Here is a 72,089-nt window from a genome sequence, read left to right as displayed (position 1 = left end):
GGGTGAGTGCAATGGGCCAAACAAACAGAAGAGATGTTCTGAGTGCAGTGGACATTTCAGGTTCATGCTGCCTACCTAGCTAACACACATGTCCTTTCCATTCAGGTTACAAGGGAAAGTCTTACAGAATGAGACCCTAAGTATTCCATGCAACAAGTACAACTCCTGCAGAACTCTGCAGCCCATTTTAAACAAGGGATTAGCAAGCACTACCAGGGCAACCTTACACCATTTTTATCAATATTTATGCAAAACCACCTTTCATGTTTTTATATATATATATAATTGCTACTTTTCTTATTACCCCACTCATTAAAAAGCACTTCTTTCTGTCTCTGGTTATTATAATGTTGCCATTTTCTTTTCCCCACCTAAAACAAGAGGTTGCATTTTTAATGGGTTACCTACTGAAGAAAATATGAAATATTTTTTCCACACCTTGCCAAAAGTTGTCCAAAATGAAACAGTGGCAGGGTCATGTACGTCCAGATATGTCATGGCTGTAAGGGTAGTGGGGAGAGAAGCCTGTCTGTAAGTGGGGGGTATGATTCATTTGGATAACAATAGAGTCCACTGCCCTTTTCTACCAAATGTTTTTAGTTTGCCTCAAATAAGTCATTGTCTAACTTATATAAATCTTTCCATTGCTTCTTGAATAATTGTTGGATATTTGGGAAAAATATTTTTTGGGTTTTATAAGGGGGAAAAAAAAATGCTGATTGCGATCACTTCCAAATAACACTTAACTCCTTGACAGAAGGTCAGCAGGAGGGTTTGAGCATGTGTGTGTGTGTGTGTGTGTGTGTTTTCTTTCTAATCTGTGAGCTGTTCCCTGAGAGACACATTGAGAACTGGGGCTTGTCTGCTGACATGTTTTACACAGCTGATCCATTAGGATCCTGCTCTTCCTAGCCTCCCTGGCACCGCTTTGATCAGCGACATGTTTAAAAAAAAAAAAAAAAAAAAAGTAAAAAAAAAGGTAAAAGGCACTTCTCTGATCAGGAATCCCGCCCCTCCACTAAATCATCCCGGGCACTTTAAAGCTATAGGAACCACTGAGGGACCCCTCAGCTCTGCGAGGCTTCACGACAGCTCTACGCTAAAACATCCAGACGTGAGGCAGGAACGTCTTTTGCCCAGTGGCCTCTTCTGCCTGGCTCTGGGGTTAACCTCTTCCCTGCCCAGCGGGGAGCCCCTGCCAGCCTCCTCTGCCACATGTCTGCCTTTCTGATGGCATGTGTCTGGAGGGACTCCGAGCCCATCATATACCCTGGGCAAAAAAGGCAAATGCCAGCACAGCTTCACCTCACCTCCCTGCCTTCTTGCAAAAACTTTCCTTGCTTGGGAAATTTGGCTGCTGCAGGATCCTGACTCTGCCGTCCCATTGAGGAGGGAGGTTTTCATTTGTTTTTTTGCTGAGCGCTTTTCCAAGGGTCAGCCAGAAAAGCATATGGCATGTCGCTGCGGGAGGGCACTGAGAGGGAAAAGGGAGGTGAGGGGACATCATGAACATGGATGGGTGCAGGTGTGTGTGCTTAGGTTGCCACTGGTGCACGGGCCAGATAGGTATGAAAATGTGATTGTAGGGACAAGTTTCCAGTGTATCTCAGCCAGCCTAACAGCTGACAGGAGGCAGCGGGGCAGAGAGGTTTTGGATAAGCTGTGGATGGTACAAAGGTGGTGAGTGATGCTCTGTCCATGTGGGAGCATCCTCTGACAATGCACAGGGTAGACACAGCCAGGCTGTGGCCATGCCTGTAGTGTAACTCCTTACAACATATACACAACCAGACGAGGCCTCACCAAGGGGTGAATGAACCCCTATGGGTTAATCCCTGCAGCCAACACTAGGACTTCCCAGGTCCAGCTGAGCATGGCTGCTTGCTCCTGGATGGCTGCTCCGTTGCACTGGGAGGCAGCCAGATACAGCAGCGGTCAGGGACTGCTGACAGATGTCACTGCTTTATGTTTTGGCAAACCCTGTATGATAGAGCCTGTTTCCTTAGCTGTTTGATACCACTTTGGATTATTAAAAACCCAACATCTTCTTTGGTGTTTGCTGAAGGCACACATAGAAACAGAGGCAGGAACACAGCATAAGAGCAAGCCCAAGAGGAAAGGGGGGCCATTTGTACAGAGGTCCAGGGGTCTCCAGCTGTGAGTGGGGAGGTGAGGGCAGCCTGGTATGCTGCTGCTGCGTGACAATGCAGATCAGCTTCCCCATCCCTTCTCTTTTGATGTCCTTGAGCCTGGTGGTGTCTTCAGATTGGTCACTTGCTGGATGATTGCCACCAATAACACTGAACAGCCCATCTCCTGGCAGGGAGGAAGGAAGAACTAACAAAATGGTCATTGGTGCCTTCCAAGACAAAAAAGAAAGTCTTTGTTTTGCTTGTTTCTTGCCACATTGACACCTTGCTGGGAGGGAGAGCCAATGAACCCAGGATAATATGGTGGCTTGAACACTAAAGAAGTACTCTGTGGTGTTCATTAGCAGCAGGTATGGTGCCATGGTGGTACTAGCGCATGGTAGTACTGATTGCTCCCCCGTGTTCAGGTCTTCAAAGTCACTGCAGTTTGCAGTAGATGGAGTACATACCAGACATTGCAGGGATCCGGATGAGTTGTCCACTGCTCAAGGAAATCCCCTAAACCACAGCTCTAGCAGCTTCCCTTCTGCTCACCCATCTCACCCCCACACATTAATTCCTTGCCTTTTTTGAGCATTTTTCACTGAGTTGAGTGATGAGAGGGACTTTTTGCCCTGAACGTCCAGTGTGCCTTTTTTATTTGGTTTACAGAACAAATAGGGATAATGTGATGGAGGATCTGCTCTTGACAGCCTTCTTGAGACTGATATTTTGGCAGGGCAGAAGTTGAGGAATCATTGAAACGCACTTTCTTTTTCCATATCCCTGGTACTAGCTCACACATAGCTCTACGATTGTCACATCCACCAACTGTCCAAAATATCCAAATGTCTTTAAGGTAGATTTGAGAGCACACACAGTTCTACCTTTGGCATGAGGCATTTGCAAGAGTTTAAAGGTACTGTCATCCACGTTGTCTCAAGGAGGCTTTTCCATGTCAAATTGCAGTAGTAAGATACCCTCAGTTGTTCACATTTCACCTCAAAGTCCCTGCAGCTTGGAGGGCACCCCTAATCTGGGTCCCCACCACGCCGATGTCTGACGTGGCACCATGTGCTTTGTTCAGCAGGCCAGGCTTAGAGGAGAATTTAAAAAAACAAAAAAGTTCAAATACCCAGAGACTCAGTTCATTTATGCTTTAGTTCAGACCGCGGCTGGAGGGGGATCTCTTCAGCTCTAGGTTTTCCTCACAGTATAAATCCCCATGACTGGATCCCATAAAACAGTCTCATAAGCTCCCTAAGAATTTGTCGGGATGCCAGGTCCAGCATGCCTAGCCCTCGCAAAATGGGGTAGCTGAAAGCAACAAAGTGAAAAGAAGACAAACACCTTAGTAAAAGCAAGGATTTAAAAAAAAAAAAAAAAAAAGAAGCCACATTAAAACATCCATTTTTTTCAGGCCATTTGCAGATAAATGACCTCCGTTCTTCTAATTAAAGAAAATGTGCAATTAGCTTAATCAGATCTGTGGGAAGAAAAGCAGTCACTGAGTCTCAAAAGGCAGGTTCTGAGAAACTGCAGCCAACTTTTCCTGGGGCCGACTGGAGACACTACATCAGAAACAGCATGAGCCCTGCCAAAGCCTTCTTCCTGTGAAAAATTATGTTTCAATTTAGGCTCCTGTATATTGTATTCGTTAATCTCCCTCTCACTTGCTTACTCACTTGTTCTCTCTCGCTCTTTGGCACTGTAAGCAGAGGGATGAAGAAGTATTGCCTTGTATTGATACAGGCATTGCATCCTAATTTCTCAATGAAATAAAGTCAAGTTTATAATTTTGGTTCCCCGTCAGCCTCCATGTTCTTTATAACTTGTGAACCAAAGATGAGCTATTTCATGATACTACCCAAGGGCCAAAGCATTCAGGGACTAGAAAATAGGACTTTCCTTCAGGAAAGGAAAGTACAACAGGAAGAAGTCTTGAAACCTTTAACAACTGGGGGGGTGGGGGGTGAAGGTCCCGAGAGGCTATTGGAAATCCTGGGGAGGAAGCTGAGCTGATTCAAAGATCAGTCCCTCCTTTCTATAGACAAAGTTGGAAATTGTGCAAACTCCAGGACCAGTTCCCTTAACCCTTTACTGGGGTGTGTTTGCCAGTAACCTCCTCTTGTTTATTCCATAGGCATTCAAAGAATAGAAATCGGGGAAGGAAGAAACACATGCCCCATTTAAAAAAAAAAAAAAAAAAAAGTTTCAAAGTAATAGCTATTCAAATAGCTTTAAAGTCCAAGTCTTCTTCCTAAAAGCGGGGAAAATCCTTTTTAGTCAGGCAGAGTAGAAAGCCAGCCCTACAATGATCTTCCAAACCCACAAACTAGGCTGCAACTAAGCAAATGGGGCCAGAAACAATTATCAGAACAAATAACCCTTATTCTGTCCATTCCTTACCCTGCATTGCCTGAGGGCATTTTCAAGCATGTTGTGAGCCATCTCTGCAGCCAAGCAGGCACTTGGGTTTTCTCTGGATATTGCTGAAGAGAAGCGAGAGAGGGATAAAAAGTTCCCCTCGTTTGTCCATGGAGGGTAGTGTTGAGATCAGGGATTGCACTCCCAGTGCAAGAGATAAGGACCATGTCAGGAGTAAGTGGCTCTGGCTCCTGTTCTGTTCGATGTTCTTCTACAAGGACAGTTTTCCCTCAGTGCCTGGCCAGTAACCACCACTTACTCAGCAAGTGCTTGCTCCTCTTCATGCCCACCTGCAAGTTAACTTGTTGCTAACATGTCTTGTAAGACTTAGAATCATAGAGTTGCCTAGGTTGGAAGGGACCTTTCAGATCATCATGTCCACTTGGGTGGATATTTCTTGCAGGAGCTTTCTCTGTCACCACAGGTGACAACAACCTGGCTTGCCTGTTTTGGACACCCCTTTTCTTTCCCATGGGAATAACCTCAACTCTTCAGTGAGTGACTGGGTTTTGTGGAGAGCTGTGCCTGCAGGTACAGGTGATGCTAGTTCATCTGATTGAAGAAAGGTCTCCATGTGCTGGCAAAAATCTGGTTGCTCATATGCAGGTGGCAAGCATCTCCAAAACCAGACTTTTTTTTCAGATTATGGGGGGATTTTTTTTCTAAACCTTTTTGTCCCCAAGATTCTCAGTCTTTCTTATTGCCATTTTCTAGAAAACACTTTGATTTTGAAATGTCCATGGGATCCGTTACAGTTTTTTTAAGAAGTAAATGCATGGTTTTTCAGCTTTGGCCTGGGTTTTTTGTTTGTTTATTATTTTTTTTTTTACAATTCTGCACCTAGAATAAAGTTAGATATGCAGTTCCAAAAAGTAGAGGTTTCCATGCTGTTGCCTGTGCTTTCTTGTTGACTCCTAATTTTTTTCCACCACTGGAAAAGGGGAAAAAGTCAGGATTAAAAATAAAGATGGGGCCCTAAAATATCTCCAAACCAACAATAGGAAATGGATCTGTTTATTTTTTGGTTGGTTTCCAAAAATACGAAGGAGGTAATACTGTATGTTAAAAATATTTATTAGTTCGGATAATGAACACATTCAGATAAAGAGCCCGTTGCCCAAAGTGTGAGGCAACAAATAATCCAAAGCTTGTCAAATTTTACATCATGTAATGAATGTTTCAGTGCAATATCAAAACCTCTTGACCAGTCAGGAGGGAATAATGTGCAAATCGATGTCACACAGCTCCTCATGTGCCCACTCGATTGGGATGGGAAAAGTACTGCCATCCCCCAGGATGGATTCAGCTTTGCTGTCACCCCTGGGCTCATTTGGGGGAGTTACGGGGTACAAACTGGGGGCTGCAACTGACCCTCTCTGCTGATTTCTAACAGCCCCTAGCCCATGGGGTGGATCGAGAGAGCATGTTTGCACTTGCGTCTGTGGGTCCCGGCGGACCCCTGAGGACTTGCTTGGTGTGGCAGGGGCCGGCAGGCTCCCTGCCAGCAGCTCCGGAACAGCAAGAGCTGGAGGCTGGCCTGAGTCTCTGAAAAACCCCATCAGTAACATTTCTGACAAGATAAATTGCATTTTAAATGTGGAGATGACCTTGGTAATCAGAAATAAATCAGCAGGATAATCAAAATTGATGGGTAAGTCAAATGTAGAAAATTTATATACTGGAGCCCTATAGAATAGCTTGGAAATCCCCATAAGTCGGGTCCTGGCTGAAATTTTGGTCCCTTTGCTGTAGTAATTTAAACTTTTCTATTTACTTTGGCATTCCTCTTTTCAGTGACTTGGCCTGATCGAAATGCTTTGATATGTCCAGCAAGAATAAAAAATATAAAAGTAGAAGGGTAGTATCTTGGTTTGGGACAACTGTGAACATGAAATTTAATCCTGGGCTTCACAAGAGGGACTCTCTAGAACATACTGGGGGGGAAAGCAATTAATACTGCATTTAAAAAAAAGAGCAGTCCTTCCTTTTCACTTTGCTTTTCAATGTCCTGTAATTTGGGCCAAACCAAACAGTGCTTACGCCACTACTGATGTTACAAGTTCATGTACCGCTGCTGATATTACGTACATTAACACAGCAGTCACTGGAAAGGAAAAGCAAGTGTAATTTATCCAGAACATGGACAAAAGGAGAGTACAGAATGAAGCTGGTCCTCCCATCACTTTATTTTATTCCCTGCTGTTAATTGCTTTCTTGATACACCCTTGCTTTTGTCCTTTTGACATGTAGGCTACCATCACGCTCCACAGCTACCAGAGCCGAAATTGCTCCAAGGTTCATTATCCCTTGAACAATCTTAAATCTAGAGGCATTGTTCTGACACTCTTCTAAAACCTATTTACTGGCTGCAGTGTAGGTATTCCTGCTTCGTATCAGTGCAAGGAAAGTAGAGTCACGCCAACTCTCTGATCTACTTGAGCCTGACATGTGGCTTACACTGCATTTATATCGATCAAGAATTTGGCCCTGAGATCTCCATATTCTCAGTTTGACCCAGTGTTTTAAAAAAATACTTCCAAATCTGTGCCTCTCCTTTCTGCCTTTCCTTCATCCTTTCCTAACTCTACTGCATATACTTCATGTCTGCAAACCCAACCAAATGCCCTGGACCTCTTACAGGCCATTTATTGCTTTCTATTATGCTTCATTCTTGAGTTTACACATAGCTGCTTTCTTAAAAACATTTTGGAGAGAAGCACCACTTTTTTTGTAGGGCTGGTAAAGATTTTTCCACTGCCCTGAAGTAAAGTTGATTTTTCACTAACAGGAAAAGGTGTTTGTCATAAAGTGTGTCAGGGAACAGTTTCTGTTTTCCATTAGCAAGACACAAATGCCTGAGAACTGAGATTTCAGTTCCTGCAGTTGTCACTTCGGTGCCCAATGTTCTTGTTGATATCTTCAATGATACAACCCAGAGATCTTCTCTCTTCAAAAGCACTGTCTGTCCCTTTACTACCCCAGAATCTGAGCAAGGAGTTTAACGTGGCATGACATGACAACTCCTTCAGAAGTCCTCTGATGGAATTTCCATCTCTGTCTTCCTTGTTTGGGACAATACATTTAAGCATTTAATAATCAACATGGGACATGGTAGTTATTTTCTGACCACTCTACTTGCAAATTTTTAAAGCCCTTAAATATATAAAGGTTACAGTGCTTAACTTGGGCAGCATCAGGCACAACCTCAGCCAAAGATCTAGCTCAGGGATCATGGAGAAGGAAAAAAGGCCATGCCACATTTGCTGCTGCTGAAGGAGATACAGGCTTTTAGGGAGTGTGATGGGAGCGCCTGATGTACAAGACTTCACCCACTCACTGTGGAGGACCTGCTAATTATTAGCAAAGGAATCTTCTCACACCAAGATCAGATATCGGTTCAGCCATTGGACATGTGAGGATTCGGAATCATCTCAGTCTGCCGTTTCCAGAAGCAACTGCTGCCTCCAAACAACTAATGAAAGGACTCTCTGCTTAGAATTTACCTGTTTGTGGTCTCACCTTTTAAAATCATTGATTAAGTGTAACATTTTACCATCTTACTGCTTTCCTTCTCTCTTATTACTCTTCACCATAATGTGAACTACATTCTGATCTCATGTGATAGTTTTCCGCACTGAAAAAATATGAAGGCATATTAGGGTTGCTGCTTTTATCTTCCAGATACTTATTACTGTTTTAAGGGGGAAAAAAGGAAACTTGATGGCTCACGACTTCAAGCAACCCCCTTCCCCACAGCAATACCCACAACTATAAATGCAGCTTATTTGGAAATAGAGTATACAGCAATGCACACATACTATGCAGTTCAAATTCTGGTCATGCTCAGACAGCAGTTACTGCCATAATTTTCTGGCTTTGCATTAACTCATTGAGCAGGAGCCTTGGCTTGGTCACAGCATTTTTTCTTGTCTGAAAGATGACCTGGTTAATAAAGGACAAACACTGGAGCTCCTCTGTTCTTTCCTCTTCCCTCTCACATATGCACATACACACATTAATATGCCTATATGTGTGTGGTACATATAGATATATATCTATAACACACATATATCTAGAATACTCACATATATATATTATACACGTATACAGGCACACGAACGAATCCTCCTACTCTTTTCCAGCACCAATGTGTGTGAAGACTTGAAGGGGCAGTCTGCTTCTCTGCTGTAGTCTTATGTGCTTTCATTTCCTATAATCTAGCAGATACCCCTAGATCATATGGAGGGGAAATAGCTACGCCAACTGCTTCTGGGCAGACAAAAATAGACCCTTGTGCCTATAATGTAATGTTTTCCTTGGAATATATGTTGTGCCATAGGAATAGGTGGCCTTCAAGGCTGTTGAAGGAACATACTTTTTCTTGGAGCCAAGGTGAAGTATTAGCTATCAAAAAGTTAAAAATGACCATCAACAACAGCAAGGAAATTAAGCACACGCAAACAAAAACAGTCAGAAACCTGGCTCTTACTCAGGTGACAACTGATTTCTGCTTCTTTTAGGAGTTACGCACAGACAGTGACACTGTCAGTTCACACATGATAAAACAACCCTCACCCTAAGTGGCTTTCCAAACTACGGTAGGTCTTCAGGGTTTGGCTGCAGGTATGCTGAGTTGGAAGGATATTGGTCTGGCCCTGTTGCAAGTGGCTGCACTCGTAGCAAACCTCCTGTCCCTACATGGGAAATGCCAGGGGACACAGAGAGCAGGATGAGGTACCAGCCATATCTGCTCCCACAGTACAACAGAGCTGACCAGGCTACCGGGGCCAGCCCACAACAGCAACGCTCTGTATATGGCGGGTGCCTCCCTGGGACACTCAGGCAGAATCTTTGCTGTTACATTACATTAGCTAAATGAAAAAGGCAAATGATTTAAGCACTGTTCCGGGTATGCCATGCAGGAGTGCCCCATCCTGAAAACTTGGGCTGAAAATAAATGAACCTGGGGACATGATTTTCCAAGGCTCGAGTTATAAAGATCAGGAATACGCTAAAACTGTTCATGCCATCACTGAAAATCACAGAAGTCAGAGCTTGCTCAGCACCTCATGTAGTAGTTTATTCACTGCTGCAAACAGGGGAAAAACAAACGTAAAACACCTGACAGTGGTGTAAAATGCCTGCAAAAGCTGTGAGGCAACTGAGGGGCAGTGTCTGTTGGTGCTGCTGAAGGTGGAGCTGGTCTCACATTTGTAAGAGCAGTTCGAGGATGCAGAGACATGAATTAAAAGACAAAGAATCAGAGGAGCTCTGACAAAATTGAACCCCAAGGCTGATAAACTGTAAAGATGCTGATCAGATCTGAGCAGAATGGATGGGATGCTTTGGGGCTTGCTCAGCTAAAGATGGCTCTACAAGACTGATGGCTTTATATACACAATTACAAACACCATAGCTTTGTCAAATGAATGGGAAATCATAAAATATGTTGCTTGCCCTTTATTAAGTAAACAATGTTATTTTGTAAAATATCCCAGCTTTCTAGAGGTGGCAAGAAGTCTTCCCAGTTCTTGCCCACTGCTGCTCTGGGGCGGGTCCGTGTTCGGTAAAACACAGATCATCATCCTAAAAGGAAGAAAGCAAATCCATCCAGAAGACTGGAGTGTCCCTACATGAGAAGGCAAGGATAGCCTGGAACAGGAAAATATTGTTGGCTAATGACAGTTCTGAGAATTTTAAAAAAATGAAGTGGAAAAAAAACCAACCAAACAACTCTCCATGAAACATTGATAAGATGCCAGTTCACATAGCTCTCCTTGGCTACTATGTATTATTGTTATTTCTTTTAAAGACTAATAGATCCTATTCTTGACAAGCACAAAGGCAGGGGTGGGATCTTATCCAGTATTTTCATTTTTTAGCCCACAAGAGGCAATGATTGTATCAGAATATTATTTGTCTGCCCAAATCACATTCACTGTGTGAACCTCGGCAGAGGACTTCCATTCTCGGGAAAAACTGTTCTGTCAGAGAGAGTGCAGAAGAAACACTCCTTCTTATCCCGTTAAACCAGTTTAGTTAGGACAGAATCTCTTTTCCTAGGCTGAGTTTCCAGTGCCAACTTTCAAATTTGCATTTACAGTTTTTACCCGAAAACCACTGCACACAGAGCAGATTGGATCCGGGATATGTGAAAAAGCTGAGTGCTCGAACAGCTGAGTCACATGTATGAAGCGGTGAAAATGGCAAGGTGAACCTCAAAGGAAGACTGATGGAGCAGAAATGTTGTTGAGCACATCTGATTTCCCCTCACCACATGGGAAACGTGGCTTTCCCTGAATGGCTTTTTGAGCAACCAAAAGTCAACTCATACGCAAAGAGCTTTGAAACTCTTAATATGGAGGTGTTTCAAGGAGTATGTAGGAGATCTGCTGGACAGATTGGGTTCAAAGCTTCCATCCCAGTCATCTTATAAAGCCCTAGGGACTTCCGGCCCAGTAAAAGAAGCCCACAGAGATCTTTGTGCTCTCGACTTGTCTTTTGGATGACATTAAAGCAGAGGCAGTCCCAAAAGGCAGGCTCTATCCGTAGCCTCACGCTTATCTGTCTGTGCACATTTTCTCCAGCTCTTAGCGTTACCAGATCCTGACTCATAAGACTGGCTTTGCTTTTTTATGAAGCTACCAAAGGGTCCTGGCGCTAGCATGTGTGTGAGTGACCTGATAAGGGTATGACAGCGTGTGGGAGGCCAGAGGCCGGTAATGCCACTGGTATGTTGAGTGGAGAATTAGTTGTGTGTGTGGAATGACCTCTTCTTCCAAAACGTCTCCAAGACAGAGACCAAGGAGAAAAAGCAGCAGCGACAGCTCAGGGTTCAGTCCACCCTACCAAAACTTTCCATCCTCATGAATGGAGCCATTCATTGGATTTTGCTTCCCGTTTTGCTTCTGTATCCTTTTCATCTTAAAATAGAGAACTTCCTCTCAGGGAATATAACTTCTGCCATAGTGCAGCCCCAGTGATGTCAGTGGAGTTACACCAAGGCTGAGGTTGATCCCCATGTCTCGTTGCCAGCGGGTTTTCTGGAGTTAGACCTTGGGTAGCACAACTCTGAGAGGCTTTTGCACCGTTTTGGTCTCAGCCTGTTTCCTCTGAGAGCACTGTCCTGCAGAAAGGATTAAAAAATAAGGGGAAGAACCCATGAAAATGGTGTAGTTCTTTCTGCGCAGAAGAGTTTAAAATGGAACCACATTTTATGGAATTTTTCACACACATCCTCCCCCTCCCTCAAATTTCAATGTTCCCTTTTCTTCTCTTCTCCTTGTTTTTGACATATTGCCACTGAGTGAAATGAAATGAGAAACAGCCAGGGGCTTTCTCTGACATTTTCTTCCCCACCCCATCCTTCTGTCCACCCAGACTCTCCTCAGTTTTAATTTTTAATTTTTTTTAATAGTATGGAATGGCAAAAGGGAACTGTAGGCTGTGTGTACTCATTTGCTGTAACCCACCCATTCTGCTGTTCCTTGCCACCTTTCTTATCATTCCTTCAGCATCTTTTTGGACCATCTAAAGCTGAAAAAAAAAAAATTCCTTGCCTGCAGATTCACTTCAGATTGACAGGGAGGGAAAAATCTGGCCCCAACATCTGAGATCAAGAGCTTTATGGCCTAGTCCTGCCTAATTTTAAGGGATTTTATATAGCAGAATTGGAAAGAACCAAGAGACACTTAGAGCACATGTTCTGAAATACCAAGAATAACAAAGCAAAGGCTTAATGAGTTCCAATGTGTATGTCTGCTGTGAGTAATGATGCTTAATCCTGCTACAAAATAATTCCTTTATATGTTCTTCTGTTTTTTAAAAAATGCATCATTGCTGCACTGGGGTCATAAAAATTACGAATATGTTTTCCCATGGCATGAAGCCATAGCATACTGTAAGGCATTGTGCTGGGCCATGATACACAGCCTGTAATCAGAAACAAATGTATTAAGTGAGATGATGTGATGTTACATGAGAAAAGTGAAAATAGAGCAGGGAAGTGTGATAGACAGTGACTTGGACCGCAGCATCAGTTCTGAACAGACCCTTTCTCTTCAGAAATCAGAACCTATGCCAGAAGAAGTTGTGTTTCTAGATCCTGGTCTAGAAAACAGTCAAAGTTCTTGCAAGAGGGAGGAGAGAAAACTTGTCTGAGAGCTGGGATAGGCAAAAAAATACTGAATTTCCTGTTCAGAAAGAGAAATACTGCTATTCTGGTGAGGGTGGTTCTCTGTGGTGCGCATTAGCACAGGCTTGGTAGTGGTCACAGAAATGCAAAGGAGCCCATCCCTCCATCTCTCCAACTTACAAGCTTGTTTCAGGGATCCAAATGTTGGCCATGACATGGTGAGAACTATTGTTGAAGAAAGGGCTCTTGTTTCTTTCGACTTGTTTCTGAGACCTTGCACCAGTCTCACCAGTCTATTACCAGCTTAAAAATTAAACTTGACTTAGATAGGAGAAATGGAGCAACTCATTTGTCTATTTGCCAGTGTTTATTTCCTAAAAAAAAAAAAGCCCAACCAAAAAAAAGATGCTGTTTGTGACAGCTGCTTTCATTTCCAGGAGTATACCATGACTCTTCAACATCAAAGCTGGATTTTAATTTATTGACTTAACTTTGCAGCACACAGAGCAAAAGGTCAAGTAAAAAGAGACTCCTTTAGAAAAATGATAATCACTATTAAGAAGCATATGGGCCGTTTGAATGCTCTGACACTTTACATCCAAGCCTTTAGAAAGGCCTTTAGAAACTCTTAAAGCTCAGCCACTTGTACCCTCTGAGAGATGTGCAGACTGGGCCATAACTGCAATCTGCTGGTGAGAGCAGTCTTCACCCCAGTAGCAAAACAAGGTACGCTCCTATTTCCCAGGTGTTACAACAGTGGGCTCTAAAATCAGAGCACTGCCCAGAACGATCCACCTTCCATCCACTGACATTTTCCTCTGGTGGCTGTCCACGAGCCAACATGCAACGGTTTTTTACCCGATTCAGGCAAAAGCTGTATCAGCCATCAATCCCCTGCAAGCCACTGTAAGTAAAAAGCAGAGAGTGGGACCATCAAAACTTAATCATGAAGGCAGTAGTTCATAAGTTATCTAGAAAGCAGATTGCTTGGACAATAGTGCTTTCTGCTTTCCTTTTTCCTTAAAACTGCCTGGATTTACCCGCTGAGTAGGGCACAATAAAGGACCTGGATAAATAAATCCTATCTAATTATTGACAATTATCTTAAGAATTGCCTCAGCAGTGTTCTTAGAAATTATTCAGATCCACTTAAATCTGCAAGACAAGCAATCACTGCTTCTATGCCTTCTACAGAAAACAACCATCTGCTCAGCAACAGAGGACTTGCTCCATTTTTTTACCCTGGAATGTACAAATGATACAAACAGGAGAATTATACTTAAGGCGTTATAAAGCTGGGCCTTTTCTTCCCAGTGTCTGGATCTTGGATGAAAAATTAGTCTTTTTGCAATGAAAGAAAAGTTGCTCAATATCTGATATTTTTGTACTGTGCAATACAAATGTATATTTATGAACCACATCAATGAGCCAGGTGTCTTTGTTGTAAATCCTTATGTAGCAGCATTTGCTTCTCTATCTCTGTTTCTCCCTTATGAAACAGCATGGCTACTTTAAACCATAAATAAACACAGTTAGGGATTTAGCATAAAGAAAATCTGAATGACACTCTTCACTGAGTCCAGTTGACTTCCCCTTTGCGTGAACAAATCCGCTTAGATGATAAACCCCCATGCATCTAAAGCAGCTGAGACTCCCAAACACAGAAGGTAAACCATATGCATTGCATTTGTTTGCCTTAATAAAATGACTGATTTACTGGTCACAAATTCCTCAAAAGCATTTGTTTTTATCCCCTGGGTTCTTATCAGAGAGCTCCCAACATCAGTCAAAATCACAGCTGTCATTCACTACAGCACAGTGCAACTCAAAGACATTCCCAGTGCTCCCCGTTAACCGGGAGCCTTCCCCTACCCACCCCCGCCAAGCATGTCCCCTGCCAGGGCACAGATATCCCCTCATCCTACAGCTGTTTGCTTCCTAGAATAGCTAGATTTGAGGATGAGAGCCTTCCTAATGGAGCTTGAGTGCATTTGTGGCACAATAGGTCATTTCTGGCTCACTTGCTTTCTTTTCAGCTCATGGGACAAAAAGGGACATGCTTACACCATTTGCTTACATTGGTAGGTAAAGAAAACCTTAAATGCCGCATGAGTCACTTGCACTCAATTAATTTCTGCTTGTGTTATTTATTCACGTTTAAGATATGACTTTTTATTCTATATGTGACCTTCAGCAATGGAGCTGATAACAAGAACATTACTTTGGAAAAGTGAAAGGTTAAACATTAACCAGAAAAATAGTTCTAAGACAAACATTTTGAACATTTTTTTCCTTCATATTTGGAAGTAACTTGTCACTTCCCCTCTTGGCACCCTCCCTCCCCCCATATTACTGTTGTGCTGATGTTGCTGATACTTGGTAGACGCAGTAAGCCCTTGTACCACCACATGATGGACTCCTCTCTGCCTACCACCAATTGGCCAAATCTTTAAGTTAGGTGCAAGCTCTTGCCTGATTAGCTTTTTGTTAACAATTGCTGAGCTTTCTTACCTCCCAGGAAGCCCACCTGAGAGAAAAGCCCCCATCACTCTGTCCTGAGACAGGGGCTCAGCTCTGTTCTTCTTTTACTCCTTGTTGCACATGGGGAGTGAAGAAAGAGAAAAAATAGTATGTGAACTGGGGAACAGGGTGAAGGATTGTCTGAGCTTCAAAATCACTGTGTGAGTCCGAAGCACGGATTTTAGTAGATGGCTTTTTCCTCCATGACCCACAAGCTTCACTCAGGCACAACTACTGTCCCCAAGAATTTGAAATTTATTCTACAGTGTGAGTCAACTAGGGCCAGGATGAGGGTGTCGTGCAGCTTTGGTGGTTAAGAAGTCTTCATATCAGTTAAGAAAGGACTGAGAAATGAAAAATAGTCTCTGTCTTAAAAGCCGAGTTCCTATTTTACCTGTGTATCGATTTATCTTTTTTATGTGGAGACAGGCTTGTTGAGTTCCAGCTCCGCTCTGAAATCACTTCAGCTTTTCTGCTTTAAGGCAGCCTCCAACCTCAGTCACAACAACATCAACCATTAAAAAAATTTGTAAAACAATGTTACTTCTGCTCCCACCCATTTTTGGAAGCCCAGAACATGGAACATGTATATTTTATTCAGTAAAACAGCCTAATTGCCTGTTGTTTGGTTAATTTGGGCAGCAAAAATAAACCACCAAAAGTAAAGATGAATGAAACCACTAAGATAAAACCAAAGCCAAACAAACATCGACAACAACAAACTAGGTGCCTGGAAAAGAGTAACTCCTGCTCCGGGAGTCATTCTGGGTGGTCAAGGCTCTGTCTCAGCCCACAGCAGGACGGGGTTCCTGGGGCGCAAGGCTACTGGACTGCAGGACAGAGGACCACCTTTCCTGCTGCCTCCGCTCTGCCCTTCTTGCACGACTGATGCCCCCACCATGTCTCAGGGTTGTTCACCCTGCCCTTCCCAGTGCAAACATTGCTCTACTGACAATATTTTGATCTACCCAGAAAAAACACCCAAACCAAACAAGCAGCAAAAACTATAACAAACCCGCAGACAATCCCAGCACCTTTACTGAGCTTTAATATGACAGATTAATAAAACCCTGCTACTTGTCCATATATCTTGCTCTCTGTTCAGTCTCTCAAGACTTGTAGACTAAGTGATGTCTCATACCAAAGAATGACACCAGGTTAAACTACGCTGTATGAATAGAGTTTTCCTTTCATCAGTTCTTATTTTGCTATATTTCAGTAAGTTATTAAATGTCCTCTTGTCCTTTGCCATGGAAGAAGCTGAATAGAAATCTCCTGGTCTTCTTGTTAGGGACCATTTATTATCTCATATGATTTCCTCACGTCTCCCCTTATTTATGTCTCCCACAAGGTAATCTGTGCTAGGATAACAGACTGCTCCACCGGTGTTGCTGATGCAGCCAGTACCAGAGAGTACTAGAAGCCTCCCATCATAATTTCTTTGCAGAAAATTTGCAGCCAGGGTCACAGACCCATAAGGCAGGCTTGGCTTAAGGCAGCTGAGGCCTGAGCCTACCACAATGTGCCTTCTCCCAGCCCTCCCAGTCTGGCCCACACTCTCCCCCTCTCTCATCCCCCTCACTCAGCTCCCCATGGAGCACTCCTTCCCCAGACAGACGATCCCTTCCTGTCGCCTCCCTGGGATGGACTTCTTCATTTTTCCTTAGCCAGCTCCCCTGGACAGACTCTTGGTTTCTCACTGAGTTGTTGTGTTGTTGAGGTTTCTTGGCCTGGGTCCCAGGGTTCCTGCCTTAATCCATCCCTTCAAAGAGATTTGGATAAATCTGGATAAGCTTCCAAGCCTCTGGACGTTTATTCAAAGAGTGAGGCTGGGGAAAGGGGGAGCATCCCTGAAGGAAGCCAGAGGCCATCTATGTGCAGTCAAAAAAACTTTTTTTTTCTTCACAATCAGAGATACCTCCCCAAATCCCTCAGCACCTGTGTGTGAAAATCTGCATTTACACTAGCAAAAAGGCAAACCCTGGCCCATGCATCCTGAAGCATCATGCCTGGACATTTAGATGTACAGACAGGTCAGCATCACATCAGGGTGTCTGTTGCAGAATTAAAAACTGGGATTCCTTCTTTCAGGAGAGCTCGGGTATGTTTACATACCACTGGCTATTTTAGGGGTGACTCACTACAGAAGTCCCATTTGAAACCAAGAAAGATCATAGTTTTGAAATGAAACGCACTGAAGAGGTGTGAACACAGCAACAGATCACAAAAAAATGTGAGGCTGGATTCTCCAGCCCGTGGGAGTCCTGCTGGGCAGCAGCCGGGGTGGAGGGGTCCTGTGCTGTGGCCAGTTGCTGAGTCTTGGAACACAGAAAGGGTGAAGCAGCTGTAGCAGCTGGGCCCAGAAGGAAACCATCCATCCTCCTCACTTCTGACATTACGGATGGACTGAGAAAGAACCACTTGGAGCTATTTCTGCATGTATTTTGGGTGGTTCTGGTCCTGGCTTGAAGTTGCTGGCACCTGCCATGAAACTAGGCATTTTCACAGCATTTTGGCTGCACCCAAATTAGAAGCAGATTTCAGCCCCTCTGGAACAAAAACCAGCATTTACTTGAACGACAGTTACTCCAGTCCTTCCCATTAGCCCCTTAGCATTCAAGATACATCCATTCATAGCTTAGTTTCCTGCTCCAAACATGTTTGCTTTAGGAAAACTGCTCTCTATTTTCCATCCAAATGAAGCCCAGTTGTGTCCTGTCCACCAAAAGAACAATTTGGCTTTAAGCAGCTTTAAGAAAACCACTATCTGATGCCAGTAAATCTCTGTCTATGCTATAACTGCTTTAAGTCAGGAAGCAGTGGGTGTGCTCAAAACAACACATAAAGATAAAGATTTCCAGTGCCAGGAACGTGAATGTATTTTGGAAGAAAACACGGGGGGCATTCTGTGCGGGAAGAGATGAAAACATGCATCAGCCTGGGGAGCCTGCCAGTGCCGCAGCACACACGCGCCAGCTGTCTGGGGAAGCCACATCTTCAGATGGAGAGAAGGAGGCACTGGAGGGTCCTGTCCTTGGCACACACACAGAGAGAATGGCTGCTGCTGTTACTCGTTTCTTTGTCTTGCAGCAGAGCGAGATTGTTCCTCTGTCCTCTAAGAGCTGAAGGAACCCATTAGAAGACAGATCCCAGCCCCATCTCTTTTGCAGGGATGGATGTTGAACAGTTCCTGGGGGCAGGAGAGGATTTGGGCATCCAGCAACGTTACACTCCTGGACTCCCATGGGGACCTATCCTCGTCCTTTTCTTAGCAGAACGGGTGTTGCCACAACCAAACCCTTATACACTGGGTTTGACCCTACAATAACATGAAAGTCCTCAAGGAAAAGGGCATCTGTCAATCCCATGGGCTGACTGTGTGTCCCTAGAAAAGCCGTTATAACGTGATGCTGGAATAATTCCACCAAGGCCAAGGATATTTCTATCCTTTGCCCAGCATGTGTAAGTTAGAAGGGAAGAGAGGTCATTGCTCTCTGTTAAATGTATACCTGGTTATCAACCTAATTCTTTGTCTTGTTGCTGTTTTTCCTCTTACAATGCAGAACTAAAAAAATAATTAGAAGTATATATCCACTTTGTTACTGGAGCGCGTCTTCTCCAGGAGATACCATCTTTTGGATCCCAGGGCATTGCACTTGTAGGAAGGAGAATCAGTTCACTGACCAGTTTTTTACATAAAAGGCAGAACTTTTTTTAAGCCATGAAGACAGACAAGGCAGTAAGTTACCAGTTCACAGGGTATTTTGACTCAGAATGGTAGGCACATCACCTACATCTTTCACTAGCAATGCTACTTACTCAGCTTCTTTCATCCCAGAGTATCCCAAAGCTACTCATATAGTAAAGTGCTAGCAATCTGAGTTCCACTGTTCATATATTTTGTCTGCCATTACCCTTCCTCAGACAACTTTTATTGTCTAACTTTCCTCATAGTTCTTTTGGGAGGGAAGCAGAAGGCACACAAAGGGCTGCAGCTCTCCTGTCATCCCTTGCCAGAAGGCAAGGCAAAAGGCCAGAGCAAAGGGTAATACCTTAGCTTGGAGAGTTTGTGTCCCATGCTGTGTCCTTGGGAGGTTGACGGTGTTAGCAGGGCTGGGGTGACAGGGTGGAAGAGACAGCACATTCTCCTGCTCTGGGGAAATGGATGTCCCAGCAACGTTCTTGGGTTGCCCCTTAGGATGCAGACTTACAGACTGGAAAGCCATGATCACACACAATCCCTGCCTTTCAAAAAGTGGATGGCAATGTCGGTACTTATGGGAAGCCACTGGAAATTCTGGCCACAGTAAATCTATTTTTTTCTAAAATCTAATTTTCAGAATAACCATTTTTTGTGTGACCTTTGTACATACTTATTGTCTCTAATTTAAGTTATAAAGGCTTTGGGCAAAAGCCCTCTGTGCTTGTCCTCTCCTACATTGTAAGTAAGAGGAAAACCATATCCAGACATACCTGTGAAGACAACTGCATAAAATTATCATGGATTAAGACAGGTCTGGTCCCAGAGCACCATGCTGTGCCCAGCGTCTCCAAAGGAAAACTGGCAAGCAAAAAGGCCCTTCTAGGCACAGCACCTGCTCTCTGGCCTCCATGAAGTTACCCATTCCTTGCTGAATTGCCGTTGCCTTTCCAAAGCCAGAGAAAATAACCTGTGCATTTAGGGACACTTATGCAACCTAAACAATCCATCATAATTCTAGTGAGCACAGCTGTGGTAGTGGTCTGCTGCCAGGTATTCAGACAGAGTATATAACAAAGGCAAGAGAGCAGAGCTTGTGAAAATAAGGGCAAGCAGTGTGTTAAGACACAGAAGTTAGCCTGACTAAGTCTGGCTTTTCCCTAAGAGGGAGAGCAAAGTGCTGTCCCCCGGAGCCTTCTAACACTGAAGCTTACAATAATAATGAAATCTCCATGGGCCCAAATGTGCCTCCCACACACATCTCGGGTAGGAGCTTACCACACAAGGAGTCCTGCTGGAATTAATGGGCTGTGTGTGGATTACAAGATGCTATTTGGAATAACTGACCTCGCAGATATTTTCCCATTGTTGTTCCCACTGTCCATTCAGTATACCTGGCTTTAAGTTTAACTGCACCTCCCCATGAAGGAAATGAAACACAGAGAGGGAGACAGAGAGGGAAATGTATTTATATGGGGAAGCATGGTGTAGTAGCTGAAGTATAAGCCTGGAAGACTTGGTCTCCAGCTTTGGCTCTCCCACTGACTCCTTCTGTTATCTGGGTGCAGTTGTCCCATCTCAGCTCCATCCATCTGCCAACTGGAGACTGTGAGTCCCATGCGACTTCATGTCACAACACGCGCAGCCCTGGCCAGCGTGGGGCTGGAGAGGATCCCCCAGGATCCCAGCACCCGTGCATCGCTCTGTGCGGGTACGGCCCTGAAGGGGGGTGATGTGGCTGTAGCTGTGAAGGAGGCAACGGCGGTGCCTGCGTCACGGGCCTTTTCCTGTTTGGTTTATTCCCGGGGGTTATTTCTGGGCTGGAGGGAGGCTGCAGCGTGATGTCAGTGTGTAAACAGGGAGGTGAGTGTCGTCAGGGCTCAGGGGGTGGAGGTGAAGGCACGTCTGGCTCCCTGGAGGGGGGAGTGGGAAAAAAAAAATCAGTGCAGATAAAGCAACATAAGGGAAATGGCAGTGGAGCCATGGAGGAGGCGGCGGGGGAGAGGGGGGAAAAAGGCTGCCGTCCCCATGCAAATTGTTCGGGAAAAGAGTGCACCGCCCTCCGTTAATTCCCCTGATTAAAACCGCATTAGTTTGTAGGTGTCGGGGACAGGCAGCTGTTTTCAAGGAAGCCCTGGCTCCACCAGGTCCTTCCTCGCTGGGCAGCGGCGGCTCTATCTGGAGGTACATGTCAGCGAGGCGCGGAGCCTGCCGACGCTTGTCCTCCTCCTGACAGGCCCTGGCCAATGTCCTGCTGCTGAGGGTCGTGGTAATTTACGTCCCTTCTGTGTACATTAACTTATCTGCAGCGGAGCTGGCGGGGCTCTTTCAGCCAGGCTGTCTCCTCCGCAGGCTGGGAGACTTTTCCTGCCTGTGGGACCCGGAGCGGGGACCGGCTGCGCGCCCCTGCCAAGTTCCTGCGCCGGACCAACAACAACAAGCAGCGCCGTGGAGCCGGTGGCCGCTCGCCCGGCCCCGCCGGCATCACCCGCGCCCCCACAGACCCCGTGGACCCCACGTCCCCTGCGGCACGGCACGGCCTGGGGAGAGGGGAGCCAGGCGGCCGCTGGAAACCAGGCGCTCGGTTGTCAGCCCCCCACCCCAACTCTCCTCCCCGGTTTTATTCTGCTGTTACAGCTACAGCTAAAATGGTTATTTGTTGTTTGCAGCTCCCCCGGGGCTCTTTTCCCATGCCTCCTCCCCTGCCCCCAGTGGAAGGAAGCAGCCTTTTCAGGCGGGAGGCAGATACTTCCCACTGGGCTGCAAATTTTGGTGGTCTGGCTGGGGTGACTACCCTTACACGTTGGCTTGGAGGGATGTGACCGTACAGGTATGCTGTTATCAACGGCAAATAGCCCGAGGAAACAAGTATCCACCGCTGGTGACAAGCAGGCGTGCGGGCACCATTTGAGTCTTCCTGAGCAGCATTTTTTCCCATAAAGCAGGGTATTCCCCTCACATCCACGTAATGAATTTCTCTATCATCCCAACATGCACAACTGAACATCTTTAATCATCCAGCAACTCTAAGGAGGTTTCCCTGATCTTGACATTTTGGGGGGCTATTGCATTCAGACTCACTTTTTATGTGATTATCTCCCTAAGTCACTGAGTCCTTATTGGAAATTGGAAAAGATGACATGAACTCTGCTGACTATACTCCTTTTCAAATTCACTACTACACCCTACTTGTCTTCAACTAGGTTAGGCAAGGTTTATCATTACCATTACGAAGCTCACAAAAATGTTGAAAGCAGAAAGCAGCAGTGGCACAGACCACGTGGTCCATCAGCCCGAGCTCACGCCAGTTCACCCAGAAAGAGTTGATCTGCCAACTGAATTGCTATTAGGAAAGAGAGGGGAAGAAGAGTTGATATTTGTAACAATATCAGAACACGTGCCCCCTCACACAGTCTTTCAAGATTCTCTGGATGACCTCCATCAGGTGGTACCCGTGAAGAGCTGCTGTTATAGCAGGTTGTATCAGAAAGCCACCTACAAACTCTCAAGCTCTCACAAGAATGCTAACAACCACGAATTACCTTTCATCTTCACAAGGATTGAAAACTGTGTCTTAGTCGCTATTAGCTTGATCCCCCCGTGTGCTTTGCATCTACATCTCAGCCTACTAATTCCTGGTGTAGCTAGTAGGTATGATACCAACTGTGAGGCAAATTATGGGTAATTTTGTTATGCTCCCAGAGCTCTTAGTGAGAATTAAGGTACTCAAAATTTAAAAAAAAAAAAGGGGGGGGGATCTGGGTTGTGGTTACAGGCTGTATATCCCTGCTCTTGTTCTCCCCAGAAGCTGCACATCACCCTTTACCAACCCGAAGCTGTGACAGGATGAACAACCCCAAATCAAGGGACAGGACTCACAGCAGTAACCGTGAAATACAGGACACATATTTCCTGCTGAACAGTCAAATGCCACGGAGTGAAGACTGGGGAGTGAGGCCAGCACGCACCCACTCCAAGCATGGTGCAGGGCTTGCAAGTTCATGTTGAACTCTGTGTTTCCACCCTTGTCACGCTAATGGGTCTTTAATTGAAGACTCCATGCCTTCCACTGGGGTTGAGAGAAGGTGCAGATAGGAGCAGGGTACATGGGAAATTTGTGTCCTTAGGCAAGACAGGAAAGCAGCAGCGGAGCTGTCTGCTCTAACTGCAGCCTGCTGCCTGCAGCAGCAGTTCTGCGACACCTTGAATGCCCCTCTCCAAGAGAGCTCCACAAAGGCTGTTTCTATAGCCAGCACAAGCAGACTGAGCAATTCGGCGCTGTCACATAGCGTGGTTACTTTGCAGAAACGATGGGTGACTGCATCTATTTGCATGTGGGAAAGCAAAATGCCTTGCTAGTCTGTTCTTGCAAGTTTGGTTTTTGGTGGTCTAAGCTGCCTGCCAATGAGGCATATGGACTGGGTATCAAGGGTTATTGCAGCGTCTCTGCTTGTTAATAGAAAATTTAGAAAACTTGTTCAGACATCTTTCCCTGGTGTTCTGGGCTGATCTGTTGGCCTCAGGACATCCCACCGGTAAGCTCTCATCCTTACAGCCACACCTAGGCCCCAACAGTGGCTTCCAGCTAACAGGATGGCAGCAGATTTCACGTGTAAGAGGAACGTGGAGATTTTATTTTAGAGCTAACATCTATGTCTGTCTGCAGGTGAAGGAAGTCATTATGCATTGAAGAATTTCAGGCCCATATTTTCAAGCTCTTTTGCATGCTCTGGAAATACCAATTTCATTTTAAAGGAGACTCAACCCTTGTTGGGAGACACCAAAAAGGTATCTGGTGACTTAGCTGGTGGGTAAGATCCCTGACTTTTTAGGTATCCTGCTGCCTGGGAGGATCTGTAGCCCAAAGTTAGATGCCTACAACATCTGTACAAGGTGTGCAGAGAGTTAAGCCCCTCAGTTGTGGAGCTACCCCATATAGTTTAGAAAAATGCCCAGGTTAAGCTCTACATATTAAGGACCCAGAGGCTTTAAGCCATGGTTGGAGGGAAGATCCTATGTTCATCTGAAAGATAAGTGCCATTTCCGGAAGACAGCCCTTTTTTAGAAAGCGTGCTGGCAGTGAAAAAAGCAGGAGAACCATTATCTGAGCCTTCACTCTGGATATTTAGGCATTTTTATGTTGAGTATTTCTTGTATCAAGCACTGGACCCTGGTTTTGCTACTTCAGGCCAGCTCCATAACCACTGGGCAGGCACCCCCTTTTTCTCCTCACCTCTATACTGTGAAAGTAGTTATACAAATAAAAAAATATCAAAATGTTCACCAATAGATGTTTCATTAACTATCAAATGAAAGTTTCTAATATTTCCATTTCTCCAGCTACTGTCTTTTCTCTCTTGGCACTATTTGTCTTCCACCTCCCATGATGATTTGGTCTCAGTCTTGCTGGACTGAACAAGTAACTCAGTCATTTGCATAGACAGGGAAGAATTCCTTCGGATATTCCCAGAAAAGCTGCAATACCCCTCAACTTTCACATTGGTAATAAATACCATAAGTACAGATGAATGAATTAGGATAGAATCCATACATCTCTGATATTCCTAGGCATAAGCGTGAGGAAATCTGAATTAGAAACCAGCGTGACTTGCATAGCCCTGCATTCCTAATTGATGGTTCTTCCTCACAAAGGTCTTGGTTTAAGTGCTGTATTTTCATTTGCAGTGTATGGTAGCACTTGTCTTAGGCGCTCAGCTTTCAGATAGATACCTGCACAGCAGAACAAGCACTTGTCAAAGATATCCCTCATAATTTTATTCTGTACCTTCATTGAATTCCTGTGGAGGGAATCCTGCTGGATTGTAGCAGGAAGACTTCTATTCTCCAGAACTACTTCATGTTTAGTGAAGATCCTAAGGTGTGATATTTGTGAAGTTCAGTCTGCTGCAGACGGTGCTGTTTGACTGAAAACTCACTAATCTCTTACAAATTCAGGCATTGCTTATAGGCTTTCATTTTTAAATGCAGCTTAGTCAACACACTGAGGTGAAACTTCCCCAGGCTTTTCTGCATTTTGTTCTAAAGGGGAAAACACAAGAGATTGGGATTTTCTGTGGAAAAGCTGACAACTTTTTTCCATGTGAAGGAGTCTCATTGTCAGTGTTTTCTGCTGAGGACAACACAAACACTTGAGTCATGAAGCACATCCCTTCCTTCAAGCACTTCCAAGTCATCATTTGCTTGTGTACATTACTGTGTTTAAATCAGCTTTATGAGTTTTACAGATGGGCAGGAACAGGGGGTGGAGGGCGATGGACACCTAGAGCCAGAACAGAAATAGAAGGAAATAATCAGCTCAGAGCCCAAGCAGAGACAGATACATGTTTTTCTCTGGAAACCATTAGAATGCATCAAAGAACAGATTTAATCCCATACAACTGAGTTTGAACAGGCATCACTTGGGTGCTCCTCTCCTGAAACTCCAGAAAAGATTTCAAAATAGCTCTTTGTTTTCTCACTGAACTTCACGCAGTCCTTCTGCCAATCTTTCTTAAGCCAAAAACCACTGCCAAGTCATAGGCACAATGTTATGCATCAGATGTAGCTTTACAAACACTCGATGCAAATAATTATCATTAAGGAAGAGCAGCAACAAAGAGCTAACAACCTGGCCTGTTTTACATAGCTGTTCCATGTATTTAAGTTTTACAATGAGCGTTAGAAGAAGTAGGGTCAGTGGCATTGTTAAAATATAGAAATGCATTTATCTAGATATCTGTGTGTTCAAGACAGAGCAAGTATAAATGTTACTGAAAATGTGCACTGCCAACACTATGCATTCTTCCAGTTAAATCAAAACTCCAGTTAGACTCTGTTTTTAGTTCTTACAGCTGTGCCTCCCAGAATCATGTAATTATATGACAATCTCAACTTTTCCGTCTTGTGTTTCCAATGGGAATCTTGAAAATATGTGCTTGTGGGCCACTACATCAGGATGCAGGGGAACAGACCCATTCTAATGATACTTAAAAATCTCTTGGTGTTTAAAAGAATGTTACAATTTGAGGTTAGAAATATCATGGTACCTAGCACCATTTTCGGTTAAATGTCCGTGAAAGTTCATCTCCCTATGCTTACAGGCATCTGCACTGAGCAACCCACACATTCCCTTCCCATCCTGTCTATGATGCTGGGAGCCATGAATATCCCTTGATCAAGACACACACAGGATGAGATACCAGAAGACTGATTCCCACCCTTTGATTCCCTGTTTTCATTTTGTTATAAAAGACCCTTATCTTTGTCAAGCAAGAGCAGCAATTCTTCCATTGGCACACACGCAGCAGAGAGCTCCGGCTCTGACAGGGGCTTGTCAGCTTTCCCCACCTGTCAAACTTACACACATGTATTTGCATTAGACCTGTTGATTTTGCACACAGTACCAACTGAAATGTGAAACTTTCCAAAAATCATACAAAGAAAAGAACATTTCTGTCTGAAGTACTTTTATGGCAAGTTTCACGAACCCTTCCAATCAAGTTTGTAGTCGAAACACTGGCAGCTGGCTTTTTGTTGTTTTCTTTTCTCTCTCTCTTTCTTCTAGTGACATTGCCAAGCTGTGTTCTAATCTGGTGGGCATTGGGGAAACGAAACAAAAAAATAATTGCGGGGCTTCTGGTAAACTTGAGTTTCTTTGAGGCGAGGACTTGTGCTGTGAAGCAGTCAGAAATCCAAGAGCTCTCTCCCAGTGCGTGCACTTTGCCATCGAGGGGGCTATGTCATTTCTTTGAAGCAGGCTCTATTTTGATGGGCAAAACACCAGAGGATGACGTAAACCTCTAAGGATGATTACTTGGGTCCTGTGTCCGGCTTATTCTCAAAAAAAAAAAGCCTTGAAAATCTCTAGAGCTGCTGCTCTTTCGTCTGTCAGCAATGAAAACAAGGGAGATGTTACTGGTCACAGAGCAACTGAATCAAAGGACAGGCATTGTGCTAGGGAAAAGTTCCCCATGATGTTTTCTTGTCCTCAGTACAATTTGTCCTCTCTTTTATCTGGAGAGGTCTTCAGATAGAAGTGCCAGCTTGGTGGACACTACGCAAGTCCTACACAACGTTGTGTGCAGTTTGTCTTGGTCTGACACTGCGAGTTCAGTGCACTCCCCATGGTGTTGGTGGTCCTCATGGCTGTCACCCACGTGGAGCTGGCTGGCCAGGCTTCTGGCTGGGCTTTGTAGCTGCTAACGCACACTCAGGAATGGCAGCGATGCTATATGCTTTTCCACAGCATCTTAGGCAGCTGGATCCATGCAGGCATGGAAGCCTGTAAGGGTCCGTAGTAGCCCTCTGCACAAGCCCTGTTGCAGGGGTCTGAGGATTTTGACAGTGACATAATGAAACTGTTGGTGTTCTTGCCATTTTGATAGTGACAAAAAGAAAAAAGAGAAATTCAAAATGTGTCTGAAAATCATCATGTGTCATAAACCTCTGCTCTTAATCTCTGTTTTTTCATCCAGTATGTCCTCGATTCTTCATACCCTCCTACGCCTGCCCACCATTCCCGTTCCCAGAACAAAACCCCCAGATTCCCAGCAGTCTTGTGGCAAAGTACCAAAATCAAACTAACAATCTGAGAATTTTTCCACTTTCCTCAAATTATTCACAATGTGACAATTGCCGTATATAACAAAACAAAGTCATATTCATGCTAAAGATCTTGGGTTATGGTTTATTTATCCTATTTGATTCTGTATGCACTCCAAAATTACATTTATCACGGGAGTTTCTGAGCTTCTTGCAGTGATACATTAAGAAATGTTTCCCTCTTCCAGCAGCAGAAAGTGTGCAGGGCAAGGTAATCTAGAATTAGACACAACCTCAGATGCAATGTAGAAAGTCTCACTGGTACCAGCTGTGGAGAGCGGTAAGCTCAGCTCTCGGAGAGGTCGTTTCATTCCCTGCCACTGGTCAAGGCCTGAAAAGTCCCCGCTTTATGTACAGACAGTTTTCCCTTTCTTACCAAGGGTCCTGTTAGAGTAGAAAACCTTTGACCACAGCTTTCATCCCAGAGTTTAAATGGAAGCTTTTTAGATTCTCCACCCAGGCCAGGAGAACATGGAGATAGTTAACAAGACCATAAACTTGATTCAAATCCTGATGGGAGGCCATTCAAAGGAGTAGAGGACAACTATGACAAATCAGGAATAGCCTCAGCCATTGAGAAAACACAGGAATATTTCTGCACATGTTGACTCTCTAAAGGCTTTCTACATACTGCGCTGCCGTAGCCTGGCCAGGAAATGGCACAGGCATGAATAACTAGAGCCGAATCACTGACTGTCAGAGTGGGAGAAAATTATCTTCACCAGCTCCGAACAGAAGTGGGCATTACTCTTGCTAAACCTCTTCAATAACCCTAAAATCCAAGATTAAAACAGAAAGTGAAAAACATGGCACACAACTGAAGATAACTATAAGAAGCATCATGTGTCATAGAGAGAAAATTAGCAATGTTAAGGCATAGCACAGCTTCCAAGGGATGTAAAATAATGAGACATTCTTTTGCAAGTATATTCATCCAAACTGTTTTTTTTTTTTTTATTTCTGTCTTCACTAAAAGAATCAGCTGTGATCAAATGTCGAATGCAGTTAACTGGCAGAAAAACTCATTGGTCAAAAGTCTTTAGTATACCATTAATCAGATGTAAAGTAGAAAATGGCAGATTGTTACCTGCTATACAGTTAGATATTGTCAAATGGGTTTCATAGAACCACAGAATGATATGGGGTTGGAAGCGACCTCTGGAGGTCATGTAGTCGACCTAAAGCAGGTTGCGCAGGAACGTGTCCAGGTGGGTTTTGAATGTCTCCAGAGACAGAGACTCCACCACCTCTCTGGACAGCCTGTTCATGTGCCCTGCCACCCTCAAAGTAAAGAAGTTCCTCCTCATATTTAGATGGAACTTCTTATGTTCAAGTTTGTGCCCATTTCCTCTTGTCCTGTCACTGGGCACCACTGAAAATTCACCCCAATGAATTTAAAGTCAATCATCTCAGTGATCTGAAAACTCCTGATAGATGGAAGAAGTTACAGAGTACAAGAAAATAATAAATATAGTGCTTTTTTATAAGGAGAAGTTAATGAACTATAGCCTGTATTCTTAATTTTTATTTCCACAGAAATAATAGAGCAAAATACTATAGCCAGACCATCAGATGACAGTCAAACTATCTGGGACATAACAGCTGCAGAGAAACACGGCTTTGTCAAACAAACACTAGCTCTGTTAAGCCCAACTTAATTTTCCTCTCTAGCAGGATTTGTAAGTTGATGTCACATATCTGGATGCTAGCAAGGCTTTTGACACTGTCTTATATGACAGTTTCCTAAGGAAATTATTAGAAAGCATGAGCTGGTCAAAGCTATTGTAAGGCAGGTGCTCAGCCACTTGGAAAACTCTACTCAGAAAGTAGCTGGAAATAGATCATTGCCAGACTAGAAAGTTTCTTTGACTGCAGTTCCACAGGGGTCCGTCTTGGATCAACATTTTTATTAAAAACGTGAAAAATGTCAGAAGGGATTTCTCACTTCTTGGAAGAGGCTGGAAACATTTTGGGAGGCTAGATTAGAATTCAACAGATCTTCACACATTGAAGAAACAGTATTAAAAATAATATTATCAGTAAGGACTAGAGTAAAGTACTATAGCTAGAAAGACATTCTCAAATGTCAAAATGCAAGCATGGGGAAGAACTGAATAGGCAACAGTTCTTCCAAAAAATGAACTAGAGAATGTGGGGGACCACACATTGAGGGTGAGTCCATTTTATGATACTAATGCAAAGAAAATAAAAATCTTCTAAATTATGAGGATTTTTAGAAGGGAACATTTTATCTAATGCTCAAAGAAATCTCTCCATTCTGCTCAGCACCTAAAAGGCATCTGTCAAAGAACTGTGTCCATGTTGAACAGACATTTTATAAAAGACTTGGAATAACTGAGGAAAGTCAAGAATAACCAGAGGCTTAGACAACATGACTTATAGTCAAAGAATGAAAAAAACGGGGTTGTTTGGTCCGGAGGGGAGATGTGATAATACTTTTCAAATATATAAAATGCAGCTGCAAGGAAAAGAGTAAAAAAGAAAGTTCTTTTTGTCTATTGCAGATAGAACAAGAAAATGTCAGCTGAAATTGCAGTGTGGGATATTTCTTTCAAACATAAAATGAAAATTTTCTAATGACAAGGGCAGTTAAATGCTGGCATAGATTGCTAAACTACCGTGGACTATTGATGGTCAAGAATAATTTAAGTGTTCCTCTCTTTCAGGCAAATTACAAAATTGATACCTTTCAGTTCCGTGGTCCCTATGGTTCTGCAAACAGCGAGGAACACAAGAGCACCCTTAATCCATGGGAGGCACTGACCAGCTCTGGTGCATGCCTCCCACCAAGGGGAGCACATCTGGTGCCTACTCTTCAAAAATCCTTTCTTTCATCAGTATCTCCTGGGTCATCACTGACTGTACCTTTCAGCAACTAGCCTTAATCTATGCATTGCTCTCCTCCAGATAAAGTCATCTTGGTCACATTAGCCAAGCAGTACGACCATATAGCAAGACAGTTGATCAGAACTATCTGCCAAGAGTACATGTCATCAGACTGGCAGGAAGATATTAAATGGCAGAAGAGAGAGAACTGATCCTCAAGGGACTAGATAAATGCAAGGTCCAACAGCAGAAATGTAGTTTTCTGCCTCTCATAGTCACTGGCATCCCTCCAAGAGGGACCTGGCCATTTAGTGCATTACCCTGGACCCCCGTTAACACTCTCAAGTGAAATAGAAGTATCTTCAGGTCAAGAGTGTAAAATGTAGAAGAAAGATTCAGGAGGATGAAAACGGATGGCTGTTTTCTTTCTATTGACAAGGAGAGATCGTCCATCAATGCCACTAAAGTGGCTTCAGTTCAGTCTCCTGGCCTCAATCCAAATTGCGCCCTCTCTCATGATAATTAATATCCCTGCTACATATAAATGTACAGGCCATGTTTCATCTTCCCATCAGATACTGGCCTGAACAAAAGGACATCTATTCTGATCTACCGTATGGCTACAGTCAATAGATATGCTATACTTCTTTCTCCCCATTGGATGGCACATGCAGCAGATGTGCTAACACAGTGTAATTCAGAAGCAACATTTCTCACAGTTCTAGAATGAAATTGAAATGCCCTGTTGGAAATAAAGATGAATAAAATCACCCAATAAGTGAATAGCAAGGCTGAAATCTTTGTAAGCACTCTTAGGTAATTCCTTAAAAAAAGAGAGATCCATTATGCCCTAACCTGCACTTTGTCACCAGTGTTGTTCCACTGTCAAGGTAAAGAACTGAGGAATGTGCGCAGACTTGTTATGACATTAATCATATTAAACAAGGCATGTGAACAACAACGGCAATTAAACTGTAGCAATCAAAGACATAGGAAGCATTTACATTTTGGAAGACCATAAAGTGGTATGTTTTACTTAGAAATCACAAAGGTTGTGTCAATCTGTAAGACAGGAACTATATACACATCCTTCCTAAAAAGTAGCCCTATCTCAGACAGAATTTGTCTGCATCTCCAACGAAGAGTCAGAGAGTTCACAAGGTACTAAAAACTTGACCCTGGTACACAGTGGTATACCCTCTCCAGACTAACGAAGTATAAACAGTCCAAACGTATCTCCTACCATCCACTTCTCATATGGCTACCAGAAAAATCCCCACCAAATAGCCAAGCTAAATAATTTTTAGACTCCCTGTACAGAACTATAATGCCTCCCAAACTGCTATTTCACCACTGGGAATACCGATGGGTTGACATGAATCCCTGATTGTAAACACATCTGCTCTGAGGAAATAGACTTTTTTCCCCCCAAAGGGTTTCATATTTCTACATAAGGAGTCTGAACGGTGAAGTCAAGATTCCTGCCCTAATCTGAGGTTGCTTAGGAGCTCCAGAGAGCTCAGGTTTGTATTTAGGGCAAAGCAGAAAATTATACTATGCCACCCCACCTAGACTCTGATGACAACTGAATGCTCCCAGACTTCTCAAGTATTCAGCTCTTGGCTCTAACATAGGAACATTTTGAATATAAACCTTCAGTGATTATAGACAGCAAAATCATGATCAAAAACTGAACCTCTAGCTTCCAGTCATAAAGGTGATCACCAAGTATGACTGAAAAGTGCTACGCGTGTTCTATTTGGTAACATGGTTTCCAGGGATAACACTATATAACACTATGAGAACCAGCTTGTTCATGTACTGTTTTGAGCAACAGGCAAGACCCTTACAAACAGGGTACAGGAAAGGAATTATGTGCATGTCATGGCATGTATCTGTGCAAGCCACTACTCAAACAGCAAGATTCATTAGCTTTGCTACTGGCATGTCTGATCTGGGAAGATGCTGCCTGTTGGTCCAGGATTTGGCAAATTCAGGAGCTGGGTGTGCTACAAGTTCATCTGCAGCAGCCTCCTGTCACCAAAGCTTTGTTCTTTTTTTTACTATTCTAAATAAATTTGAATGCACAGAGCAGTTACTAGCAATATTCCAAAGATGATAACATCTTCACTGGTTTTCCAATGCTTAAAAGGCATACAAAGCTGTAGATACTGATGTGGTGATTACAGCTGCCTTTGAGCTGCAGGTCAGACAGACCTGCTCAGCGGAGTCACTGCTCTCTGGCTCCCCAGCTTCAAGGACACTACTAACAATCTTTCTTCTCTGAGGTTAAGCTGGCCTACTGCCACTGTAAACACAGAATCTCACTTACATGGTTGAAAGATTAAATATCTGATTAAAATTTCTGGCCGCTAATTTGTTGAACTTGGCCATAGGGGTAAATTTGGACTGCATGATATTCAATTCTACGTGCTTAGGAGTAGGGGGAGAAAAGGAGAAGGGGGATGTCGTATTTCATGAAAGAGCAAGGAAGTCACATTTCAGCTGAAAATCAAGACAGAGGATATGATTCAGCCATGCCTAAAACAATAGGCGAACTGAGTTTGGGCAGGTTGTCCTCCTTGGAGCAGCCTCTGCAGGAGTGGGGCTCCATACAACCAAACCAGGGTGTGAAATCACTGCAGCCACTTAGCATGCCCTGTTGACATGCAGCACCTTATTCCAGCAACACGTCTGTAAAACCTTGCCAGAGGCAGAGTTTAGGGATAGTCTGCAGCTGAGGCTGAATTCAGCAAGAGATGTCAGTGGGTTGGATCAGGAACTTCTCGCTCTCCATGATTAACTTAAATTACCACCTGAGCCCTGGTTCATCACACTTAGGAAATCTCACAGGAGTTTCTGGGAGCAAACATATCAGACTCCCTACCCCATTTCTCCAGGATTTGTCCTTAGTAAAGAGACCTGGGCAGCCCATTTCCTTTGTCAGAGTCCTTGAACGGGCTTGGGTGTGCTCAGAAACTTCAGAAAAGTTCTACACGTTATAGTAAAATGCAAAGGATGGGGTGGGTTTTTTTACATTACAGTGTCCAGGCAACTCTGAACAATTTTTTTTTTCAGAGACAGCAAGCAGCTCCTTCCTAACTGCACATCTGTCCCTTGCCAAATTTCATAATTTGCTTGCTGCAAGCTAAGTTAAAGCTCAGCAAAAGAAAAATGATTGGAATTTTTTTATAATGGGAATTGTTAGGCAACTTTAATATAGGAACTTTGGGGGCTCCTATATTAACTCTTTGTTCTTGTGGCTTAATTTGACCCAAAGGTTTCAGCCTTGAGCCTCATACTATTTCCTTGGAGCTGTTCTTATAGGACTGGAGCCTCAAGCAAGCATATTTCCTCGCAGATGTTATAATTCACATAGTAAGTATCAGAAAAAAAAATAAATCACAATCTACTTACAGCAAGGACTGCAAGGCCCCCATTGCTTCTGCAGCCAAAATTCACTGAAGTGGGTATGTTTAGAAAACTACAGATTATATAAAAGCCACGGGTTTGTCCTGACAGTACTGGTCTGTTTTACCTACACACCTGTGAAGAGCTAGGAGGGGATATGATGCCCCAAGCATGACTTTTCAGCGCTATTTTGAGCATCTTTTCAACAGTCATGTTCTTCTTGGACTCTCTTTTCACCGCAGCCTTTGTAGAGACTTTAATGCCCCAACAATTACTCATACCAACCACACTGCCTCTTTCTTTTTCTGCACAGCCATGATAGAACTATGTTTCCCCAAACGTGTGCAAATCCCCAGCATGTGTTTTTATCTCTTCAAATTCAGTGCAGTGAGGAGAGATCCTGAACAATCTAAACTCAGGCTGGTCAATAACCAATTTGTCTTAATTGGTCAGTGAAAGCTCATGGCACTGCTTCTGTTCCCAGCATCAGGTTTCATTCAACAAAGTCAATGAGACACATCCATGTACTTAAAGTTAATAAGTATGTCTTTGAGTTGGGGTCTGGGGTCTCAGAGCAAATATTGACGTTTCTCCCCAAATTGGCTTTCCATAGCACATTTGTGCCAATAAATGTCACTGCTCAAATGGGAAGCAAATACACAAAGGTGCAAATACAGCCAAAGCAAATTAATTCAAGCAGATACCCCCGGGCAACATTTTGCTCTGCCACCAAATGGCTGCAGGCAGCGACTGGGAGGGAGCCCGCTGTGCAAGTTAAATGGCAAGAAAATTTAGAAGAGCTGAGGAGCCGGGAGCCCTGGGGAGCCCTTCACAGCTGCTCTACTGCCAGCAAGACATGAGACTTGGTCTCACAGGGGTTCAAGCACCCAGAAAAACTCAAATAAAAGGGAGTCTATGGGGGACACCTACAGAGGCAACCAGCATGCCCTTGACATTTGCCACCCACAGTTAAATCACTCCTGCAATCAGATTTTAGCTTATGGATGCAAGGTAGGGGCAAATCCCAACAGACAAGTAGGGGGCTGAGCTTCTACTGCTGCCGCTGCATAAAATTGATTAGCAAAGTATGGCCCATGAACCCCTTGCAGGGTGTAAATGCTTTTGCAGTGGTAACCTAACAGGTAGTTTCCATTGTGGACATCCTACTAAACCAAAAGGCACACTTTTGCTATGGAGGCCCCAGCTGAGCATGCTACTGCTTAGGTGAATATTCAACAGCAAATCTTGGAGGCTCCCATTCAGAAAAGGCATTTTTTTAAATTTTCATTGGCCCGCATTCTTTTGTACTAGTGTCATGTCCTGTTATATTTATCCCAGCAGTTGCCCTACCCCAGCGTGGCTGGACAAGCCTGGTCTTCTTTCAGTCCCAGAGATGAAAAAGGCGTCGGACTTTGCTGCTTGGAGCTCTCTGCACAGGGAGGGGGAAACCTGCAGCGCCGAGGGAAAGCAGAGAAGCAGACTCAGCACCACACTCCTGAGCAAAATATGCAACTTGATAGTCTGGAAATGTCATTGGCTGGAAGGCGTCCGTTTACCTTCAAGAGTATTTAAAGTATGTTAACTACAGACCAAAAGAATACATTGTAAACACAACATAATAACTCTCTAATAGAGGAGAGAGGTTTTTTATTTACCTACCAGAGACATTTGATTATCAAGCAAAATTGCCTTGTGAACAGAAAAGCACTCCATCACCTCGCAGCCTCGAGTGCCAGCATACCACATATAACTTTAATGTGGTCGGTATCTGTTTAGAGGTCACTTAAAAGGTAACTATTTCAAAAAATGCGTTCATATAAACTTAAGTTTTAATGCCTTTTGTGTGAAATGCAAAAGTCGAGTCTTGAATGCCTGCGCTCTTGAAAGATCATGTAGTATTTTTAGCAAGATTAAAGGGGTTAATCCTGGTCAAATTCCACTTCGAATACTTACACTCTGCCTACTTTAATTCTCCTGAAATTTCAACTGTACACTGTGTTCTCCTTGGCTTTTGCCCTAACGTGTCAGTGTTACCTAGACATGACCACATTTCAGTAGCACGTTCAATGGTGGGACTCTCCACCCCAGCCCACCCCACATGGCTCTGCACGGCTCCTTTTACCTCCTGACACAATTACTGGGTCCTTGTGGACCATTTCACTGGGATCTGTGAAAAGTCCCTGAACGAAATGGGCTTAGCCAGGCCTGTGGTGCACCGAGGGAGGACATTTTGCACTTATTTTGTTTGTCATTAAATTACCCAGGAAAGAAATGTGCTATATAAGTAGGAAGGACCATTGCTATTAATATCAACAAGTAACAGTTATATCTAATGCCTTCCTTTTCACTTAACATTTTTGGTGATAAAAGGATCTAATTAAAAATATAAACAGGTCTTTCACGTTTTGTTTTATACTTATCTTCCACATGTGCTTGTAATAATCTGCCTTCTTGCCAACACCATCTTGTAAATGAGATCCATATCTCAAGGGTTTATCCTGGTTAAATAAACTGAATTCAATAAAACCCATCTTCAGATATTCCACATGTGAGAGTTATTACTACACTAACATGCTACTGTTGCTTCTGTTACCTAGTGTTACAGATGCATTAACTTCTCCCCTTTGCTTGAGTTATGCTCCACTGTATATCTAAGATAAGAAAATGGAGTGCCTGGAGTCTGTTCAGTGTTATCGTATAACAAACAGTGACTTTTTTATTGAAGGAGCTCCACGAGCGATGCACGTTTTATTGAAACTAATTCAGAGGGAAAAAAAAATATTTAAAGATAAATGTTGAACTAAAACCCAAGTAAGTCATGATGTTATTTGCCCCCTTTTTCTTGCCTTCCCTTCTCTTTGCCCCCAGCTGGTAAGCCTTGTGATAGCGTTGCACAGGGCTGCACAACATTTCTTTGCAGTCAGAGCTCAAAGGTTACAGTGGAGTCTTAGAGCTGCACCCAGTAAAGTTGGCATCAACGTTTATTGCCCCCTGAAATTCATTCATTTATCAGCCTCCTCGCTTTGAGAACCTCTGTGGTGCCTGCAAGCTGGATTGTTCTCAGCACAAGCCTCAGAGCAAAACAAACAATTGTATTTGAGCTCCATGGGGTTTCTTTTTTTTTTTTTTTTTTCCTGGATGACTTCTTCCAGCCGTCTAGCTTGAACTTCCTGCCTCGTAACTGCAAAACGATCTGATCCACTGTGAGACACTGAGCCCTCGATGTGTTTTCCTGACAGCATTTCTTTCTCAAAAGCACTCCCAGGCCATCCACTTATCCAAGCAAATCTAGATACCCATTAAAAATTCACTGTGTTTCCTCCAGAATCCTCCCATTGTTGTTTGGAAAAGAGTGCAGTGGACATCTGGGTCTTCTTCCAAATTTAGGGTACAGACCCTTCTTAGAGCGGGATCCCAGAAGAAGAGCATAAGGGAAAGATCAGTTATGACCACTTTTCCTCGGTTCCTATGGCCAAGCCTCCCTTCATCTCCATTTCTCTTCTTTTTTGAGTCTCTTTTTCCTGTTGCCTTCCCAGCCAGGAATCTGCTGCGTTGCATCACAACCATCAGATGGAAATCTTCAGTTCAGTTTGCAGGGACACGGACAGACTGAAGGCCCGACCCTGAGACCTTGTTGTGATTGGCAGCAAGAGCTTGATGTCCAGAATGACTCCAAATGATGAATTAGAAATACAGAACCAAGGCTCTCTCGAGATGGCCACAAGGCAACTCTTGGCCCATCAAAAAAATAATTAGAATGGCATTGCAAATAGTAAAGCTTCTTTTGCAACATTTATAGCAAGTGGAGGCCTCTCAGGGAAGATTTCCAGGAGCAGAGCCAAATTCAGAAATAAAAGCCAACGAGAGGAAGATTTACACCTCCCTCGAGAAGATAGCCAATAAGATTTCAAGGTGGATTTTGAGACTTTGGCTGCTGAACTACATTTCTCAGATTTTTCTCTTTGATTTTAATGAGGTGAACTAATGCTTTTGTTTACTTAAATGAAGAATAATAATAATAACAGAAAAAAATACCAAAGAAGCATCTTTTCTGAGCATCAAGGCCTAATTTCAGGGTTTCCTCTCCAACTACCCTCTCCCATTGGTTTTTATTTGCAAAAGCATATCCTGGTGATGGGGTCAGGGACAGTCTGTGCTAGGCACTGTTTAAAACACATAGCCTGAAGTCTTTGCCCCAGAGAGTTTGCAACGTCTGGTTCGGGTAGCGGAATAAAAATGAAAAAAAAAAAATAATAAAGGAGAGAAACTAGAACTAGCTCAACATTAAAGTCCACTCTGCCGACATAAATCATACCTGAGACCCAGATGGGCATATTGTGTAGAAATACAACTGCTGCCATGCTCTCCCGCTTTAGTTCCCTTAGAGGGTTTTTCTAAGCTGCTTCTTGCCTTTTTCTCCAGGAGTACTGTCTCCTCCTAGTCCTTTCTGCACCCTCAGCCACTTTTTCTTTGCTTTTTTGGCTTGGGGTGCCCCAACTACACCTTATTTCATTCACTGGTCACATGAGAACGTGGAATACTCAGTGAATGAAGTCCGTTAATCAGGCAATCATCTTTTTTTTCACATCCATATCTTCAAGTAAATGCTCAATCCGATGTCAGGAAGAAAAGGTTTCACACATCTGAAATTAAAAAAGAAAAAGACATAGCAATGTCTTTGTGCTTGAGAATTTATCTATTGAACATGAAATTAGCTCAGGCCTCTGTTTTTTGCATTTGTAACCCTGGTAAATAAATATGAAACGATCAGAAAATGTTAACTAGTGGTTGTGTAAACAGCAAAGGCTTCCTACATACAGGCCATAATATGTTTTTGGAAGAGGTTCAGTAGGCGCTTTGTGAGCGATACTGCTTTGAAGCATTGTATCAAGCCATATCTTTCTGGCAAAGCTTAGAAGTTTTTAAGTGGAAATCTCATGCTGGGAATTTTCATCCAGGCTCAACAGCCTGTTGTTAGAGGAGGACCTGAGGCCTGGGAGGCATCCCCGTACCGTGCCACTGCTATCCTCTGAGATGCTGCCCTGGGTTTCATGGTGGCAGGGTTTCGCACCAGTGACGAGGGCTAAGAAACAAAATGATCTGAAGGCAGCGTACTAAAAACCACCAATTTTGTTTGAAGCAATTACTTGCTAGAGTGGTTGGACTCTAGATGTCAATCCAGGAGGGGCAATGATCAGTCTGTTCCCCCTTTCCCTGTCACCCAGGACTGTGTAGGCTCTAGCTCCAGACCTCCCTTGGTGGTTTCATTTCCAAACTGAAAAACCTTGCTCACACGCTCACTGTGTATGTGGGAGCCTCTTCCATCCCTTTAGTCACCTTTGCCGCCCTTTTTTGGGACCTGCTCCTCTTCTGCTACAGAGATAGAGGAAGGATGCAGACCTGCACACTACTCCAGGCACAAGGAAACCATGGGTCTGCACAGTGGTGGCACCATGATAGTCACTGTTTCATTCTGTATGTTTTTCTTAATAGTCCCTAACATCTGATTTGCTTTTTTGATCACTGCTGAGCACAGGACTGACTTTTTTATGCAACTATTATAGCCCCAAGACCTTGTTCACAAGTGATAGCAACCTGGTCCTTAGCATTTTGCTTTTAATTTCCAGAGAATTTCATAGAATCACAGAACGGTTAGAGTTGGAAGGGACCTTAAAGATCATCGAGTTCCAACCCCCATGGGCAGGGAAACCTCCCACTAGAGCAGGTTGCTCAAAGCCCCATCCAGCCTGGCCTTAAACACTTCCAGGGATGGGGCATCAACAACTTCCCTGGGCAACCAGTTCCAGTGCCTCACCACCCTCACAATAAAGAATTTCTTCCTAATATCTAATCTAAATCTCCCCTCTTCCAATTTAAAACCATTACCCCTTGTCCTGTCACTACATTTCCTGACAGAGAGTCCCTCTCCGGCTCTCCTGTAGGCTCCCTTCAGATATTGGAATGGTCCCATGTGCATCGCTTTATGTTTATTTACATGGAATTTCATCTGCCGTTTTACCATCTGGTCACTCAGTCTTGCAAAACCCTCTGCAGTTATTCACGGCCAGCCATCATCTTACTATCTTGAATAATCTAATAACATCTCCAGTGTTATCTCACTATTAAGCCCCTCTCCAGATCCCAAATAAATATTTTGATCAAGGGTTTTAGCACAGACATTCTGGAACTCCACTGATGAAAATCCTCCATGAAAATAGACCATGTTTTCTACTCTCTGCTTCCCATCTTCAAAGCAATTATTTATGCGTACAAGGACCTTCTATCCCATGGTTTTTCAGTTTCTCTAAAAGTGTCTTTTGTGGTCTTGAGGAAAGACTTTTAAGATTTCACTGTACTGAAGCAATGGAATACCCCTACGTATTGGCTAATTCCTTCAGAGAAATAGGAATTGATAAGACTTTAATAGAATTTTAATGCTAAACCTCCCTTTACAAACATCATGTTGACTTTTCCACCATGCAGCATATTTATTGATGTTTATTAATTATGTTCCTCATTATTGTTTCTACTGCTTTGTCCAAGCGTAGACATCAAGATTATTGGCCTGTAGTTCCCCTGAAATTCCCTTGAACAAAGGTCTTTTTTGCTTAAGACAATAAGAAATTGGTGTTAGTTTGCCACCTACCAGTCTTCAGTTACCGCTCTAGTTATAAGTGTGAGTTTAAACATCACAGTTCAGTTATTTCATCCTTGGATTACTCTACAGCCATTGGGTAAATACCATCTGGTCCTGTTGAATTGTTCATGGTGCATGTGGAGCCCATAACCTCTTCCACCAACATGTCACTCAGGGACAAGTCCTCTGATGAGTCCCTCATAAACCAAGACCCCATTGCGGGAACCTCCCCAGACATATTCATACCTTCTTTTTCAGATGAAGTTTTGCATTCCTGATCTTAAACAATAATTACACTTATGCAACACTTTTAGCAACAAGGGCTCCTAAATTCAATTTTAAAATTTGCACAATAATAAATTCCATTGTGAATGAAAAGCAAGACAGTGTATGAAAGTAATTTCCAAAGCCATCTACCTACCACAAGAGCTCCTGAATCTAGATAGCAAAAACTTTGGTATGTATAGGGATTTTATCTTGTATATATATCGTGGACCAAATACTGTCTGTACTGTGTGCAGTCTGACTAGTACACAAGGTTTTCAAAGCTGACAAAATCATGGTGATTTAAAAGCTAATTTATGTTTTACTTACATACTTTTATTTGCTCAAGTTACACCCCTCCATGGATCAGGACTGTGACAACAACTAGGCTGATACTGTTCCATTAAAATGTCAAGAAAACCCCTCCCTCAAAGGAAAAAAAATATAAAATAAGAGGTTGTCAGCTTTCCCAAATAAGTGTAGAAATGATCTGGTTTGGAGCAGTAAAGGCAGCAGTAAGTGTCAGACAGCTCATGGTCACTTATGCAGAAGTTTCTGAGTTGCTTATGATAAGACAGCATGCAAAGAGTGTGAACCACGAAAAAGATCTAACACAGTTTTTAAGAACAAAGCTCTTGAAATGTTCTTCATTGTTAAAACACATGAAATCACAGAAAACAACAAGATGGATGCTAAGGAAGCACCAAATTTGTAGCAAAATGCTACCCATGCTCACTTATTTGTACTGAGAGATTCATTAGTATTGTGTACATATTGTAAGACTTGTGCACAAAGAGATGGTGAAAATTAGATGATGTGATTTCCCAAGATTTACTCAGAGCTAAAATCACATTTCTTGGTAGGACAAAAGCTTCTGTGTGTTGCCAACACCAAATGCTGCCAGTCGTATCAATTTTTTCGAATAACATAAAAATTAAAGCTTTGAAAAAAGAACAGATTTTACTTTGTGACAAATGACTCCTCCACCATTGTAATATCAAAATGTTTCAAATAGCTGTTGCTCACTAAACGGATGAGAGGGGAATAACAGGTCGTCTGCTGGACTGCTTTCAATGAGGCACTGAGACTGCATTAAAATATTCCATACAAACAAAAAACGTGCTATAATGACACAGGTCCTTGGCTTCGTATAACTGTTTGCACTGATAATGCTAACAATAACTCTGCGAAATACCTCTCTGACTATAAAGTAATGGAAAATGAAAATGATTATTGACTTCTAGAGAACTGGTGAGCTTATGTACTGCATAATACAGTAAAGTATCATTCAGATAAGTTAGCATTTGGTCTGGAAAATTGTGAAACACAATATTTCAACACTTTTCCTCTCCTGCCAAAGGGAGCTTCAGAATCACAGAAGACAGTTTATTTTGAACATATGGAAAAGATGAGGAATGTCCTCCCAGAGATAACCATCTCTATAACCTGCAGTTGAAAGGATCTTCAGACCTTTTCCAGCTATTAGACATTACTTTTGTATATTAGGTGAGCATTTCCCACTTGTGCTTTTTTATGTTTGGGGGGAATGGAGAGGCATTTACGTGACTGAATACTTCTTTCATGTCTCCTCCAAAACACGCTAAATGTTTTTGTGACAGGCTTAAAACCGAAACAATTTAATTTTGGACATGCTAAAGTTTATGACATAAAAGTAAAGGGTAAGTTACAACAATCAATGGCAAATTCCTTGCTCATAAATGTGACTCTTACCTGGTATCATAGCAAAGGAGGAAAAATGGGAAAGAATTTTATTCACAGTAGTGCTTCAGCTATAAAATGCCTGACTTACACTTCAGCTTCACAAAATTCCTCTAACTTGATTTAGACTTGATTCTTTGGAATGGTGCTGATTTTTCAGGAAACTGCAGGCATTAATAAAGGGATAATACTGGACAAGAGCCTGGATACAGATTATTTTTATGATAAATACTTTGTATCGAGACATTCACCAGTGCATGTGTACATACTCTAAGAGTTGTGCATAAAGAAATGGTGCAATGTTCTATTTTCATTTACTACTTCTATCAGTTCCTTAAAAACTACACAATTTAATATGCCCATTCCCACTTAAAATTCAGCAGTGGCAAGAAATCTTTTCTCTGTTAACAGACTAGGAGAGACTGCAGAAGCCTGTTGAATGTGTGCTTTTAGCCTGAACTTCGAGTTAAAACTAATTACAGTTGTACATATAAAGAATTTTTAAAATTGATTTAGTGTTTAACTAATAAGTAAGCTATATGGAAATGTTTAACAATATGTAACAGCATTTTAAATAACATATTGCAGCTTACTGATAATCACATTGAATCATTGGTGCGGTGAACTACCCTCGTGCTATTTGCCTCAGCTACAAATACGGGTAGAGCTACCTGGAGTTACATGGGTTTTTTACATGGTTGTAAAAACCAACCTGCAAAGGTGAATAAAGGCGGATTTTCCACCTGGAGGTCAATGACGCTGTAACCTGACTGCTAGCAACACCCAAATGAGGTATCATAAAACTTGGCTGGTGACATTTGCGTGACCTGGTGCCAGAAACATACCCGGCACCAAGGTGCTCTGCAAAGTCTCCCCAGGGGCCATGCCCAAGTAGCACAGCGGTACTGATGTCTTTCCAGGGAAAGGTCCTGGTTAGGCAGACCAGGTGTGAGGAGCAGTGCATATGGCCACAAAACACTCAGTGAAGCTACGCGAGCCGTGCCTCTGTGTGCCCCATCATATACTGTCTGTAAGATCTAGTCCTTGGCAGTGTATTGCCCCATGCCATAGTATTTCAGTTTCTTTTTGCTCACAAAGAGCTACAGACCCCTACAGTGCTGTATAAATAATATGCATTTTAACTTGCCAAAGGACAAATCAAGTGTTTTAATTTCGCACTCTAACTTAAGATAAGAAAATAAACATGAGCTGCTGGGGAGTTCAGTAAACTTGCTCATGAACTGGAAGGGTGGAGTAGAGGAGGGACAGCAGCACGTGAAAAACTTCTATTCAGTGGGAACTGGATAGAAAAGCAAATAAAAAGTTACACTGCATATGAAAAAGTCTAGGAAACTACTGAAAATATCCGGGTATTACTGTACACACCAGGAACACATCCTGACGTACAAAATTGGATTTTCTATTCCTAATCCAAAAAGCTTATAGACTCCAACTATCAAAATACAATAACATTGATTCAAACAAAAGAAGAGAACTTCCCTGCCTTTCAGTCCATCTTCAGGTTCCCTGAGTAATTGTTTATGTGAAGCTTGGTGCCGAGGAGAAATCTGGTTGCCAACACTGTGGCAGTGGTAAGTTTTTAGGAGGAACTGAAGATTTATATGCTCTGACAGTGACTGTGATGCAAGAGCTCTGGCCGGGTCGCAACATATTAGAAAGACATTTATTGCATTGGCAACATTTTCTCTCTTTTTTTGGCAATTCACAAGCACTTTAGAACTCTTCAGGAGAAACATTTTCTTTTCAATCTTGATTCTTCTCAATATTTCAAGGACATAGGGAGTCATCTGGGGACCTCTCCAGCAACTATACCTTTGACACCCACTTCTCTGGCTCATAGCACCACAGACTGCACCTCCACATGTGAGCAAGCCAGATCTGAGGAAGCAGGATACTCAGAATCATGGAATCACAAAATGCTTTGGGCTCAGAGACGACTTCAGAGATCATCTAGTCTAACTCCTCTGCCATGGGCAGGGGCATCTTTCTCTAGATCAGGTTGCTCAAAGGCCTGTCCAATCTGCCTTTGAACACATCCAATGACAGGGCATCCACAATTTCTCTGGGCAACCTCTTCCAGTGTCTCACCAGCCTCTTTGTAAAAAATTTCTTCCTTATCTCAAACCTAAACCTACCATCTTTCAGTTTAAAACCATTGTCTGTTGTCCTGTCACTACAGGCCCTGGTAAAAAGTGTTTCTCTGTCTTTCTCAAAAACCCCTTTAAGTACTGAAAGGATGCTATAAGGTCTCCCTGGAGCCTTCTCTTCTCCTGGCTGAACAACCACAACTCTCTCAGCCTGTCCTCATAGGAGGGGTCCTCCATCCCTCTGCTCATGTTTGTGGCCCTCCTCAGCACTTGCTCCAACAGGTCCATGTCTTTCCTGTGCTGAGGACTCCAGAGCTGAACACAGTACTCCAGGTGGGGTCTCACCATAGCAGAGTAGGGGGGCAGAATCACCTCTCCTGACCTGCTGAGGCACAGGGTACAGTTGCTGTTCTAGGCTGCAATTGCAGCTCATGTCGTTTTTCATCTGCCAGTACCCTCAAGTCCTTCACCACAGGGCTGCTCTCAAAACAATATTTTAATCAATCAATCAATCAATCAATCAGTCAATCAATCAATATTTTAATCAACAAATACTTGCTGGTACCTAAATCTGTGTTTCTCAGAACTATATTCTTGTGTGAGATACCCAACTGCGGCACCATTGCTAGTGTGTCATTCCAGTTTTGCTTAACTAATAGCCTCAAAGCAAAGATGCATGCCTCATTTCTCATTCATACAGATCAGAAGTTATTCCATGTAATTCAGTGGACTGTGGGGACCAGGATATCAGCGGAGCAGGGGGATCAGCTCTATTGATTGTCACTTGTGAGATATATTGCCGAGAGGTAGCTCAGAGAGCTTTCAGAAGTAGACCTGGTGTCCTGACATCTAGTACAGATAACATTTCCTTGAACAACAAGCCTGTTTCACTGTGAGCAGGCCAAAAATGATCAATGGTTTGCATTGCATCACTTCAGGACTGTTGTGCTCATCAAACCAAGCAGGCATGCAAAGCCTCCATTTTCTTGCGCACTTCAGGAACATGATGGCATGATCAAAAGACCGAGACTTCCAGCAGTGATGGCAGGAAGTGATGATCTGTTAACTAATAAATTATGGGGGAAGCTAAAAGCGTGAGGATGTAAATTCCTCTGGAAGTGCCTTTTCATGACACTGCAGTTTTGTCTGATCCTGTCTGTGGGTCTCTGCAGTAGGACTGCTGCTCAGGGAGCAGGAACGATCTTTAAAAGCATCTTATGAACATTCCTGTTATATAAGGTCCAGAAGAATACTGGGGCATGAACTTTTAGGCTTTGTTTTCTTGGAGTAACCATTCTGAGAAAAGCTACAATTTTATTCATTGGGGCTGTATTTGATCATATTATTGTGTCAAGTTTCATTAGCTCTGATTCCAGGGGATGATGCATAACACAGTAAGTTTTTACAACTGGAGCAGATTGGCTTGCAATTTGGGAAACAGATGCTTTGAAATATTTTCTCTAACCACACAAAAAAGGGCAAAACTGGAAAGGAGTTCATCGCCTGTCTTGCTTTTCAGATTTTTTATATATTTGTTAGCAGTCTCCAGATAAATTAATGCGTCTAAATGAAGCAGAAGTGTCTCATTACAAAAAGAAGTAATCACAGGACTACCTGCCTTGGCCATTAGGTATAAACCATACCTAATAACTGGAGAAAGTGTTTTTCTCCCCCTCTATGAAGTGACAGAGCAGAAATTGTCACCCATTTTTTTTAAAGAATGGCACACACCCATTCTCCCTAAAACTAATCCTAGTTTTCACATTGCATTTGTCTGGTATGAGCCCTCACCTAAGAGTCTCACAGAAGTTGACTGATTTAAGTAATCTTGAAAACAGCCATTAGAGGTAACTATAGACTATATAGCACAGGGTCACCCTCCTCCCAAATGAACTTTGTCCTCCCCATTTAAAATTCTTGGCGACACCACAGAGCAGCTAAAGACAAGAAGGTATGGCTAACATAACCAAGCAAAGCTGTGGAAGATAAGCGTGGCTCGCTGCTTTGCTGCTCGGCAAGTTTCTCAGGACCAGACTGGTTTTGCCTGAGGTCAGGACCTCTGATTTAAGGCTCATACGAAAGGCAGCACCAGAGAACCACAGTCCCTCCTAACGATGTGCCGGACCAGTTATTTGTTCAGCACTGACTCAGAAGAAAGTAAAAACCACCTCCTGAGTAATCAACCCCACATCCTGAAGGACATAAGTGTATAAATCCTCTGAGGTTTCCCAGCAGCCTTTTTTGCTCACTTTTCAGATGTGAGGAGGAAGTGTCCCTACCTGAGGAGCAGTATGTCTGAGCCCGGTGGCAGGTGACCTGCAGGCAAGGGGATGAAGATCAGCAGAAGCATTAGGACTTGGACCTATCCTGTGGCAGCATCTGCAGGGTATGACAGGTTCTGCTGTGCGTCCAGCCTGGGCAGCAAACCCCATTGCCTCAGTGGGAGCCCAGCTGTGGGTCAGGAGAGGCAGGTAGAACAGTCGGAAACTGTTGCCTATGGATGGGACTGCAGATGCTCAAAGGAGAACGTAAAGTTTCTAAATGCTTTAGTAAGTCCTGAGGTATCAGAGCTGAAGGCAGCTGGCGTGCTCTGAAGTTGGGATATTTAACCATGGAAGAGGTGAGACCCCAGCATGACCCTGCGGGAAAGGAAGTCTGAGGAGAGACAGTTCACTACAGTGATGACATGGATCTTGGCATCTTCTTCTTGGGTGGATTGCCTTCCTTGTCCTTCCTCCCACTTCTTGCCTCTCTAGTCATCTGGTCACTGTTAGGATATCTGGTGGCCAGAAAACACCAAGCACCTTTCCATCCCCCTTGAAAAATACATATTTTTAAAATATTTTTGTTTAGTAGACAAAAGGGGAGGTGTCACTGTCACATTCATGTCAAACCACTCCTGCCACTAAGGGAAACCATAGTAAATGGGAGTTTCATATAATGAACATGTCTTCATTTTTATCTTTCAGAACACAGCTGCTCTTTTTCTTTTTAGGTTTATATTGAAAACTTATAATCTAATGGAAAAAAGTTAATTAATTAAAGAAATATGCTCTGAATACTTTCTAGCCTTTACCAGCAGTAAGAATTAAAGACTTTACACAAACGAAGACAAGCTCAGTTTTGTAGGGAAGAGGAGAAAACTTGAAATTATCTCTCTAAAAACTTGAGCTACACATTTGACAAAGACCACTTGTTATATGGTCCGTAAATTGTTTTTGGAAGATCTTTTATCTCTCAAGAGTCTCTACAGTTTCTGTAGTCAGAAACAAGTACTATTTTAAGAAATAACTAACTATGAGGCAACTGTAAAACTGATGTAGTTCCTTGTTCAGTACACAAATATAGTTTATTAAATTCTCAAAATAGAAGATGAATTTATTTTCCTGTGGGCCTCTTAGATGGTACCATAATGATTACTATATTTTTTTATTGTATTTATTTATAGAGGACTTCCTAAGACCAAAGCCCCCTCCTGCTGCTACTGATGCTGTACTAATTCTCTGTGTGCTTTACAGATGAGAGGATGAACCAGTTACGGGAGAAACACTAAGGCAGCACAAAGGAGACAGGACCATACCCAAGAAATGTTGCAGCTTTGGTATTGTCTGTACATTTTGCCATAGTTTCTCCCACTGCAGAGCAATACCTACCCTCACTGGCCATCAGAGACATTACTCGAGAGGGTTAGAGATGGGTTAGAAGGTTAGAGAGTACATGAGCAGTTCCCTCTCTCTTGGGGATGCTACTCTGACAGCTCTCCCTCCTGTTTTAGTCTCACTGCCAGCAGCATTTCCATGAGAAAACGCTAGTTCAGCCGACTGCGTTGGCCGACTGCATCAATTCCACCAAAACACTGATGGAACCGACAGTGGACAGCCAGCCCCACAGGCATGCAGCCTGCCTGCTTCCATGTGGTCCCAGTGCCAGGCCAGAAACTTGGCTGTACGGTGATTTTAAATTTCAATTTCTCTGAAAATTTTTGAAAATTACTGGGCTAAAATTGAAAAAGGTCTGCACCATGTGGAAATAGAAAATCTTCAACAGGACAAAAGAATTTCTTTCCCTTGCATTTCTCTTTTAACTGCTGCATTTGGGGTATTTAATCGTTTAGAAGACCAAGACCTGAACTAGACAACAAGTATCAGGATGCCTAGCTACTTGGCAAACAAGAAGAATTTCAACATTGTCACAGCAATAAAATGAGCAATAATTCTCTAAATCACCAGTTGACTATTATGTGAAAACCACGGTATCATAGATACACAACAAGATGTACAACAAGCTGTGTAATAAAAAAAAGGCACGCTGGTTATTCTAGGAGAAATTAATCTATTCAGGTTTACTGTTTTGAGAATGTTTCATCCATCCTCTGGTGTGCAGATGATTCCTCTGTGAATCTATTTCCAAATTAGACTTACTAAATTGAAAGTTGAGTTCCTTCCCCAACTACACTCTGTGGATTCTTTTATTTCTCTTAATCCCTTTGGTGGTTACGTTGCAGTCTGAAACAGCATCTCCCAACTGCCTCACTGAGACTAACTGAATTTATTATATAATCTCATCTCCTGTTCCAAAAAATTCAAGATCAATCTCAAAGAGCAGTCCTCTGAACTTGGCAGACACTCGTGTGGGAAAGTCTTTAAACAAAAACAAATTTGTTTATGTACTGGGAGAAGGAGCTCCGAAAGAAGATAATATTCGCCGTGAGCCAACAGTGCCCTCAGCAGCAGAGCTGGGGCGGCTCTCACAGCGCTGGTGTTGTTGCAGAGCTGCAGCCCCTCCATCAGCTGCCCCACCAAAGCCCTCCATCTCCCCAAGCTCTGGTCAGGCAGTGGGGACGACAGGGTGGTTCTTGCATTGGGGAAGATGCAGTCTGAGCATGAAACAGGCAGCCGAGAACGCCTGGACTGTGAAATGGTTTCACATGAAGCCACTTCAAATTTGTGGACTTCGGGGACATTTATTTGGGACTTTTTTTTTTTTTTCAAAATTGATTTAAGTATGTAGCACCATTGAAGTCCCATGAGAGTTAACCACAAACCTCAGAATTTTTTTTTATTTGCAATCTAGTCCCAGCTCTGACAGGCTACATAGTCAATTTTTTTGGATGGAAAAAAAAGCCTACACCTACTCAGGGTGCCAGCACAAGACCAATCCCCCACTCAATTCCCACATAAACAGTATTCAAGGACTTTCAAAGTGTCTCTGTATGATCCACTACATTGAATTAGGGATTTAGATGATAGGTATCATCCCAAATTTGCACATTGTTAACTTTTTTGGAGAGAAGATTAAAGTATGCCCTTGCTCTAAGAGCAGAGTAGGCAAGCTTTGTTTCAGAGACTGAGCCGAAGTTGGGGGGGAAGCCAGCAATGGGTGTGAAGGACAGGGATGATGTATTTGTACGTCGGTGGCATGGCTGAGAAATGATGACCACGTTCCATGCTAGTGGGTGAACCTTTCATATAGAAACCATAATCACTGGGTACCCACTGTTGAGCTGCAGCACAGAATACAATATAATACAGAATACAATACAAGAATACACAAGATACAATACAAGAATACACAAGGTACAATACAAGACCCATGCACATACGTAATCAGTGAGGTAAAGAGTAAGGCTGCTCAAGGTAGTTTTGCTTGCTTGGATCAGGGGAGCAGTGTAAGCAGGCAGTGAGGGGATTTCTAGCCACGTAAGGACTACTTTTACTTCCTGTATGCAGGTGTCAAAATGCACTGCAATTGCAAGGTTATGTAGCTATCTCAGGTATACACATGGCACATCAGTGACTTCTGTGATTGCATGGCAGAGGTACTTCTGTCCAACTGGTTGTGTTTCCTAGCTGACCAGAAACAGTAGGGACAAAATTTCTGAATTATGTGATGGTGAGAGCTTAGCATAAGTAAAAATTCTAAGAATCTAAACCCAAATGGGTCAAAACAGTCAAAATTTTTATCTCAGGGTAACACAGCTGTGCATTTTCTAAAAAGCCACATCTTCCTTGATTAGATTTGGCTCTAATCTTGATTGGTTTTCAGTCATGACAGAAGATGATCTCCTCGAAGTGCTGTGCCATTTTGAAGCATGGGTTGGCCTGACAAAAGACTTCCATGTGGCTGGCCTTTTGAGACTGCGTCACTTGATGAGCCCATGTATGTTTTGGTGAGAAAACATGGAACTTTAACACGAGCAAAATATAGGTGCCCTCCAAATCTAGCTACCCATTAGCACAGAGGTCCCCAAGCTTTGGAAGGAATCCAATCCAACTGCAAAGGCAGTTCCCAAAACATGCATCCATCAGAGACAAAAGTGGATCTGATGAGTAGTGGAAGGTATGAATGAAGGGGGAGCTCCACTACTATCTCCTTCCTTGGAAGAAAGCAAGAAACTACTTTCCAAGAAACTCCTTTTTATCTGTTTTCCAGACAACCGTAACTAAGTTTGGGTGCTCTGAACAGGACTCAAAGGAACAACACAGACAGACAGAAGCTGTCTTGACAGAAGCTTTCAAAATATCCAGGAGTTTTCCAAGTCTCTCACCATCGCTAATCACACAGATATTCTCCAGATTACCCTTGCATGAATGCTTCAGAGCCATAATCTCACAAGAAGCCAACACACACATGTGCTCGGGTCTGTTGGACAGCATCACCTGAGCAATCACCTTCCTCTGCAAGGAATGAGATAGCTTAATTAATGAATGAATAAGACTGATGCATGAGACTACTAGAGAAGAAAGGCCCAGTGACACCTTGTGTAGTCAATTGACCAACGTACAGAACTTACACCATCACATGGAAACTAAGGGAGCTGACGGAAATCACAGTGCACCTTGAAGTCATTGCTCAGGTTAAGTGTTTTGTGGGGAGCTGTGCCGGGGGATGTGGCAGGATGGAGCCCTTACCCCAATGTGCTGCCTTCCACCACGAAGCATGTTTAGTTTGTGCTCCAGGCAGAATAAAATAGAGCCTAGTTTCCTGCTAAATACCTTCCCTTGGGTGCTAAACCCTCTGAGCTGTGGGTTTCAGTGCAGTTGCACTCCGGGCACACTTTGCGGCTACGGGTCCAGCATGGCTGGGGCCATGTGCAGCACCAAGTATAGAAGGGGAAAAAAAGAGTTCCTTGCCTGCGGAGCAAGGGGAAACCCAGCAGTGGGATTACGAGGGCGTGAGTCACTGTGTGCCTTCTGCATGACTCTGGGGACAGGGCGGCCTCTTGTTCCGGGGCTGGGGCAAAGTCACAGCTTCGCCTGTTATTATTGTTAGTCACAACCCCAGCTATACAAAGTCCAGTCGAAACCACACTTACAAATGCCTCAACCTGAAATGTAAAATAAACACTGGGAAAATAGCTGCTACTTACTTTCTCTAAATATACTCTGAGGACTGATCTGCTTCCACTGAAGTCCAGTTTTGCAATCAGTGGCAGGGGAAGCGAGATCCAGCCCTTTTTTTGGAAAGATGTTAATAATCAAATTGCAGTTTTAATTTGTCACCAAGGCAGGGGTGTGATAAGACATTTTGGTTGCTGCTATAAGTAGCTCTGAGGATTGTCAGGGGTTGTTGTAGGTGCTAAAGACTTTGTGACATCCTGGCATGGTGAGGAAGGGACTCTGCAACTCTGGCATATGTCCTCGCTACGGAGAGGTGAAGAAATCCCTCTGGTCCCCCTCTGAACACTGAGGAGGGGCATAGCTGGGACTGAGAAGCTGCAAAAAGAGTGGGCACAGAAAAACAGGAAGGCTGGAAGCTATGGATCAGCTCCATATCAGTGATCTTATCAATATTTTCAGTGACTCATTTATGGCTTTTTCCCCTCTGACATTTTCCCCTTCCTTCATTACCATATAAAGATGGAGAGTTTAAGCAGAAAAGGTGGAAAAGTGCTAAGTTAAAGCAGCTGGATAAACATAAATGTTTTTAGCTTTAGCAAACTGCTGGGTCAAATCTTCCTGCAGTCATGGACTTCCCCAATGTCATGGACTTCATGGTGGTATATGTTGGATTGTGCTGGCAGAATGGATGACGCTTGCACTAGGTGGTCATTTCCAGAAAACTATGTGTGACAAGCACACTTCAAATGCACCATCTCATCCACTGTGCATCTAGCATAGTTTAAATTGCTGTGGTGTCACAGGTAAAGCAACACTAGCATTTTGAATTGTTACTGGACCTCACCTGGGGAGCAGGGCCAATCTCCTGAACAGAGGGAAAAAGGGAGAAAGGGACTGCTACAACTGCTACATTTCCAGGTTACAACTCAATAGATGCTTGGGAAAAACTCTGGGAGGCATCCAGAGCTGGAAGCAAAGAGTCACTCCCAAGAACACAGTTTAGACACAGCCTGTATATCTTTTAGCACATTGAATATATTGAAAGTGAAGACTGGTCAACTTTGTGATTGACTCCAGATAGAGTCAAGTAAAGTTTAGCCAGACTTATTAGCTCTAATTCAACCCTGGCTTTGCCAGATACAACCTGCCATTTGCACAAGCTCTTAGGTATTTCTGTTCTCTGCTCCAAGAGGGTGTATTAGCTAATGTGCAACCCAAGGTATGTTTGCAACACTGCAACCACAAGGATAAATTCTGCTGGAGCCGGGGCACACTTAGATGTTGCCACACAGAGTTCACTAAAGCTTTGGACTCAATCCTGGAACACTGTGCTTAAGCGCATGAGCACAGATGGACCCCCCTGCACGGTGCCAGCAAAGTGTCAGGGCCTCTGCAGCACAGTTAATCCACAACCTGGATAAACTGCTCGCGGATAATTGAGAGTTCATTGTACACCCATCTAGCACCTCTCTTTTATGGGAGGATAAACACTTCTCCATAAAAGTACTTGTAAACTTGAATTCTACCATTACATACAGTCACATTTTATATACATTTCCTTGTTGTTTGTTTTCTTTTTTTTAATTGTAACATGAATCATGCCTTTTACTGCATTCTACAGTACAAACTCCAAACACTGTAGAAGCAGAAGCGTTTAACCAGAAGAGCTGAGTTTGCAGTGCAGGGCTGGTCACACCCAGGCAAGTAAGCAGAGGGATACAAATCACAGCTCTTCAAAATCTAATCAAGAGAAAGCAACTCCAGTTGCTTAATTGAAGGCTTAATTTTCTGCCCTTAGGTACTGTCGTCCTGATCTCACACATCATTTAGCTGTCAGATATTTCTGTTAGGAACTGGACAGTTGTATGTGACAATTTACAGTTCTGTGATTATCCACTGAGAAACAATATACTATATATAAAAATGTAAAATTAACAGCCTCGGAGGTAAAGGCTCTCCTCCTTTGTCCATCCAATGACTTTGAACTAAATTCAGTATTGGAATTATTCCAGAATATCAGCTTTGAAACATAAAGCACACAAGCAGTTTGAAACCTTCAGTACCCATCCATGGAGTCTGCGCCTGCAACCCCTGCCTGGGTTTCTGTGGTCCAGCATGTCCAGAATTGGTGACCTTTACTCCTTAGCTTGTGCCTACAGCAGCTGGGATTTCTAATCACTGTCCATGCAAGGACCAAAAAGGACCACTCAGACTACTTTCCAAGTTTAGAAAATACAAGGGGATTCAGCCCAATACGGCTGAGTGACCAAATCTCTCACAAGACACGGCACTAGGTCACAGCGACACAGTGGTAGCCCCTCTTGCCCTCTCTCTTGCAGCTATGGGACTCCAGTAATTTTTGTAAGGACCAGGAATTTCCGACTGCAATGATGGCGTTGAATGGGTGACTTCTTCGACAAACATTTTATGATATCCTTTGTAGTCAGTAACAACCTGACTGAGGATTATTTGCCCATAGCTCAAGTACACACCCCTTATGGCTGAAAAAAGACACTATGGATCCCGGCTAATAGGTTCAACCAGGAACAAAGCACCAGTTACATGAACATGTGATAAAAACAAAGTTAAAGGTAAAGTAAAATTTCAATAAAGTTGTGAAGACATCTGTGGTTGTATCCCTTGATACAGCCATGAAAGGGGGCTAAAAAAGGAAAGGAGGGGAGCAAGAGGAGGTCTTACGCAGCCAACAGCATTTAAGTGGTTATCCTCAGTCTCAGCAATTTTCTGCCTCTTTTTTTTTTTTTTTTCTGTAAAGATTTGCTCATATACCCATTGCTTCTTGCAGTGAGTACAAGGTAAGGGGAGAAGACATAAGCCAACTCTCCTTAAGCACAAATTGATACAAAAAGCTCAGAAAGAGATGGGCAATGGTGACAGCCGAGGACATGCCACCACTTGTTTGCAGCAAGATGGTGGTTTTAATTCCTTCTGTTTATTCTCACCACTGTTCCCATCCCCACAGAAAAAAATAAAATAAATGCCTTTGTTATTTACAGTCTGCACTGAGGGCAGTCATCAAGGTTGACTGTGGGTTTATGGTTGCCAGCCAGCCTCCCTGCTCCAGCAGGTGCCAGGCACCCTGAATTACTCCCATCACGCCCTGCTCGGTGGGGCAGTGAGTAAGCTGATGAATTCTGCTTATTTCGTCTGGGAGGCAACTGCCTCCCCCGCTCCACAAGGAACATCCCACGTATAATAAAGGTTTATAGTCAACCAGAGCAAGACTTCAAACTCATTCCTTCCAGATTCATTCATGACAAGGGTGGGGATCCTAGACTGCTCAGCAATGTTTAACTCAACAAATACTAAAATCTCCAGAGCAATGGCCCTTTATCAACCCCTGCTTTCTTTAGATACGGAATCAAAGAGTTAGCAAGCATGTCTTGTCAGCTTATGGCTACCAGAGCTGAAACTGGATGCTAGGTATTTAGTAAAACTCAAGCTTGGAAATAAATGCTACGTGTTTAAAGGAACTACCCTGGCCACCTAACAAACTTAGAAGTCTAAGGGGCAGGCCTATCACAACAAAATCCAAGTAGTGCTCTATGATGTATAAAAAGAATTGTAGCCTAAAAGACATAGGAAGTGCTTGCCAAGAGTAGTATGCTGAGTTTTGGGTGTTACACTTAAACAAAAATGTGGGGCAACTCCAGAGAGTGCAGGAACAAGAATGGTCAGAGATCCTGAAAACATGGACCAGTGAAGAAAGCTGTGTGAACTGAGGGGGAAAAAGATGATCTGGGAGGAGAGAAAAAAGGGCAACAATCTTCAAATAGATACATAAAAAAGAAGCTGCAAAGAGGGAGGGAATATTACATTATTATATACAAGTAATGGGCTTAAACTGTCACCAAAAAGATTCAAAACAGACATGAGGTAGGATAGTGACAATGAGAATAGACTGCTGGGAGAGCCTATAAGGTCTCAGTCATTGGAGATCTCTCAAGTTAAGCAGTAAGTAGGAAACTTCACAACTGTGCAAAAGAGAAGCAGTATACCATCAGCCAAGCTTTCAGATGACAACCTTAGTTTTCAATGAAAATAAAATAGTACAGCTACTGCAAGATCCTGGAGGAGGGGATGGCACAGAGAACAGCAAAGTAACAGCAGCAGATTTTCTCAACTGGTCCCACCTTACCACAGAAAGCAAGGCAGCCTTTACCAAAAAGTTGATTTTAATTAGTTGTATACCATATAGTACTTCAGTTATGAAAATAACCTCACTTGTCCCACCCCACAAGGTGAGGAGTCATCCAGGGACATGTTAAGGAGAGTGTTGTTCTAATGCATCAAACTCAAGTATATGTGTATTGCAGATCTGAACCATTAAAACACAGCAGCAGACGTTATTCCCTATTACTGGCTATATGTAAAAAGGAGTATTTTATTTCTTCAAACCAAACATCAAATAAGAGTATCTTACTGCATCTGAGCAAGATCAAAGACTCCCCATTGCAGATGACCATTTCCCATGTCCTCCAAAGAGGACTCGCATGTCTTAATGCCAGTGCAAATAATCAAACAAACCTTTGCACTATCCTAGATCACACAACTGGTGTGAGGTGATTAATTTCTTCACGTGTGACTTTGGAGATCACAAGCAGCAGCAGAACAGGTTAGAGGGAAGTGAAAATCCTGTGTTAATGTCAGAGGGTCTGGATGGAAAAGGACCGTATAGAACTGAAACAAAAGTTTTCATAAACTTTTTCAGAATTTCCCACTTTTTACTACTCCCAGAAATACTGTAGAGCAAGAAGCGGCATGGTTCCCTCTGGTATGTTCTCTCCAGGATTTTGTAAGCTGGAAAGTCCCACTAGGCAAACAGGGATTCAAATAACCCCCATTAAAGGAAATTGGGGGGGCGGATTGTCTTCCACTATTTTATATGTTTCTACTGGAAAACTGATTCACAGCTTCTGAAAATAATTTTTCACGGGAATTGTTGACAATCTTGTTTTTGTAGCCCAGAAATAACTGGCCTCAGTGTTTTGCCCTTCCTGAAATTGACCTTTTTTTTTCTCCTAAAAGACTTTTGTATATTTGATATAAAAAAATCATGAATCATGAATAGCATCATGGTTTGGGCTAGCACACTTCAAGGGCCCAGCACATTTTCCGTCTCAATACTGATTAATGATGCACATGAGACATAACTGAAAAACACCAATTTAATTTTTCTAATAATTCTGAAGTTCTGAAAGTTGGGCCTCTGTCATGGAATACAAGGAGGGCCTGGAAGATGCCAAGAGACAGTCACCTAACCCCAAACTATCAAGACAAAGGAACTGGACTGGGATGTGAGAGAGACCCCATATTTCAAAAAGCTCTAAAAAGCAGATTTCTTGAGATCTTGAACCTGTTTCTGTTCACTCCTAGGAGAGAGCTCTAAGGAAGACTTGAGCTGTACTCTTGACAAAAAAGTTCTTGAAATGGACACGTCTGCAAAATACTTTGGGCTATCTGAATCAAGACTTTTTTTTCAGCGGGGAAGAGTGTCATTAGCAAATTAACTTGGTTCCAGTGCAAATCTTTTTGCTACAAAAAGACAAGCAAACCAAATCGTCTGGAGAATTCATGAAATGGGAAAATATCACTCAACACCTATCGGAAAACCATCCAAACAATTCCCTTACCACAGGTTGGACTTGTGTCAGGCTCTCCCTTGTGTTCAGGAAGGGCCACATAGGAAGGGGTCAGGCAGGAATGAAAAATTTGCTGACAGATTTGGGGAGCTTTGTTCCAGGAGCAGTAGGATGTGATATCAGGTCTCCAAATGACAAACGTGCTCAATGCCATACATGCTTGCAAGATGAAAGACTATCTTAGGTACTTTCTCATTTAAATGCTTTCAGTTGCTTTTAACTTTATGGTGCATTATAAAATCACAGTTTACAACTAATGGAAAGAAAGAAAAAAATTAAATTCTTTGGAAATAAGCAGCTGTGCAAGAAGCAGAAAGTATTGCCCACCCCACCTTGCATTGCTTTGTACCTGGCTCTGGGAAGAGCCTGGCTCATTCCAAAGGGAAGAGTCAGCAAGCACAGAATTTCCCAGCGGAGTTAACCAGGCTGAGCCTGGGAGAGCGGCACTGCCCAGCATGGACCTCTAAAGCGAGAACTACTGCTGTGGGGTTTTTTTTTTCCAAGACAGTCCCGGAGTTTGTTAATTTTCATTTGCAGAGCATCGAGAAACCATTTCTGCCAAACTAATCAGCAGCTATCACCCAATGTCGAGGGATACCTCTAGACTCTTTGGACTTGGCACCCTCCAGACTGGTTTGTCAGATTCCATAAATTTAAAAGAAATTTTAAAAAAAAAAAAAAAAAGGAAAATAAAATAATGCCCTGCTGAACTTTTCTGTTTTGCTGTTCTTGTAACATATATGAAACAGATCTGACAGGAGAGTTTCCTTCAGCTCATATCTCAGCAGTAAGTAGGGGTATGAGCTTTTTTCTTTCTTTTTTTCAACCTTTACTAAAAATAACTCCTTTAAGACTGTGAAAGGAGATTTCCAGCCGTGTAAGTTCAGATGTGCCTGCGTTCATTCAGAAGGTTGATCTGGATTTAATATGCACAGCCCTGTCAATACCGTGCTAAGCCCTCTGGCACCAGAGGGTCCAGGCAGTCTCTCTGTATTGTATCCCAACCCCAAGCATCAAGAGGGACGTAATCCATCACATCAGCTCTTGAACCAAAACTGCTGCAATTATATGCTCTCAAAATGGGCCCATTAACCTATCAAAAAGCATTTGAGAAGGGGTGTAATGTTGTCAGTTATTGTTCATGGGGGAGGAATGAAGATAATTCTTATCTTGCAAATAGATTCATGTAAAACCAATCGCAGTTTGTGTTGCTCTCATTGATTTAGCCCGTTTTCTATTCTGTGAAAATTCCAGGGTAGGGTGTTCACACATACACACATACACAAAGGGTAAAGGCATGTCCCAAGAGTGGATTAGAGGGAGTGCCTGTGCCTGGCCCACCACAGGAGCACAGAATCGAGTCAGCCTCGGACAGCAGAGCACATTCCCAGGGAGGACAAGAAACACCAAAGGAGATACAAAAAGTGGCCAAGACAGTGGCAAAGGCAGTGCTGCCCATTATAAACAGCAAAGGATATGGTAATATTAGTATTCACATCTCATTTAGGTACTTCCATGCATCAGTGGCTGGTTATAAGTACCTTGAGCTAAGCTGTTCCCACGGCACGTTTTGTTTCCATTAAGCGAGGCTGGAGACTCCAATAGCCTCCAATAACCTAATTCTCTTCACAAAAAAGATGACTCTCCGGCACTCAAAACAGCTCTTTGGGAAATAATTGCTTCAAGAAAGACCGGTGGATTGCTAAACTTCACTGAAACAATGGGCTCCAAATCAGATAAACCTGGTTACAAAAAGTTCAGAAACTTTCCTGTGCTGTTACTAAAGTGGTAAGTACACCCTGTGAGCCCCCACTTCAGTGGAGAACTGGAAGAAGAGATAACTGCAATGGTGACAGTCTTTATGTTCCCTGAGCACTCAAGACAGGGAGCATCCATATAGCTTAAATCTCTAGTGATGAGATAGGGAGCCTTACCAGAAAAGCCCTCCTTAATCAGGGACAACAGTCCTCCTAAATTTGCCACCCAAATGAAATCCCTGCAGTTAAGCAATGTGCATACCTGTCATCTACACCTTCCCAGGTAAACCAGGGTTCTTTGGCGTTTTGTTAGTGCTGGCTCTGGGATGATCAGAGTGCTGATGGGCCTGGGCCACCCTTCTCCAAGAGGCACAGGAGAAGAGCTGTCCTGCGCAGTGCCGAGGGGTAGCACAGCCATTTCCACGTTCCCTACACAGCAGAGAGACCCTGGGAGAGCTCTGCTCCTCACCAACACCACCCTCAGCAGCACCCAGATCATCAGCTCTGTGCCTCCCAGAGAAAATCTGAGCTCCACTGGGTCATTTTGGACAACCCAGAGGAGCATCTTGGAAATGCAGATGACACATTCAAGTCCCTCTGGCTTTCTCTCCATTGGCACACCGTACTGCACAATCACTTCCCAGGTGACAATCCAGCCTCCGCCATGACCAGCTACCTGAAGAGAGTGCAGGAGGCAGCCTACACTCTCAAAAATAAGGTCCTATCTTTTCTTGACTTCCCCCGAACCAAACCTCCCAGTGACTCTTTTTTTTTTTTCATTGCTGAAAATACTCATCACTGGATTCATTCAGTTCTGGTGACTTACACGCTTCAGAGAGGATGCTGCTCCAAAAATAATAGGACAGATTCCTCCTCTAATATTTACAGTCTTGCAGCCATTCCCTCACTTCAAACAGTGGAGCATTAAAAATGTATTCATCTTTTACTTTCCCCTGGAGCAGCTTGTACTGACCACTGCTGGAGGTCTTCTGGGCTGCTGGAGGGCAGATCAGACCTACCAGGGCATGACTTTTCTTCATCCCTCTATCACTGCATCCTTCCTTGCCTGTGTTGCAGCCATGGAGAAATGCATTTTGCTCTTTTTTTTTTTTTTTTTAATTCTAGCAAAGAAAAAAATAATTCCTTCCCTAAGATACTTCCATTTGCTCTGGAAAAGGGCTAGAAATACACACACATTTGAAAAACGAAAGCTGGGAATCTCTTTAAATTCATAGTTCCCTCAGATGAGTGGGGCCAGTGGCTGCAGACTGTATGGAGCCTAAAGGCCAGCTCTGTACAAAAGGGCAGAGGCAGTTCCTGTATGTGCTCCATAACAGCATGACACATCGTGGGGCTTTTGGACAAAGGGATGTATTTTTTATGTGAAATTGTTCCTTAGCTGTATATTTCTTTGTCCTCTGCCCATGGGAATAATGATATCAGGCCAAGAATGAAAGACTCCTTTAAATTTCTCCATGCAAATGGGTTTGCTGTTAGTATTTCTTCCTGACTAGAGAGGCTGACAGGTTGAGGCAATACTAAAAACCTTCATGGAAATGAAGAGGGGTACCTGAAATCCAAATGTTTTTAAACACACACAAATAGGCACTGTATTGAGAGCCACCCTTTCCAAAATGGGTGGAGGGGGCGTGCAGGTAAAATATACTTCAGTAATTCCTCCCTGTCCTATAAAATGAATTGATAAGATTTAAGCTAACATTTCATCCTGACATTACTAATACATGTGTGCAAGCATTCAGTTTACACTTTCAGTACGGTCTGTCAGATTAGATCTGTATACTTGCTACCAAATAACAAGGAAACTATTGATTTTTCGTTATTTTCAAGTATTTGTTTTCTTCAGTTGAGCACATTCTATTTATTTTGGCACAGGTAACAGAGAAACCAAGGCAAGAGACTTAACCTCTTTTCACAAAGATTTAAGACCTGACAGGCATCAGAGCTTCGTCAAACTGTTTGTTCCCATGGTGGTCTGTAACAGGGTATTGTCCTGCTCATTACTTTATTCACTGTTCAGTCCCTTAATTTTTTAACTAAATCTGCAGTGCAGAGTACACGCAGAGGTTGTGTGCAGGGTATGAAGTGACAATTTTCTTTCAGAAATACTTGCAAAGTACCCAAAACATGGGTATTTCGCAACCTTGTGGCTCAGTTCTGATGCTTGGTCAGGTACTCACCAGGCTTCCTCCATCCCGAGTGTCATCCTGCTTTATACTGCCAATGCACCTACAATAAAGTGCAGAAGCAATATATAAAATTGTTTATACTCAGCAGGAGTTTACGTATGCCAGTTGCTGGGTGGATTTTTTTTTAAAAAAAAAGGTCCCAAACGTGTTTGTTGTTTTCTGATAAAACTCACAATTTGACAAATATTCTTCCAGCAGCAAGCACCAGCAGGCGATACGGTTGCTTTCCAGCCGGATGGGACCAGGCAGGTTCTGTCCGTGCCAGGCTGTTTGGGGCTTGCAGTACCCAGCGACAGTGGGGACCACCCCTGGAGGCTAGGGAAGTCTGGTGCCCTGTGTCCTGCTGCACCTCGCAATTTAATAGCAATATTGCCTATGGGTATGCCTTTAGACACTACTGGTGACCCCATGAGTATTGTATATTGCACAGTCAGAATTAAGTGTAAATTGAGAAGGCTATAGAGATATATATATATATTTGTAAAGTCTTCAAAGTGCTGGCTGTTTCCTCCCTCCTCGGTGTGTACTCGGTGCAGTGATGTGCTCCTATACTGGCACCTAGTGGGCAGCGCACGGGAGACGGGCAAATGAAGAGGACAGGCTGCACAGACACTTGCACTCACCCTACAAAATACCTCAGCTGCTTTCTATTTTTTCCTGGTTCTTTGAAAGCCCTTCACATTTAGTGCAGTTTGAGCAGGTTTCGTGCTTGCTGCCGCTCTCGCAGCCTTCCCACCCTGTCCGGCAGCAGCCCCCGCTGCAGCTCACCTCCTTCTTGATGGAGGTGAGCTGGCCCCACTCCCTCGGCCACACCAAGCCCTCTGCTCCTTGCCCATACACCCATCCTCTGGGTCTCGCACTCTGTACAAGCTGGCATTCCTACCTGTGATCCCCTCCTCCTGCATTTTCCTGCTGGATTCCCCTGCAGCAACCCATCTGTGTTTCCTCCTCCGGGTCCCCCTGCCTTGACCCGGGCCTGACAGGTCTCTCAGGAAAGCAGGCGACCACTGGTGTTGCTTCCTGCCTTGTAGCTCATGCTCCGGCTTTGGCCTCAGAGGAAAGGGCTGCCTCTTACCCAGCAAAGGACTTCCTCCACCAATTCCCATTGCCCTCAGGAATCTCATGTCCCACAATTGTCCCATTTTAGCTGAAACAGCAAAAGGCTCAACCTGCCACTTCTTTCAAGGTCCACCCTGTGTCATTACAGCATTTGAAAGGAAATGCTGAAAAGACGTGACGTTCTTGCCAAAAAGCATTTATCTTCTTCTTACCATCTATACAAAAAGGACGACTCTCGTGAGGAGCCTCCAAAGTTTGTCTCAAATTCTGCAATCCTAATTAGACCTCCTGGGCAGCCCAGTGATACCAGTATAATCTTGCTGATTACAGTTTGATAAATTACTGGTCCAGTTTGTCTCTCTTCCTGTAGTCCCACAGAACCTTGGCTTATATCACAGCAGTTAAGGCTGCTGCAAGGCAGTATTTTCAGTATCAACCTGAGCAAGCTCAGCTGCTTCCAGCAAGGAACTAGGCAACGGGTGGTTGAGGGGAATCATCAGTCCTACAGGAGAGCTTCCATCACCAGACAGCCTGACGACATGCCTCCTGTGCATGGCATTGCATACTGTAGTTTTGTTTCTAAATTTGATGAGGGGCATCAGAAACACCTGCCAGATCCCTAGAGTTATTTCTTGTCCCACCAAGGCTTTCCTAAACTTCTCTCACTCAAACCATGTCCAGCGAGAGGGTGCGGTCTTTCCTTCGGTTGACCCATTCATTTTCTGTCATGGATGAAGGTTTTGCTTCCATCTTGAAGGAAACTTATTGTTGGTGACGTTGTTAAATAGCTCTCTGTACCGTATGGCCTTTAACTGTGATTTACAACCCATTTCTAGCTGCACCATGATTCAGTTGACTTTTCTATTGAGCAGTTGATGTGACGCTAAACCTATTCAAGGCTAGCAGCATTTCTGCGATTCATTCAACTTGAGGAAACACTGGAAATTTATTAGGATGTTTTTACAGTCCCGGAAATTGCTATGGGACTCTGTCACTAACAAAAGAACAGAAATGGCTCACAATTTTATTGCACTTTTTCATACGCATTAGGTAATGTAGACATTTGTCATTTATTTGGTTTTTAAGTTAAACTCTTTCCTCGGCTGAGACTCTGTGAGACTTCCAAGTCTTGCAATTTTATCACAAGCCTCCCTAATATTTGGCACTTTCCTTAAAGCTCCAGCTCTTGGTGTCTCTTGATTTGGCTACCTGAGGACCTCAGCTTTATGAAGAAACCAAAAAATAACTCTGTCCCTTGCGATTGCGAAAAGCGGTAACAAAACGTTAGCCATAAAGCTGCTCACACACCAGACGGCAAAGGAAAGCTCGATCTTTTGTTTAAGTTTCAGGATGTTTTTACACCACTGGCTCTGGCTTACCATTTCGGAATCTCTGAGTGCTGTTGGGGATGGTTATCTGGAAGAAAGGGGAGGGGGACAAGAAGCCATTTACAGCTCTTTGTCCCTCTGTTTGCAATAGCCTCGAGCCACCTTAGCACACCAGCTGAGGTCAGGCGGTGGTCAGCAAGTTTGGCCTAATTTTTTCCCTTCAGACTCAATCCTCGCCAGCCGACGGAGGGAGGAGTCAGCAGAGCCAGTTACTCTGCCCTCACCTCAGTGCGTAACACAGGACTCCTCTCCCCAGATGGCTGCCAGGGAAGACACAGCCAAGTGACAACGAGTCTTAGGATTAAAGTAAAATTTTTTTTCATAGTTTGCAAAAGAAGAGCCTGAATGATTTATACAGATGGCTGCATCCAAGCCACAGAGAGTACTGTGGCCCCAGGGTAGTACCTGGAACTCGACCACACGGGCTTTTGCCTTTATCTCTGCTTCTGCCCTGACAGCACTGTGCTGGGTGTCAATCACACAGGCGCCGAAGACCCTCTGCCTTCTGACACCCAGCAACAGATGTAGGGAGCTGTGAGCAGTGGCCATGCTGCAGGAGACAAGACACAGCAGGAGGGCTCATGCTTTGCCTTCACTGAAGCCTCAGGTCTACTCTACCAAATGTCCCAGTGAGGAGAATATCCTTGCATTAGCCAGCAAAGGAGGAAGGCATCCCTCCACCGCCTTTCCTTTCCCACTCCCACCAGGAGCTGGTCCACACCAGAGTATTCCTGCCAAGGCCACCCACCGGCTAGGCAGGCTGTGCTGTCCCTGCACATGTATAGAACAGAATAGACTGTTTCAGTTGGAAGGGACCTACAACAGTCAATGAGTCCAACCGCCTGACCAATTCAGGGCTGACCAAGTTAAAGCATGTTATTAAGGGCATTGTCCAAATGCCACTTAAACACTGCCAGGCTTATGGTGAGTGCAGTGTCCCACCTCACCATGAATTTGCTGTCCATACAGTGGGGTTCATTTAAGCACTGCAGGCAGCTAGAGAGGAGAACACGAAGCAGCCTTAGCAGCCACAGCTGAGAATTGCATCATTTATAACAATGAGTCAAACAAGTACTCAGGAGAAAGGTGCAAACCACATTTCATTTCTGGGAAGGGCATCCTTTCTGGTGACTGGTCTCTTTCCAAAATACTCATAGCAGTGTTATGAGTGCCAGTAGTGCTTTTGTTAAGGCAAAAAATTCTTCTAGAGCAGTGCATACTAGGACACAGCCTTGGCCCAAAGCACTTGCTGTAATTTAATGCAAGTTTTAACAAATTGGTGTTACACGCAAAGGGAGGGAGCAGCAGAGATAAGAGGATCACACTTTGCTAGTTATGTCTTGGCTTCATGTCTGTGAATCCTTTAGCTTGGAATTTTCAAATGGCCTTCAGTAGCTGGACTTACAAAAGGATGGACTAAAAAGAAAAGGCATTTCGCTGCTTTTCCCTTAACATTTGTACAATATCCATAACCTTCTGAACCCTTTACTCACATCCGTGAGTGCTTACTCCAACTGGGAGTCATGTTATGTCCTGCAAAAAGAAGCCTGCTTGTTTTTAAGATGTGTGGTTTACTTTCAAAATAGCATAAAATCTTCTGAGTTGCTGATAGAGAGAGACCACAGTCAAACAAAAAGACTGATGGGTTGGAGCTCAAAGAAAAAACTGGCCTTTAGGGATACCAAACATATTTGTTCACACAGCGTTCAGTTATGAAGACTTTATTATGTACCAATTTAAGTTTATACATACCAAATGTTCTTGAGTCAGCAACACAAGTGGGACTGCCTTGTTCCAGTAGATCTTTTTTCCGCCCTTATGATGGATTTTTTTTAATAAAGACTCATCAATAACCATGACAGGGTTCCCCCAGTGGACGGACATCCCAGCACGCCATAAAGTTGACTCTCCCGAGAAGCATTTCCACAGGCTTGAGGGAAATCATAAACTACTTAGGAGGAATGGGATTCAAAAAGCTCTCCCAGCCAGCTGCATTGCTGCTTTTGAGCAGGTCCTGGAGGACAGCTAGTGATGCAAGAGCCCACCAAGGAAAGGCAGCAGCAGAGCACCTTGCCCAGTTGTGAACAGGTAAGAGAGAGAGAGAGGAATAGAAGATAAAGGGCGACAGTGGAGAAGTTAAAACTCCTCATGCTCTCTAAACACTGGCTTTAGGAATACATCCTATGTATATATATAACAACACTTGTGTCCAACCTTACAGAGACAGTCACCAAATAAAATGAAGGAAATTTCAAAAAAAAGAACCAACCTGCAGCCCCGAAGAGCCTTTGCTGGGGAGCTGCACCAGTTAAGGTCTCTTACCAATGCTGCTATGCTGCATTAGTGACTGCACCCCACCATCAGCAGTGGCACATGCCAAAGGTTGGCCAAGGACTTGACGAGGGTGTACAATACAAGAACTGATCTAGACTGGGGCAATTACAACTTTTAAGACTGACCAGTCTGCTTCTCTGATTTTGGAAGTAGAGACGGTTTCGTTACATATATATGTGAATATATATGTATACATAGCCCAGAATTGTTTTGTGGCTGAGAAGAGGATTGTGCACACGCCAACAAGCACTCAGTCAAGAGGAGTCAGCAGAGACAAGTCTCAAAAGAAGAAAGAGACTTTACAGACTAAAACTATAGCGGAAAATGAGCAGCCCTGAACTACAAAGCCTGACTCGTCATGTACAACAGCCTTTTTAGGTGGAGAACGACAATTGTGGCTGTTCATTCCTCCAGCTGTCTCCACGTTTTGCCCCTCAGGGCTCCCCGCTGTTCCCTTTGGGTAAGTGTCCATGCTCACCTCTCTCCACAGCTGATCCTTCCTCTCACATGAGCAGCATCAGCTCACTGATAAGATAATCAAACCAAACGGCTTGTATTAGGAGGCAGCTTAGTCATCTTTTTAAAATAAAGCCAGAGTTAGACACATAACTAGCATCCAAACAAGCATCCTGCTTTTCAGGAACTAATAAGCCCCATTTATATGTCCTGTATATATCCAACATATACAAATATATATGTATACATTCCGTGTATATCCTGTTTAATTTCAGGGGAACTGTAGGTTGCTCCTCACTTTTGCAAATCAGGTCCTTGGGCACCTAGGAATATATTTTGGAAACTAACTTCAGGCGCTTTTTTTGTTGGTTTTTTTTTTTTTTTGTTTGTTTTAATCTTGGCCATAAATTCTATCACTTACAAGTCAAAACCCCATCTGCTCTAAATTTGCACTTGATTTCATGCACAAATAGGGTTCACACATGTAAGTCCTGTCATTTGTGTGCTCCCAGAGGCAGTGCATAAATTACCTATGCACAAAACAAGAGGTTGGTCAGCTTTACCTCGTGGGCTGCTGAGTAAGTGCACATCAAAGGGCATATTGTGTTCCTGGAATGAGGATGAGGAGTCCTGGCATGGGTGACACCCTCTATGCAGAAATGCTACTTTTCTTGGGCACAAAAAACCCCAAAACATAACAACTTTTTTAAAAAAAATAAAAATCTGCCAGAACGAATCAGCCAGTGGAAGGTTCAGAAGGAGTCAGGGTTTGGGTCAGCGCTAACAACTAACACAGCCGATTTCACAAAGCTGTTTGAAACCTGGGTTTGATCTTAGAACTGGCAGCAGTGGGTCCTCTTTTGAAATTAAGCCCATTTTAGAACATGGCTGCGAGGAGCAGTATTAAATATGACATTAAAATACCTCTATATGAGCAGTGTAAATGGAGATAAGATACACTCAAAGAAAGTTAGATGGAGACTATCAAACTCTGTGGAAATTACAGGGTTATGTAAGCAACATAAGTTGCTTATGTTGCTTCATGTAAGTTGCTTCATGTAAGCAACATGAAGTTAAATACAGAGTGCTCCTGCAAAAGTGCTAACTGCAAAAGTGTGTTCAGCAATGATGTGGTGTTTCACATGACTCCTTTGGTCCCTCTTCTAGGTAAAATTTTAGTGGAAAGCAAGTGCTTCAAAAAAGTGGACATCTCACTTTGACTGCTTTATACTCCAGTCATAATCTGTACAAAAACCAGGATCTTAGTGAGAAGCGAGGGAGGAAAGACACTGGCTCTGAGTGGATCTTTCCCAGATAAATAAATTAAAGACATAGTAACACACAATGACTACCACAGCTTGTAAATTAAGGGAGTAACTGGTGCATAGTGAGGCACTGATGTATAGCCTGGAGGAGGAACAACTTCATCTGAACTACAAACAATTCATTTAAAAAAAAAATACTTTGAAGAAAAAAATTGTCTCCAGACCAGCTTGTGAATAAAGGATACCAAAAGGCACCCCTGATACTCCATTAGCAGCACAAAAATGGCACTGTCCCCCAAGTCTGCCATAAAAATTAATTCATTTTTCTTAAAAATATAGCTGCTTCGACATCTCAAGTTAACCGCTCTAGTGCTGCTTGGACAAGTGTGGCTCAGGATGGCACACTACTCTGCACCAAAAAACCACAATTGCTGCAAATGCAGGTCAGGCCAGCGCCTGCTCCAAGCCCTGTGGAGCAGGCAGAGGGCATCTGCCGGCACCACACTTCTCCTGCCGGAACTCAGCAACCCTGGCCATCAGCTAGCGTCTCCATGGGGTATATCTCCAAACTGAGACCTCTCAGCTTTGTCAGAAACACCTGGTTGTCTCTGAGCGGTGATACCCTGTGAGGTGCATGTGAGCCCAGAGGTCCTGTCATCTGGCCACTTGGGCTGTGGGAAAGAGGGAAAGAATTTTGTCTCAATTTTGTCTGTATTTCTGTTCCCGAGGCCAAAGCTGAAGCCATCACCATTAAGCCAACCTAGCAGGAGCCCTCTGGTGACCTTTTCACATGGAAATGTCAGTCACGGCTTCAGAGAGCAACAGCTCACACTTAGAGAGTGTACAGGCAGCAGAGCTACAGCTACACCAGAATAAAGGGCAGGGGGAATGAGTCCAACATCTCTTCCTCCAAACTGGCCACAGAAATTTGGGTTAAAGCAACAGTGAGATCCCCAGAGTGGCCATGAGAAGCTAGGCACAGCTCTGAAGGCCTCCAATAAGTCCTCAGTTTCTGGATGGCTTTTCTGAAAGTAATTTTTTATCTCCCTACTTTACAGATGTTCCTTTCTTCCAAAATCCTGGGGTTTTTTTATTTTCTTTTTCCCCCCTTTTTTCACAAGGATAGCAAGCAGTCTCATTTGCAGTTTCCTGTTACATTTTATATTTGTTACTTCTAAGAGATAGGGATAAACTGTACTTCAAGTCTTACTCAAGATCTGGACACAGTTTCAACTGCTTTCAAAAAGCAGGTTTTGGCCTAAACCTATTTCACATTAAGAGTCAGACTGTTTTAAAACTGTCAGATTATTTAACCTCAAATTTCTTGTTTCCTTTGGATGGGCAAGATTTTGTGAGATCTACTTTAACATCCAAGCGGGTACAAGCGTGAAAGCCCATTGAGATAAACAGATTTTACAGGAGCAAGCTCTAAGAGCGTGTGCCCAGGCAGGTTTGTTAGATGGCCAAGAGATGCACGCATGTACATACAAGTGCAGGGTGCAGCTAGGTAGTAGAGCCACAGCCTCTCGGTCTTACACTCAGAAATAAAAATCAGAGTATAATAGGCAGAACTTGGCCAGACATCTTCGGCATTTCAATTAAGTTCTTCTGACAAAGAATACTTCAGTAAAGACATGCCTTAAGACTTCTTTCTTTATTCTGCTTCTTCAGTTAAAACACTGATAGCAAATCATTTTTTTAATCACTTCTCTGACTTTATAATACACTGTTAACTCGCACTGTCTCTGTGCTGGGAGCTCCACGTACGAAACTAATTGACTCCTCAATCATTAAGAAAACATACAGTACCAGCATTAGCTTGTAACTTTCCAAATCTTGGCACAGCTTGCATTCAACCTTTCAGCTTCCACTCAACTTTCTTGTCTTGTTTTTAAGTTTGTTTCTTTTAAGCACAACTAGAGGAATCTACTCTCCCTCCTCCCCTCCTCAAAACCAGACTTTTGCATCAATCAGTCTCACTGGCACCTTCACCACTAGGCTTCGTACATTTCTGTGCTGTGATTGCAGACAAGTTCTTTAAAACAAAAACTTTTAAAAAAATCTAAATTTAACAGCATCTGAAGGTTAAATACTGCGCAAAGCGAGAGAAGACAGTGACAGGAGAGCACTCAATCACTGAATAGTTTCTCATCCCAATGAAAGCATCCTTTGAGAGTCTGCCTAGGTGTTGTCTAGCTTATATGATACAGTGCAGTGCCCATCAGCACTTCTGTTTGGAAGCTCACTTCTTAGAATCACCAACAGGCTCATTACTCATAAATCAGAAGGCGGCTTTCAACCAGGCCTGAGAATCTGGAGACGCTGCATGAAGAGGGAGTTATGTCTGCTCTGTGGGTTTCAGACTGAGGGAGGGGGGGGGGTTGGCTTGGCTTCCTATCCTCGTGCATTCAATCAAGTGAATTGCACAACCATTCTGCTTTACTCTATTTAATGTAATATTTCCTGAAGTGTCATTTGTGAGTAGTACAGCTTATGGTTGTTGAGGGGGCAAGGGCAGTCCACAGTCTAATAATGTAAAACAAGGTATCTAAGGCAGAAGGGAAGACAGGAAGGTGATCTTTCCATTGGATACATTGAAAAGTGCCTATGTATTCAAAATGTACTTTTAGTCCCTGTAACACCAGGAGCACCTCCTTGCATCTAGATGGGTCCCCACTGATTTTAGCAGTCTATTCCATGTAAAATATCTTCTTACTGCAGCCCGATTTTGCAAATGTTGACCTTAGAATTTGCAGCTAGGTGTTATTCTTTATTAATATTTAAATAAGTCTCACCTAAACGGAAACACATCCAAGATAAGAAAACTTGGAGGGAGAAATCTTGTCCTCAGAGGCTCAGGGGATGCCTCGTCCTGTCTCCTTTGGCAGGACACAGATTGAACAAAATAGATTGCTTGGGGTCTGTCTTTTGATATGATTTCCAAATCAGGAATTTCTGCAGATGGATAAAAAATCATTAGGAAAGTGCATCACAGGATCAGGACTTTATACTCTAAAGTCGTCTTTCCAAAGAGAAAGTTCAAGGCAAATGTGTACCAGTCCAAATTCGGAAATGTATGTGTAGAGACAAAAGATAGAGTCTTGAAGTCAATCAGTCCCCAAGTCAATTTAATGTGTGGCCTCTATATTTCAGCTATCCAAGAGGTTTCACAAAACCTGATGAGGCCAATGGGAGTTTTCCAGTGACATCAGTGCACTTATGAGCAAGGCAGTCACCAAAGGACTCAAAGGTAAGAAGCTTTCTTGTCCTTCCCTTATCTGCTGTGGTAGACAGGGTCAATTTTAGTGCTAGTGCAAACAGAGATATATGTAGTTGAGGAGCATCAGTAATTTAAAACATCGTATAACTGACTCCCACCTGGGAAGATTATTATATGAAATGCACTAGCGATGTCTCCAACCTCTCTTACTACGGAAATGCTGAACAAGCAAAATGTAATATGTTGGGTAATAGCATATTCCAGAGGAAAAAAAAAAAAAAACGAAACAATATTATTCATCCAAATCCAAACTGTGTTAAGAAAGGAGAAGGTGATTCATTCCAACTCTTCTCTACTTCAGTACAAAGCAGCTGTTTTTTAGTCATCAGGGATGGTTGTGTCATTGAAATAGAGACTGCTAGCTGGATTACCATAAAAACCTGCCAATTAATTAACTGAGCTCCACATAGCCAAAAATAATAGCACATAAAAGCAGCTTATCCTTCCTCTATTGAGAACGGACATCTGTCTGCTCTGGTGACTATGAAGAACTAGAACCTCAAGGACAAAGAATGTAATATATTGACTCATATAATGCACAGATATCTGTGCATTTTGGAAGGTTCACTGGCTGTTCTTTGTATTCTTCATATGCCGAGTTTCTGCCTTTCAGTCTGTACTTCTATAAGACCCTCACCCACATTTTGATTCAGTAAGCTGCATTGTTAGGGCCACCTCCAGCTACAGTAACTGTAAGCAAACAGCCATTGAGGCAAACCCACTTCTAATGAAGAGTTAACATAAAAAACACTATAGTAAAATAATGGAAATTACTACTAGTCAGTCAAAATGGGTGTTCAAGTCATCTCCCAGAAATCCAAAATCCTCTCCTAGCAAAGTGTG

Source organism: Numenius arquata, chromosome 4 (assembly GCF_964106895.1).
Source record: "Numenius arquata chromosome 4, bNumArq3.hap1.1, whole genome shotgun sequence".
In the NCBI taxonomy this organism is placed as follows: domain Eukaryota; kingdom Metazoa; phylum Chordata; class Aves; order Charadriiformes; family Scolopacidae; genus Numenius; species Numenius arquata.
Note: the sequence above shows the minus strand (reverse complement) of the source record.